General features: G+C 41.1%; 2 protein-coding genes across 2 annotated transcripts; both read left to right on the top strand.

Annotated features, from left to right (window-relative positions):
* Positions 1 to 15,858: 15,858 nt before the first annotated feature.
* Positions 15,859 to 16,791, top strand: LOC309568845 (olfactory receptor 5V1-like; the record flags this gene model as incomplete). Its single annotated transcript, XM_082274630.1, has 1 exon — positions 15,859 to 16,791. The coding sequence occupies one exon, from the start codon at positions 15,859 to 15,861 to the stop codon at positions 16,789 to 16,791; it is 933 nt and encodes a 310-aa protein (XP_082130756.1).
* Positions 16,792 to 46,295: 29,504 nt separating this feature from the next.
* On the top strand, positions 46,296 to 47,237 carry LOC309568569 (olfactory receptor 5V1-like; the record flags this gene model as incomplete). Its single annotated transcript, XM_082274267.1, has 1 exon — positions 46,296 to 47,237. One exon carries the CDS (start codon positions 46,296 to 46,298, stop codon positions 47,235 to 47,237), a length of 942 nt encoding a protein of 313 aa, XP_082130393.1.
* Between the last annotated feature and the right edge of the window lie 19,520 nt (positions 47,238 to 66,757).

Here is a 66,757-nt window from a genome sequence, read left to right as displayed (position 1 = left end):
ACAAGTCCCTGATGCACTAACCCCCAACCCCCCCCCCCCCCGCCCCCTGTTCCGGCCTTGCTTATTCACATGGATGTGAACTTTTTTTAGGAGCAGTGTGTACATCCAGCTTTTGGAAAGCATTCAATGGGCTTCAAGCAACTTTCTTTTTACAACACATAGCAACATACAGCTAAAGTTTTAGGAGGATAAACACAGGTCCTAATGATAGTTCTGATTGACACTTAAACTATATGTTAGCAGGCTTTAGTAGGCTTCTAGAGACATGTTATGTCTCCTCTGCAATAACAAATATATACATGTCTGATCACAGTCTTTAATGAAATGCGCTGCATTCCCAGCACACTCCAGCCATGCCAGACTGACAGACTCCTGTGCACATTCGCAGGATGACATCATTCCCCAACTGGCCAATCAGGAAGGTGAAAACCAACCAACCACCATTGCCTTTCCATTTGCACCTTACTGCAAAGGCTAGTTATAAATTGGGGTGGTTGCCATCTTTTTGTATAGCTTGTTTGCTGGATTTGAAGTAGGGACACATTGGATGCCTCCAGCTGCCATTGTGCTCTTACTGGGTGTCCGTTGTGTCCCTGTGCCTTTAAGGAGGAGTGGGCTCCCTCAAAGCAAACCTGCCCTTAATTTATCCACTGCTATATGTGCTTCAGTTTGGAGATTCTCAAATATAGAGTTAGATATGTAGAGGAACCTTGGTGTAGGCACTGCGGCTTCCACATATATTTGCAAATGTGTGCATTCTGTTTTTAATGTGAATTGCTAGACAGACTCAATTAGTTTTTTTGTAGGCTGGCTGGTAAGTGTGCTGGTAAATTTTTTTGTTTGTGAAAAGCACAGGAAAACTGCTAGAAAACCCAAGTACTGCAGAAAATGTCAGTTCCATAGCATAATCTCCACCATCCTTGCCCTCTCCTTTTCTGGGACGAGAATAATTTTTGTTAAAATGTATGGTTTGATGACACGTCTCTTTAATCCCCTACCTTGGCACCAAACTGCATTTGCCTTTTTAGAAAGTGGGAGATTTGGCATGCTTGCTTTATTCACCCTTTCTGACAACTTTCGCCTTTTGTTTTCTTCCTGTTTACTTTGAGAATATATAAATTTTTCTTGCATTTTGTTCTTACTTTAAAAACATGAATTAACTATTGAAATGTGTTTATCACAATTATCTCTTATGACGTGTATTAAATGTATATTTATGATTTCTTAAACCTTTATGTAGAAGGTAGTTTTCAATTGTTCTGTAATTCTAAATAAAATAAAATTTAAACTCGTAATTATTTATTATTAAAGGTTTTTTGCTTTTTTTTTTTGAGTGGGCATTCCTTTTTTAAAAAACAACGGCATGGGATTCCCCTTAAAATTCCAACCAGACATGCAGATTGTGTGCCCAGGAAACTGAGGGCAGTGATAATGTGCCCTCCCATCATGAATCACACCAGGTCACATAAGTACATTAGTTCCCCTTACCCATGTCCACAAAGATGTGAAAAAAGACTTCCACAAAAAAAAGATGTCCTTTATTGCCAAAAATAATAATGTTCCCCGATGCAATAACCAATCACATTGTTCAGCGATGTAGGTTCATCATTATTCACAATAACCTGTCACTGTGACCTGCCAACCGATGATACTAAACGATAGAATATTTCCGGAGCTGCTCTAATGTAGACAACAGCAGTTTGGTCCATGATGTTTCTTGGGTTCAATAGCTGTTTACATACAGCAGCTGGAGAATCAGGGGAGCTGGCCTTAAAGTTTGCCTGGTCCATGAATAATAAATGGGTTGGGATCAGGTCAAACACACTTTCCATGTACACTTGAACTTTATTGATAATATTTAATTTTAAATTAAGGGTAGAGCAATACAGTGCCTTACGAAAGTATTCGGCCCCCCTGAACTTTGCAACCTTTTACCACATTGCAGGCTTCAAACATAAAGATATAAAGAATAGTGTTAGGTAGGAAAGTGCGCTGATTCGGATTTAGGGTGTGCCGCTACCTTAGAGTGAATGATGTGGAATGTGTAAAAAATCAGGTGCGCTACCCAAATGTGTATATTAAAATACAACAATAATGTAAAAAATATATACTAATTATGGAATAAATAATGGAAACAATACAAATCGTGCTAACAAAATAGTCCGAAATGTGACTGGTGAATCACCAATGTGCAATTAACGTCCATATTAAAGTCCATAAATAAAGGTGCAAATGTGGTGACATAAACTTCAAACTCAGGAAGATGTGAACTGTGATTGGAAGGTGCAAGGTCCCACCACCAGCTTAGCCTCTTACCAAAAGTTAAGACTTTAAGGGCATATACGGATGTGACCGCTCCAGGGGTCATGCAACCAGGTGGAGGGATTCCCAAAAAAACTCAGAAGGCACTCTAACACACTCGTACTCCCTAGACTCTTACCGGACAAAAGCCAGACAAGAAGCTTGGAATAATATTGATGAGTGATCCTGCCGGGAATTGCTGGGCTCTAGGATGGTTGCTGTAGTTGCTTGTGTCCAAGAGGAACAGACCCAAACAGAAACCTGATGGTAAACGATCCTGCCAAAGGTGCCTGGACTCTGATAGGCTACTGTGACTTCTGTGTGCTTCCTTCGCAGATATGGTAAAAGCATGACCTCTGGATCCGCATTTTTCTCCACAATCTCGCTCTGCTTGCCAAAGGGTGCAACTTTAAACCTTAGAAATCCATCATAGAAAATCTGATGCTATGGTGGGTGTGATTTCCACTTACAGTATATTATTTGATTGTGAAAGAGAATTCAATCAATTGCAATTTAAATATACAGTGCCTTGCAAAAGTATTCGGCCCCGTTGAACTTTGCGACCTTTTACCACATTTCAGGCTTCAAACATAAAGATATAAAACTGTAATTTTTTTGTGAAGAATCAACAACAAGTGGGACACAATCATGAAATGGAACAAAATGTATTGGATATTTTAAACTTTTTTAACAAATAAAAAACTGAAAAATTGGGCGTGCAAAATTATTCAGCCCCCTTAAGTTAATACTTTGTAGCGCCACCTTTTGCTGCGATTATAGCTGTAAGTCGCTTGGGGTGTGTCTCTATCAGTTTTGCACATCGAGAGACTGAAATTGTTGCCCATTCCTCCTTGCAAAACAGCTCAAGCTCAGTGAGGTTGAATGGAGAGCGTTTGTGAACAGCAGTTTTCAGTTCTCTCCACAGATTCTCGATTGGATTCAGGTCTGGACTTTGACTTGGCCATTCTAACACCTGGATATGTTTATTTGTGAACCATTCTATTGTAGATTTTGCTTTTTGTTTTGGATCATTGTCTTGTTGGAAGACAAATCTCTGTCCCAGTCTCAGGTCTTTTGCAGACTCCATCAGGTTTTCTTCCAGAATGGTCCTGTATTTGGCTCCATCCACCTTCCCATCAATTTTAACCATCTTCCCTGTCCCTGCTGAAGAAAAGCAGGCCCAAACCTTGATGCTGCCACCACCATGTTTGACAGTGGGGATGGTGTGTTCAGGGTGATGAGCTGCGTTGCTTTTACGCTAAACATAACGTTTTGCATTGTTGCCAAAAAGTTAGATTTTAGTTATATCTGACCAGAGCACCTTCTTCCACATGTTTGGTGTGTCTCCCAGGTGGCTTGTGGCAAACTTTAAATGACACTTTTTATGGATATCTTTAAGAAATGGCTTTCTTCTTGCCACTCTTCCATAAAGGCCAGATTTGTGCAGTATACGACTGATTGTTGTCCTATGGACAGAGTCTCCCACCTCAGCTGTAGATCTCTGCAGTTCATCCAGAGTGATCATGGGCCTCTTGGCTGCATCTCTGATCAGTCTTCTCCTTGTATGAGCTGAAAGTTTAGAGGGACGGCCAGGTCTTCGAAGATTTGCAGTGGTCTAATACTCCTTCCATTTCAATATTATCGCTTGCACAGTGCTCCTTGGGATGTTTAAAGCTTGGGAAATCTTTTTGTATCCAAATCCAGCTTTAAACTTCTCCACAACAGTATCTCGGACCTGCCTGGTGTGTTCCTTGTTCTTCATGATGCTCTCTGCGCTTTAAACAAATATCTGAGACTATCACAGTGCAGGTGCATTTATACGGAGACTTGATTACACACAGGTGGATTCTATTTATCATCATTAGTCATTTAGAACACAGAAATGACCAGCGCTATGGAGTAGTTCAAATATAACAAAATATGAATAAAATATGAAAACAGGTGTAAGCTGCCACAAACCCAACCCTGAAATCAGGGGTGTAATATATGTAACAGGAAAGGATGTCTGTATAGGGCGCTACCTGTTTGAGTAGTTATTTCCAAAGGAAAGAAAAATGTGCAAAACCCCTACACAAGCTATATGTGCACAAAAGTCCAGTGATGGGTGAAGTGCTAAACAAGCTCGTGCAAGGGGTGGGTTGACAACCACCCCTTTGAGGATAAAGTGCTCTGTGCAAATAAATATATATATAACTGCTCATAGAAACATGAAAAATAAAAAGTGCACACAAAGTGTCGTAAATAGTTTAATGCCTGATGGCAGTGCCAGTGAAACATGAATAATATGCTAAGACAAGTGAACAATAGTGTTAATTAAAAATGTCACTGACAGGTAGATAAAATCGTATAAAATCACATAAAATCACACCAGGTGTGTAGTGTGTACAACCGTGATTGGGTGATATTTAAACTGTGAAGTAAAAATGAATATAATAAAAAAAGTGCCACTTGTGGGTAACACTCTCACCCTGTTACCTTCTTCTGGGCGAACAATACAGACAAGCCACAGGGAGGGGGGTTCCCTTACAGATGGTTCCGGGGTTCCTTTAGGCTAGAGTGCGCCGCTATGGGAGCTGCCTCCCTCCAAGGAGCGGATCTGTGGTACTCAAGCAAAAAAGGAAGACCCCAATGGCGTAGTATATAGCAGAGATTGTATAACAAGTATAGGCAAACTCACACTTTCGGACCGATCTCTTCAGCTATATATCTGATATAAACAAATATCTGAGACTATCACAGTGCAGGTGCATTTATACGGAGACTTGATTACACACAGGTGGATTCTATTTATCATCATTAGTCATTTAGGTCAACATTGGATCATTCAGAGATCCTCACTGAACTTCTGGAGAGAGTTTGCTGCACTGAAAGTAAAGGGGCTGAATAATTTTGCACGCCCAATTTTTCAGTTTTTATTTGTTAACAAAGTTTGAAATATCCAATAAATTTCCTTCCACTTCATGATTGAGTCCCACTTGTTGTTGATTCTTCACAAAAAATTACAGTTTTATATCTTTATGTTTGAAGCCTGAAATGTGGCAAAAGGTCACAAAGTTCAACGGGGCCAAATACTTTTGCAAGGCACTGTATATTTAAATTGCAATTGATTTAATTCTCTTTCACCATCAAATAATATACTGTAAGTGGAAATCACACCCACCATAGCATCAGATTTTCTCCTTATGGACTTTTCCATGAAGTGGAAATTACAAACCTTCATTTTTATCAAATTATCACTTTGGGTGGACATTTTTTTGTAATCATTACATACAAATTAGGAAATGTTTTGCCAATTTATCATTTTTGGAAATATTATTGTGATATTTACTGTTCCCATTATGTTGTTTGACTTCCTTTTAGAACACATGACTAGGGTACCAAAGAGGGTTTTTTCTGGACTGCCTGACCACCACTCTACCGACCATGTAACCTAAAATGACCAGGCATAACACCGATTGGAGTTTAACCACTTGCCGACCACTTACCGCGTATATACTGTGGCAGTGTGGCTCTCCCAGGCAAACTGACGTAGGTATACGTCGGTCGCCTGGTGGCAGCTAGGAGGCGAGTGCGTGCCGCTGGCGGCGCGCTCCTACTCCTGATCATCAGCAGGGAAGCCGATGCAGTGGGCAGGCGGCTCTGATTGCAGCCTGACACCTGCGATCGCTCCCCGCTGAGAGAGAAGAACGGTCAGGTGTTCTAAACACAGCCGATTGTCCTTCTCCATGGGATGATCATAGAGCCCCTGTGATCCTGCTATATGGGATCACATGTCTCTATGGTCATTTCAGAAGCCACGCCCCCCCCACTCCCTTAGGCTCACATTTAACCCCTTGATCACCAACAGGGTTAACCCCTTCCCTGCCAATGGCATTATTACAGTAACAGTGCACATTTTTAGCACTGATTACTGTAGTAATGTCACTGGTACCCCAAAAGTGTCAAAAATGTCAGTTAGCGGTCGGATCTGTTCGCCGCAATGTCGCAGTCCCACGAAAAAATCGCAGATTGCCGCCATTACTAGTAAAAAAAAAAACCACCAAAAATGACAGAAATCTTTCCCTTAGTAAACGCAATAACTTTTGCGCAAACCAATCAAAATACGCTTTTTGCAATTTTTTTTTACCAAACATAGGTAGCAGAAAACAAATTGGCCAAAAATGTTAAAAACTTTTGATTTTTACATTTTTTGGGGGGGAATTTCATATAAAAAAATTTGAAAATATTGTTATTTTTGCAAAATTTACGCTCTTTTTTTGTTTATAGCGCAAAAAGTAAAAATCGCACAGGTGATCAAATACCACCAAAAGAAAGCTCTGTTTGTGGGAAAAAAAGGACGTCAAATTCGTTTAGGTACAGCGTTGCACGACCGCGCAATTGTCCGTTAAAGTCACGCAGTAAAAAATCGCAAAAAAAACCCTGGTCTTTAAGCAGCCAAATCCTCCGGGGCTTAAGTGGTTAAAGAAAAACCAGGTACACTGTCCCTTTAAGACCCACCTGCTTTCATCCACTTACTTCAGAAGCAGTATCAGGTGAGCCCAGGCAGCCCTTCCAGAGGCAACCAGGAAACACTGAATCTGAGACAACACCAGCCAGACTGTCTAACCCCTAGGAACAGAGCCATCTTTTATAACCCCCCCCCCCCACCTCCATTTTTGGGACATACAAAAAAATAGCGGGTAGACTCAAAATCAGTTTACTGCAGCAGATCATGCAGTGATTACAGTTGGTTGCCAGAGCTTACAGTCTATCCTTACCGCTCACAGACTGGTTGCTAGAGGTTACAATACATCATTTCTGCTTGCCGATTGGTTGATAAAGGTTACTGTACATTATCACCACTCACTGAGTGGTTGCTAGAGATTACAGCTGATCACTACTGTTCACTGATTATTGATTGCTACAGGTTATTGCACATCATTACCACTCACTGAGCAGTGGGGCAATGCCAAATAATTGAGCAAGTAAAGCTGGACATTAATACACATACTACAGGAGAGGGTCAGGGAGTGCAAACGTAGTACAGGAGAGCGTCAGAGACTGCAAACATACTACAGAAGATAATCAGAGACTGTAAACATACTGCAGATGATGTTCAGGGACTGCATATATAGTACAAGAGACAGTCAGAGACTGCGGACATACTACAGGAGACAGTCAGAGGCTGCGGATATACTACAGGAGACGGTCAGAGACTGTGGACATACTACAGGAGATGGTCAGACACTGCGGACATACTACAGGAGACGGTCAGAGACTGTAGACATACTACAGGAGACGGTCAGAGACTGCGGACATGGTACAGGAAAGGGTCAGAGACTGTGGACATAGTACAGATAAGGGTCAGAAACTGTGGACAGAGTACAGGAGATGGACAGAGACTGCAGACATAGTACAGGAGATGGTCAGAGACTGCGGACATACTACAGGGGATGGTTAGAGACTGCAGACATACTACAGGAGAGTTGGTTAGAGACTGCAGACATAGTACAGGAGACGATCAGAGACTGCGGACATGGTACAGGAAAGGGTCAGAGACTGTGGACATAGTACAGATAAGGGTCAGAAACTGTGGACAGAGTACAGGAGATGGACAGAGACTGCAGACATAGTACAGGAGATGGTCAGAGACTGCGGACATACTACAGGAGACGGTCAGAGACTGCAGACATACTACAGGAGACGGTCAGAGACTGCGGACATGGTACAGGAAAGGGTCAGAGACTGTGGACATAGTACAGATAAGGGTCAGAAACTGTGGACAGAGTACAGTAGATGGACAGAGACTGCAGACATAGTACAGGAGATGGTCAGAGACTGCGGACATACTACAGGAGACGGTCAGAGACTGCAGACATACTACAGGAGACGGTCAGAGACTGCGGACATGGTACAGGAAAGGGTCAGAGACTGTGGACATAGTACAGATAAGGGTCAGAAACTGTGGACAGAGTACAGGAGATGGACAGAGACTGCAGACATAGTACAGGAGATGGTCAGAGACTGCGGACATACTACAGGGGATGGTCAGAGACTGTGGACATAGTAAAGGAGATGGTCAGAGACTGCGAACATACTACAGGGGATGGTTAGAGACTGCAGACATACTACAGGAGAGTTGGTTAGAGACTGCAGACATAGTACAGGAGACGATCAGAGACTGCGGACATGGTACAGGAGAGGGTCAGAAACTGTGGACATAGTACAAGAGAGGGTCAGAGGCTGCCGACATGATACAGGAGAGGATCTGAGGCAACGGACATGGTACAGGAGAGGGGCAGAGACTGCGGACATACTACAGGGGATGGTCAGAGGCTGCGGACATGGTACAGGAGAGGGTCAGAGACTGCGGACATACTACAGGAGATGGTCAGAGACTGCGGACATCGTACAGGAGATGGTCAGAGACTGTGGACATACTACAGGGGATGGTCAGAGACTACGGACATACTATCAGAGTTGTATAAAGTACTCGAAACCCATACTTGAGTTAAAGTACAAGTGCTTGATCAAAAAGTGACTTGAGTAGAAGTGGAAGTGCTCGATCAAAAAGTGACTTGAGTAGAAGTACTAAAGTATTCAACATTTTTTGTATTTAAGTATTGCAAGTAGTTTTTTTAAAACATTTTGTTACTCAAGTACTGAAAGTAAAAGTACCTGTAGTTTTGAAAAAAAAAATTGCTACTCAAGAAAGTAAAAGTACAAGTACTGCGTTATGTAGTTATTAAAGAAAGAAGTCAAAAGCTTGAACATCATATTGTTTTTTTATTATTTCAAATGCAGCTTTTATTTATACATACAGTAGCTTTTATTTTCGTATGCGCTGATAATACACATGTTTTGAGCTTCATGAAACCTGCCATCTACTGTTCTGGCAGTGGTAATTTTTATAATTGTAACGAGTAACAATGCAGCACAAAAAAAAAATATCGGAGTAGAAGTATTGAAATCATCGAAAAAATGTAGTGAAGTAAAAGTGGAAGTAGGAGAAAAAAATTCTACTCTAGGAAAGTACAGATACCGCCTTTCGGTACTTAAGTACAGTAGTGAAGTAGTTCTACTTAGTTACTATACATCTCTGCACACTATAGGGGATGGTCAGAGACTGCGGACATACTAAAGGAGATGGTCAGAGACTGCGGACATGGTACAGTGGAGGGTCCGAGGCAATCTACTGCCTGGAGTTGCTTGAATTGTCTTGTGTGTTCATCCCATCCTGAGAGATATATCTGCACTGACTTGGTCAGAATCTGTCCGGTTCCATCTGTGAGGAGTTCAGAGCTATTTTCCGGGGTTGCTGGAAGTGTCTTGTGTATCCATTGAGGCTCAGCTCATCCCATCCCGAGATTTATATCTGCACTGATTTGGTTAGAATCTGGTAAGCAGCCATTCATCTGTGTGATCACCGTGGGGTTGCATGCTACACCTGAGTTCGTCCACTTTGTTGATCCATTACTCACTATTCAATTGTAGCCAGATTCATCTTGAATTTTTCTTTAGAATAATAATTTCATTCACCTATGGATTTTTTGAGCACTTTGTTTTAGCCACTAACCACTTGTTATTCCTCTATAGTTATTTTATATTCACTTCCTGGGCATTTTTCATGCTCCAGATTTATTTGCAATGTTCTGTTTGTTTTATATAACATTTTTATGTTGTACCTATCCCATTAGTACACCTGCACACACTCTTCATTAATCATTTTTCCCCAGGTGCTGCTATACAACACAAGTTTAGCGCGTCTTATTTTTGCATATCCATACTACAGGAGATGGTCAGAGACTGCGGACATACTACAGGAGATGGTCAGAGACTGCAGACATACTACAGGGGATGGTCAGAGACAGTGGCGGCTGGTGCTCCATGGGCCGGGGGGGGGGCGTTAGACGGACCACACCGTACACCCCCCCCCCCCCAGCCAGACCACACCAGGCTGCACACCATACCCTCCTCAGGACCACAGCAGGACCACACCAGGACCCCCCCCTCCGGCTCACTCACCCTGTCTAGACATCTGGACATGTGCAGCAGCAGCAAACGATGGCAGCGGCGGTGGCTTCGGCTTCTTCCCCCTCAGTCTTCTGCGTCTCCTCCCTCCTCCTCCCCCATGCCCGATGGCATGGCTTCTCCTTTTGAGCAATCAGGAAACGGGTCTCAGGACCCACTTCCTGATTGGCCAGGAGGAGGATCCGTGTGACAATAATGAATATTCATTCGCTATTGTCGCACAACTAGGTGGGCTTGGGGCGCAGTACTCTGCACCCCGAGCCCACCATTTTTTTTTAGCCTATTACAGCCTCTGGCTCTAATCACATGGTAAAAAAAAAAAGCCCCATTGAACTCCATGCGTCCGGCGCCCTGCATGTAGATTAGGGGGCCGGACGCATGGATATGGTAGGCGGCGCCCCTGAGCCCCCAATGCACCAGCCGCCACTGGTCACAGAACTTTCAACAATGCACACATTTACAGTTGAAAAACACAGCTCAGGGTTTTAGAAAAGCAAGCATTCTAAGGGGGTAAGGACATACCTGGCCAGCTGGGCTCATTATACTTTCAGAGGTCAGTGGACGGGGCTCCCACTTTGATCTCACTTTAGCTGCTCACTGGCCCCGCCCCCCTCTAAACTGGCTGGGGAATACAGAGGTCTGGGGCTCGCAGTCCGATCACTGCTCTCACTACAGCCACTCTGATCCGAGCAGACAGGGTGCAGAGAGGGAGAGGAACTGGAAGCTCCACTGATGCTCTGACCCCGCCACATGCATCCTGTATGCTCGGAACAGAGCGGCCTCAGTGAGAGCAGTGATCAGAGTGGGAGCCCCGCCCCCAGACCTCTGTATTCTCCAGCCAGTTTAGAGGAGGTGGAGCTCCAACTCCGCTCACTGCTCTCACTGCGGCTGCTCTGTTTCGAGCATACAGGATGCATGGGGCGGGGTCAAAGCATCAGTGGTGCTCCCAGCCCTGCTCGCTCTCTGCTGACTAGCTCAGGAATACAGCCTCCCATGTCCCCTGTGCGCTCTGCAATATCGTCATCGGGGCCCCAATTCGCAGGCAGCACTGGTTCAAGCAGCAGCTGCCATGGGCTCCTCAATAAGGATTGGGCCAAGGGCAGTTGCCCCATTTGCCCCGCGTTAAAGATGGCCCTGCCTGGGAACACAACACAGCAGGGGACCAAACAGCAACAAGTCTTCACCTCACAATAGAAAACTGGCAGGACTGCAGATAGAAGGAGAGAAACCAGTTCCTCTGCTGACTCTAAGACTCTTTAAGCCATTGCTTCGTGACTGGCGGTCACTACTCCGTGCTGCCACGTCTCCCTGCCTTCTGTGACATCATCCACCGCCACTCTTAGACTGAAAACAAAGCCAGGAGAGCAGTGCGGCGTGCTGCCTATACAAGACAGTAAAAACCCAAGGGAGAGGCAAATGGTGACATTGCAGAGCTTATGAATACCACACCTGTATATTATTCATGCTGTTTAGGCAACATTGCCCGGGGCCTGCCACACAGGGCACCCAGTTTCAGAAGAGTTTACCATTCAACATTCAGGGTCCTTCATCTCCAGGAGAAGCTGAACCTGGAGGGGCGGTGTGGAGGGGGGGATATACTTACAGCAACCAAAGTACTTACCAATTGCAATCAACATGTGGACTGGAGCATGACCTAAAAAATAAAAGAACACTTCAGTGGGGGAGGGGCTGTCTCTTATTTAACTAGGAAGAGGTGGTCCTGTGGGTTCCAGAGGAGGTGGTAATCCATTGAATGTTACGTGAGATAGGGCCAGGAAAAGGGCTTTGAGAGGAACAAACTGGTTGATATGGATGTAGCCAACATGTCTTAAGCAGGAGTGTCTCCCTAAATTTAGTACTGCTTTGCTGTACTCAGTTAGGGCTTAATGTGTAGATCTGTCTTTTCTTGGTTTTTCCCTCAACCCAGTATGATTGCCTACTGTTGACTGCTAGTAATGAGTGCCCTGCTAAGAGAATTAGTAAAGACAATGGGTCAAGATTATTATTTATGTCCTTTCCTAGCCAACCAATGCCAATAATGCATGCTGGGTTGAACTTGTGAATTTGTTTTGGTGTTGTGTCAGTGCTGCTGTCCTACTAAGCCTGCTGCCTACAGTGTGCCTACGTTCCTTGGAAGATTAAACCTGGCTTTAAGTCTGCAGCTGCTCACTTGGAAGGAGGGAAGCTGGACCCAGGACAGTGCCAGGAGTGTAACTCTGCTTCAGGAGGTATCCCAGAAAGCAGTGTGAAGCTGGGGACTCATGGGGTGACTGATTGCTTGTCTGGGAGAAAGAATAAACCTGCTCATGGGCCACGGTTCTGCAAGATACATAATGTTGACCATGACTTAAAGGTTCATGTTCTGTATAGCTGTGAATAGCCTGGAGCCTGTGTTGGTCTCCTTTCATTGAAATGGTGCTGAATAAACCATCAAATTCACTAATGCCCAATGTTTCACACCACCACTACAAGTCCAGGACACAGCCCTGGGGAGATATGCTAATCCATTGAGCCACCTAGAGGTCCTATATCACTGCCTAGGGGTAAGGGGATGCTACAAAAGCACCTCTTTTTTCAGACATTGTATGTATTTTCTTTCTTGCATACCACAACAGAGTAGTTTACATTTCTCCAAGGACTATTCCCTCAGGTTCTCGTTTTATTATATAACCATTAGAGGTCTGTGTCAACTATTTGTACTGTATATTCGGTTCAGCACATCACAATTAACCTCTTTATGATGCAGAAGAAATACAGCGAAGGTGTCTTTCATTATACTTTTTAAAATCTGTTGTAATTCTACTAGAAAATAATGTTTTAATATTTCCAGTAACTTTTTTTTTTTTTATTATCCCTTATATTCAAGACAGAAAAGTAGTTCTCTCCAGTAACCACTCAGGTATTTGCTTTAATATCCCAGAAAGATAATGAAATTTAGCTGGCATGTTCAGAATTCTAGTTTGAAAAGGGTATTTCTTTTATTATGTACCCTTACAGTGGACATCTGCATATTTGCTATGGGTCTCATACCTAAAATTGAAACTCCAAGCAGAATTTAAAAAAACAAGATATACTGTATGATGCAGGCTATCGGTAATATTAATTCATCATTAACATGGTTTTATTACCTGTTAATTTTGCTAGTAGGTTAATTTTTTTGGGGCCTTGACAACGCTGTTTGTTATGAAGAGAAATCGCACAGCCAAATTTTCACCCTGTGGTGAGGGTAGTCTTAGATGGATATGGAGTTGTATTTGGCTTTTAAAGAAGAACTCAAGGTATGGATTATTTATACATAAGTTATAGTTATATTGGTCTAGCTTACATTGGTCTAACGTGAATCTAAGTAACTATGCATACCACCATACCTAGCAGATTGCCCTGAAACCTGGAAATCACTAAAGTGGACACTGCCTCTTTAGGGATCTTAACTTGGTTCCAGGTCATGTGCCTAGTGGCTGCCCTCTAAACACAGAACATCAGCCATTCGGCATGGGCACCATCTAAAGAATTCTTTACATTTTCTGAATGAATGTTAATGTTCTCGAGAACGAGGTGGGGAGGCGGGGTAGTAACTTCATACTCTCCTCCTCATCCAGTCAGAGAACACTTTGCATTCATTCAGACGTACATTTACCCTTGCTGTTATCAATGTGGAGAGGTTACATGCGTAATCAGTATGTTTCTCTCAGTGGTGAGAGGAACCTATGCTGAATCAAGTTTCTCCCTGTTCATTCAGGAAAGCATAGATGAATACTGAATAAATTAGACAGGAAAATGAAATCACTTGCCGTGAATCACTCTCATTTACCTGTAGAACCTACTGTCTCTCAGCCTGTATAAAAATACAACGTTAATAATACCTTGGAAAATCAACAGTAAATCTCACTCTGGAGGGTGGTTGTGGATGAAAGTATGCTCTTTTTCACACCAGTTCTAGATTATAAAATCCTATCCTATATCTTTTTAACAGAAAATGTACCATCAAGTGTTTTCTCTTATCTACAAAGGACTTGGTACATAGGTGACATAGGTTTGTTATTGTTATGTTATATTTAATATTAATAATAAGTTACTGACATTTAAAGCTCAACCCTAGCATTTTTGTTGTTACTTGGCCCCTTGTCACTAATGCCTGTTTTGGGGGTTCTAGAAACAATTCAAATGCAGGACCCCCTGGTCCCCCTTGTTAAGGATTCTAGGGACGATTCAGATGCAGGTCTTTTAAGAATTTTTGTACAACATCATTGGAGTTTCTAGGAACCATTAAGATGCAGGTCCTCCAAGACACTGTGGTTACCATTATTGGGTATTCTAGGAAACATTCAGATGCGGGTCTTCCAAAACACTGGTCACCATCACTGTGGATTCTGGGAACCATTCAGATGCAGGTCTTCCAAGACACTCTAGTCACCATAATTGCGGATTGTAGGAACAATTCAGATGCAAGTCCTCCAAGACACTCTGGTCACCATCATTGGGGATCATTGGGGATTCTAGGAACAATGCAGATGGAAGTCTACCAACAATTAACAAACATGTACCAGTCTGATGCACATAGATGTATAAATAGTCTCTGATTTAAAAATAGAGCACAAATTATTTAACTTTTTACCAATGGGGCTGACAAATCTTTTTCATATAGTCAACTAGATCGTGTGAAACTGCTACAAAGCATTCTACTGACCAATTTTCAGAATGCTATAGAAAAAAAAATTATCAATCATAATCATAATACAACATCCTATTATAATTGATTTAAAAATAAATTTTAACAGAAAATGTACCATCAAGTGTTTTCTCTTGTCTAAAAAGCACTTGGTACTTCAGTGACAAAGCATTGTTATGGTATATTTAATATTAATATTTCATTACTGAAGTTTAAATCTCAACCCTAGCACGTTTGTTGTTACTTGGCCCCCTATTACCAATGACTGTCTTTGGGGGATTCTAGGAACAATTCAGATGCAGGTCTTCCAAGACTCTCTGGTCCCCCTTGTTAGAGACCCTAGGAACAATTCAGATGCAGGTGTGTTACGACTCTCTGGTCCCCATCATTGAGGATTCTGAGAACAATTCAGATGCAGGCCTTCTGAGACAGTCTGTTTGCCATCATTGGGGATTCTAGTAACAATTCAGATGCAGATCTTCCAAGGCATATGCCACCCACAACTGACAACCAGGTATCAGCCTCTAAAGCAGGGGTGCCCAACCTGTGGCCCTCCAGATGTTGCAAGACTATATCTCCCATACTCCTTTGCCAGCCTCTTTGCTGACAGAGTATTATAGAAGATGTAGTCCTGCTACATCTGGAGGGCCGCAGCTTGGACACCTCTGCTCTAAAGTATGGATGCATAACACAAAGTCCCTGATTTAAAAAAAAAGAGCACATTTTTAACTTTGTACCAACGAGGCTGAGAAATTATTTTCAAATAGCAAACTAGACTTTGTGAAACTGCTATAAACATTCTACTGACCAATTTCCAATAGAATGCTATAGAAATTTTTTTTATCAATCATTACTTTTTTCTTTTGCAGTAATATAAAATGACTGCAAATTACACTATGGTAACAGAATTCATCCTTCTTGGATTTTCCATGTTAAAGGAAGGTCAAACTTTGCTCTTTCCACTGTTCTTGTTCATGTATGTCATAACAGTGGCTGGAAATATGTGTATAATCCTAACTTATAATTTAACTGCCAATCTGCACACCCCAATGTACTTTTTCCTGGCCAATTTCTCCTTTTTGGAAATAATTTATGTGACATCTACTACCCCCAATATGTTGTCCAACTTCTTGTCAAACCCTAAAGCCATTTCTTTTTATGGCTGTGTCATCCAAGTGTATTGTTTTCTACTTTTGGCAGGAACTGAGTGCTATATGTTGGCTGTCATGGCATTTGATCGATATAATGCCATTTGTCGACCCCTGTTATATACAGTTATTATGAATAAAGGAGCTTGCGTTAAGCACATAATAGGATCGTGGTCCATTGGGGCAATCAATGCAATATTACACACAGTTCTTACGTTTTCTTTACCATTTTGCAGATCAAATCAGATTAACCATTTTTTCTGTGAAGTCCCATCATTGCTTAAACTATCATGTCAAGAAACCTGGACCAATGAGTTGACAATATTTATCGCTGCCGGTTGTATCCTAATTGGCTCATTTATATTGACAATGCTCTCTTACATGAAAATCATCGCAATAATTCTACAAGGTAATTTAAGTTCTGGGAGGAAGAAAGCATTTTCAACCTGCACCTCTCACTTGATAGTGATGGCAATATTTTACGGCCCTGGAATAACTGTGTATTTTAGACCCAAGTCCAATAATGAAACAGCACAAGATTCCATAGTTGCACTGATGTATACTGTGATTGCACCCTTATTAAACCCATTTATCTACACTCTTAGAAACAAAGAAGTAAAATTAGGAATCAAAAAGATATTTTGTCAAAAAACAGAACACTGATTGTCTTTATTGTATCAAACAACTAAGGTGACATTTTAAGGGTAAGGTCTTGTTCACGGTGCTGGGACAAGGTCAACCAGTGCCCAAGATGAAGATGGGAAGCTGTGCCCCCCCCCCCTCCCCGCCACTTTTCAGAAACCCTCTCCCCCACCTGTTGGGTGGAGAAGGGGACAAGGCCAATAATGGTAAGTGCCACAATGTTTGTAATATTTGTTGCATACACTGAAATAGTACCAGTGAAATATAGTGAAAATGGTGCACAATTATGTGGTTAACAGTGGCAAAGGTGTCAGTGGTGTCACTGAAATGAAAAAAATGCCCTTGAGCTGGTGGTGTGACTAGAATTAAAATATATCCCTGAGTTGGTGGTGTCAATAAAAAGAAAAAAGATCCCTAAGTCAGTGGTGTCACTAAAAGAAAAAAATGGTTGGTGGTGTCACTGAAATGAAAATGTCCCTGCATCAGTGGTGTTACTGAAAAAAAAAAAAAAAAGCCCCCATGTGGAGGGTGTAACTGAAATGAACAAATGTCCCTAAGTCATTGGTGTCACTAAAGAGAAAATAATGTCCTTGTATCAGAGGTATCACTGAAAGAAACACCACTACAAAGCTCCTCCTCCACACTATTAAAGAGCTCTTCCATCAACCTCAACCCCCCCCCCTCCCCAGTACAGAGGTACCCCTCTTTAACCTTTCCCCCCAGAACAGAGCTAAAAACACACACATCTTTCCACAGTACAGAGCTCTACAACCTAGCTATTTACCCAGTCCTGGTGCAGGAGGCACAGATGCAAGGAGGATGGGCTGTTATGTGAGCACAGCCACTGTACCCAGAACACAAGTCCCTGATGCCCCCCCTCCACCGCCCCCTTTTCCAGCCTTGCTTATTCACATGGATGTGTACTTTTTTAACAGCAGTGTGTACATCCAGTTTTTGGAAAGCATTCAATGGGCTTCAAGCAGCTTTCTTTTTATAACACAATGCAAAATACAACTCAAGTTTTGGGAGGATAAACACAGGTCCTAATGATAGTTCTGATTATCACTTAAACTATATGTTAGCAGGCTTTAGTAGGTTTCTGGAGACATGTTATGTCCCCTCTGCAATAACAAATATATACAGTACATGTCTGCTCACAGTCTTCTATGAAATGAAGTGCAATCCCAGCAGACTCTAACAGTGCCAGACTGACAGACTCCTGTGCACATGCGCAGGATGACATCATTCCCCAACTGGCCAATCAGGATGTTGAAAACCAACCAACCACCATTGCCTTTCCATTTGCACCTTACTGCAAAGGCTAGTTATAATTTTTTTTTTTTTTTTAAACATTTTATTGAAAATTTTTATAGGCATACAGGTAAGGTCACATTGACTGCGCATACAAAATTTAGAGAAAACCAAAATGCAGTTTAAACAAACCTCAGTAGTTGTAGCAATAACACGTGACAAGCGGCACATAGTCAACAACAAAGAACCTATTGAAACGTCTAAAAGAGAAAAGGCACATGAGCTAGTCCAGAAAGTCAAGGCAATATGAGAAATAGGGAAAGCGTTTGAGTAACAAGAAGGGTTCAGACTGATAGGGAATGCACGCCCTGAAGGCGAAAGGCACTGTGGGATCCCTTGGCTAGTTATAAATTTGGGTGGTTGCCATCTTTTTGTGTAGCTTGCTTGCTGGATTTTAAGTAGTGACACATTGGATGCCTCCAGCTGCCATTGTGCTCTTACTGGGTGTCCGTTGTGTTACTGTGCCTTTAAGGAGGAGTGGGCTCCCTCCAGGCAAACCTGCCCTTAATTCAGTGATGGCGAACCTTGGCACCCCAGGTGTATTGGAACTACATTTCCCATGATGCTCATGCACTCTGCAGTGTAGATGAGCATCATGGGAAATGTAGTCCCAAAACATCTGGGGTGCCAAGGTTTGCCATCACTGCCTTAATTTATCCACTGCTATATGTGCTCTCAAAAATATAGAGTTAGATATACAGAGGATCCTTGGTGTATGCACTGAGGCTTCCACATATATTTGCAAAATGTGTGCATTCTGTTTTTAACGTGAATTGTTAGACAAGCTCAATTCGTTTTTTTGTAGGCTGGCTGGTAAGTGTGCTGGGAAGTTTTTTTGTTTGTTACTAAGTATTTTTGCTTACTTGTTTTTTTTTCCATTAATTATTTTGTCCACATGTGCCTTTGAACCTGCTAGAAAACCCAACTACTGCAGAAAATGTCAGTTCCGTAGCACAACCTCCACCATCCTTGCCCTCTCCTTTTCTGGGATGAGAATAATTTTTGTTAAAATGTATGGTTTGATGACACGTCTCTTTAATCCCCTACCTTGGCACCAAACTGCATTTGCCTTTTTAGAAAGTGGGAGATTTGGCATGCTTGCTTTATTCACCCTTTCTGACAACTTTCGCCTTTTGTTTTCTTCCTGTTTACTTTGAGAATATATTAACTTTTCTTGCATTTTGTTGCATTTTGTTCTTACTATATCGCTCCCAAAACCCTCACAGGCTAGCGACGTAGCCCTACGTTACTCTGCCTGTGAGGGGCTGACTGCCGACGTAAATAGTCGTGTGGCAGTCGGCAAGTGGTTAATGGCCAAAGCAGCCTTTTATTGACCAAATATAAATAGCATATTAAACATATGAACATATGAATATCAGACAGTATTCAAGGGGCCCCAAGGTCCTTAATGGGCATGGACTACAAGTACCTGCGTAATCATCATTTTTGGCCTCCAGCCGCAGAAAGCACCGACTCAGAGACAAACCAACATTGCAGGTACCACCAGCCAGAATAGTGGGAGCCATACCTAAGACGGGTCCCTCCACATGTGCCTTTGCCTGAAACCATAACGCATCCAAGGACTTTGCGCTATGACATGAATGCCCCAGCTCAGTGACCTGTGAAATACAGAAAAAAGACCAAGAACAACCGCAAAAAAAACCCCCACAACCCTAGGGGAGGGAGGGTGGGAAGTTGTCCCGTCCATGTTTTTTCCCAACTAACGTTGATCCCATCCCCTTCCCATGCTCTACTTAGTGAAGCCCCACCTACTCCAAGCTTCTACCAATCCCAATTATTTTTCCCTGACTCCTCCTATGCCCAAATCCCTTCTGGCCCAGTCATGCCAGCCCTCCATCCAAGGTTTGCTCTTTTTTCTCCGGGCCTCCCTAAATGATCTCCTTCTGTGGTTGCATAGCTTAGTTATATTGTGTTTTACTGTTGGGTGGAACAGGGTGCTGTATTATAGCTGTCTTGGTGTATAATTACTATAATGTCATATGTTAGTCTTTGTCAGATATTATCATTATGAATATAGCAGTTTGTATTAAGGCATATAATAGAATCACGGACAATTTGCAGATCTAAAGCTGTATTACATGTCTCTCACGTGTTGTTCCACCATTGCTTCTACTCTCAAGTCGAGACATCTTTGTCAATGATTTTGAATTATATATACATTTTTTCAGCAGTTATGTTGCTTGAGGCTCATTCCTCCTAACTTCACTATCTTGTGTATAGATTATCTCAACAGTTTTAAAAGCTCATTCATTCTCTGGGAGAAGGAACGCCTTTTTTCATCTACACTTCTCATTTAATACCTATAACAATTTTTTACTGTTTGGTCATATTTATGTACTTTAGGAACACAAGATGGTACATGACAAAATGGTCTCTTTAGTGTACTCTGTTATTGAACCTCTCCTAAACCTTTTTATATACACTCTTAGAAAGAGTAAAAAGTAAAATCATTAACTACTTCTGGACCAGAAGATTTTCCCCCTTAATGACCAGCCATATTTTGCGATTCAGCAATGCCTTACTTTAACGGACAATTGCGTGGTCTTGCGACACAAATAAAATTGATGTCCTTTTTTTCCCACAAATAGAGCTTTCTTTTGGTGGTATTTGATCACCTGTGCGATTTTTATTTTTTGCCCTATAAACAACAACAAAAAAACAAAACAATATTTTTCACATTCTGCTATATAACACCCCCCCCCCCCCCCAACAAAAATCTAAAAATCTAAATTTTTTAACATTTTAGGTCAATTTGTTTTCTGCTACATATTTTTGGTAAAAAAAATCGCAATAAGCGTATTTTGATTGGTTTGCGCAAAAGTTATCACGTCTACTAACTACAGGAAATTCATTTTAATTGTTTTTTTTTTTTTTACTAGTAATGGCAACGATCTGCATTTTTTTGCAGGACTGCGACATTGCAGCGGACAGATCGGACCCCTAACTGACATTTTTGAGAATTTTTGAGACTTTTGGGGGGACCAGTGACATTACTACAGTAATCAGTGCTAAAAATATGCACTGTTACTGTAATAATGACACTTGTTCCAGTGACCCCGCTTACGCCTGCTGATCCCTGCTTGAACCCTGGCTTGCTCTTCTGACTCTGCTACTGCCTGATTACCAGTGAATGACCCTGGCCTTCTCCTGACCCTGCTTGCTGCTTACTCCTGGATGACCTTCAATGCATGAGTTCTGGCCTGGCTCCTGACTCTGCCCCTGGCTCTCCCAGCTGCCAAGTCTCACCCGGTACTCCTGGGGGACTCCTTCCCAGCAGTGCATCCTGCTCATCAGTCGCCATCCATCCATCATCACCTCTGCCTGTCGCAGCTGGCAACCTCTGCTTCTCTGAGCAAAGCACTCCCTGTTACCACCTTCAGTGGTGCTCTGCACTTAGCCACAAGGGAAGCCTTCTTAGCACTTTGGCCTCCGACCAGGTACATAGAGGATCTCCATACACAAAAAAAGCATGGGGGTCCCCCCATGTTCATACTAGGCCCAGTATGATTTTTAAGGGACCCAGAGCAAAAAAAACTGTGTGAACCCTCCCCAAATTATGTTCCAGATCTGGTATGGATTTTTAAGTGGGAACCCAATGCAGGAAAAAAAAGTGTTCAGTCCACCTGAAAAATCCGTACCAGAGCCCTATTCAAGCATGTGGAGGATTTGTGCCGTCTGTGGGGAGTGTGTTGGACACATACTCAAATTTAGGCGGTAAGAATATTTAATTGATGTAGCACCCTCTTCTGGTTAGGTTGCTAGGTAAATTTAGTTTTTGGCTTTATTGTAGTGAATGCAGTAGTGATTGATTGTATAGGTCTGTTGAAGGTTTACTGAGCTGAGGGTTTAATTACTCCCACCTAGAGATGGGCTCAGGTGTGTTCCGAATTCTAGTCCCAACCCACCTGCCAAATCCCACCAGGAAACTGACACTGCACACAGCTAATCACAGGCATTGAGACATTTCCCGGTCTGTGCAGCTGCAGACAAGGAAATGTTCCCACTGCCAGTGATTAGCAGTGTGCAGTGTCAGCTTCCTGGTGGGATCAGGCAGGTTGGTTGGAACTAGGATCCCAAACATGCATTTCTACTCCCACTTGTCTCTGAAAGAAGTTTCTAGAGCATAGAGCAGGAAGATTCAAAAGATCAGTTGAATATACTTGTCATGCCCCAGCCAATCCCTGGAGGGAGTCATCCAAAAGGTGGAAGAGGAGGTAATAAATCTGCAGGAGGCACAGTCTCCAACTGTATAATTATTCATGGGACTTGAATTATTGCTTCTTACTCTATGTTCTGTGATTTGCCATAAACATTGCCTCCATTAAACTCCTCATGAAGCAGTAATAGCAGACTGTCAAGCTTTCCCCATCGCTACTGTGGAAACAGGACCTGGATTAATTCCTTATATACTGTATCTATATATGAGTAATTGTAAAACATATATGTACACAATAGTAGTGAGAGGATGATCATGAATGGAGGAATGGGACGGAGATTTGTCTTCCAACAAGACAATGATCCAAAATATAAAGCAAAATCTACAATGGAATAGTTCACAAATAAACATATCCAGGTGTTAGAATGGCCAAGTCAAAGTCCAGACCTGAATCCAATCGAGAATCTGTGGAAAGAACTGAAAACTGCTGTTCACAAACGCTCTCCATCCAACCTCACGGAGCTCGAGCTGTTTTGCAAGGAGGAATGGGCGAAAATTTCAGTCTCTCGATGTGCAAAACTGATAGAGACATACCCCAAGCGACTTACAGTTGTAATCGCAGCAAAAAGTGGCGCTACAAAGTATTAACTTAAGGGGGCTGAATAATTTTGCACGCGCAATTTTTCAGTTTTTTATTTGTTAACAAAGTTTGAAATATCCAATAAATTTCGTTCCACTTCATGATTGTGTCCCACTTGTTGTTGATTCTTCACAAAAAATTACAGTTTTATATCTTTATGTTTGAAGCCTGAAATGTGGCAAAAGGTCGCAAAGTTCAAGGGGGCCGAATACTTTCGCAAGGCACTGTACCTACTCAGGGCCCACCTTAGGATACTAAGATGCTCCAGTAGGCTATTTTGTCCCTCAGCTGATCTCTGTTATGTAGACAGTTATTGAACCACTGGTAAATCCTTTCATGTGCAAAATGATAAATTAAAGCAGCAATGAAAAATACATTGCACAATGTAAATAAAATGGTAGATAATAAGCTTGTACAAGTTATAATAATGTATACATATGTAATGAATGTATATAACTGCAAGATTAAAATAGTACTATAGAGTGTGATGGCATAAGGAGCTAAGAAACCTTTAACATAAAAAAACTGCATTAAACACTAGGAAAAAGAGCACTACAAGTAAGAGAATGAAATATATATTCATGTGCATTTAAAACAGGGTTGTGAAAATTGTATATACAAAAAATAAAAGAAAACTTTGCAAAAACAGCAAGAGGGCTCTGCGCATTTCATTGGGTTTGTTTAATGTTTATAACACATTTCATTCTTGCAGATAATTTCCCTCTCTTGAAGAGTTAGGAGCACTGCTATTATCTGACACTTCAGGGTGTGTCAGATTCCAAGTCCCCACTGTGCTCTGTGGTTCCTTCCCCTTTCTACTATGTCATTACTGTGTTCTGTAGTGCTGTATCAGCCAGCAGGAACTATGTTATTTCCACTTGGGAGTTTTGGATGTTCCCATCAATCTTTGCAAATTACAGTTCCTCCTTCTTCATTCTCCATAATATAAAATAAAGAAAAATCCAGTAGAGAGAGTCATAACTCCTCATAATAACTACAGCAGGATTTGTGTAATGTGTTCAATCAGTTTCATATTGTTAAATGGCTTATTGTTAAAATGTATTGATTTCCTGAGAATAGAAATATAGAATAGTGGATGGGTGTGTCTTGCCTTAGTTGTCCAAGAGAGACTAGTGTAGTAGCTAATACAATGACAATGTGATCAGCGTTAGTTCATGGGCTGTATTTAGTCTATTATGAACTTACATTGTCCTGCAGTATGGGGGGCACCATAAGAAAAAAAGTCCACTTGTCTTCAAGGCAGCCGTCAGCAGGTGGGGGGAAGACTGAAGCAATATTTCCAATATGCAGAGAAAAAAGAAACACAGAGGTGCATCTAAGTGTAGACTGTACGAAATTTTAATAAAGCATACAGGTGCTTAGTAACTCACATTTTCCATGCATGATCAAAGCCTGAATAGAGATGATGACAGAGTCCCTAGGTGAGTCCTGGGCAACGGGTCTTTGTGCTTTCATTGAGTAGATGAATGGCTTCCTCTTTGCTTTCTCTGTAGATGTTGATACAACGCCCGCTTTCAGGGAGTAAAGGTGAATGCAAGGCCTGGACCGCACCTTGGACCGCAAATGCGCCAGTGACGTCACAATAATGTAACGCATTTTGGAGCATGTGCTGTATGGCTGGGGCCAAAGCAGCGCGCTCCTTTCTAAAGCGATCACTTGAGAAAGGAGCGTGCTGCTTTGGCCCCAGCCATACGGCGCATGCTCCAAAACATGTCCCTTTCACCGGAAGCATAGAAACATCCATACATTGGATCATCCATACAGGACTTCAGCCTGATGTGAAGCTACAGCAAACAAAGACAGAAATAAATGTTATTTTATTTCAAAACGACTGCTATGAATACTGGGTTCCCTGGGAGATTTTCAACTGCCGTTATTAATTCTTGAGGTACAACTAAAGCCTAGGGAAAAAAGAATCCCTTGATAAATTACAATATTGGGGGTACACTGTTGGCCAACACTACCAAGCAAAAATATTTTAGGGTACGTATTTCAGATGATTGCAAACTGAGCAAACAGTGTGGCCATATAGTGGGAAAGGAAATATAATTCTAGGATGTATCACTAGAGGAGTCACCAGCAGGAGGGATGAGGTCCTGATTACCCTATATAGATCTTTAGTGAAACCTCATTTAGAAAAAGATATATTAATGAGATATAATGAGTCCAGAGATGGTCAACAAAAAATAATGAAAGGTCTGAGTGATAAAATATATCAGGACAGCCTGCAAGAACCTAATATGTACAGTCCCGAGGAAAGAAGGGAAAGGGTTGACATGACTGAGACCTTTAAATACACGAAGGGGGTGAAAAAGGTTCACGTGGGCAGTATTTTTAATATAAAGCCAAGATCAAGAACACAGGGACATGACCTCAAGCTAACAGGACAGCTCAAAAAGAAAGAGTAGTTGATGCTTGGAACAGACTTCCAGTAGATGCAGTTAGTCAGTCAACAGCATGAGGATTCAAACATGCTAGGAACAAACATAGATCTTTACTTAGACAAAAAAGTAAAAACAGAAAAAAAAGACCCCCCCCCCCAAAAAAAAAAGAAAAAAAAACATGAAAGTTATTATTGCAGAAGAGACTTGGTATATCTCTTCTGCAAAAAAAGCTCCTTTTCTGTTTTCCAGCAATGTTCTTGGTACAGTATTACACAGTGAGCCATGCATATGAAGCTCTGTGAACAATCTGGCCATGTCATGGGTACATAGGACAGTAACTCCCATTATGTGCCTCTGCGGCAGTTATGTTATTCCAGGCCAGTCAATCAAGTTGGCCAAAGACACCAAACCCAAAAAAGATCCTGCATAGATCAGCGGCAGTAGGTGAGAAATGAGGGGGACCACTGCTTCCACATAAAGAGATAAGGTATTTTTCCGCAGCATGCTTGCAGGGGACAGGCTTTTTACTCATGATGTGGCAGATCTCCAAAGAAAGAGAGAAGTAGATCTTTGCACACCTCTTCTTTTGATGGGATATATTTAGTTGAATGAAAATGAGAGTTCAATTGGGCTTTAATATGTACAGTCTCAATGAATGTAGGGAAAGTAGGGACATAATTGAAACTTTAGAAGTACACAGTGCGCTAGGGGATCAAGCCCACGCGAGTGCTCAAGCGACTTGCTAGGGCAGTACTCGGCGGGGGTGGGGGGGGGGTCAGAACTGCTTTTGTTGCCAGCAGTTTAGACATTAATGGCTGTGTGTTGAGTTATTTTTAGGGGACAGCGACTTTACACTGTTATACAAGCTGTACACTCACTACTTTACATTGTAGCGAAGTGTCATTTCTTCAGTGTTGTCACATGAAAAGATACAATAAAATATTTACAAAAATTTGAGGGGTGTGCTCACTCTTGTGAACCTTTATACAAACTAGTGATCGACCAATATTGTTTTTTTCGTTGTTGATACCAATATTTTGGCCAATGCATATCGGTATCGGCCGATATTGGCCGATATTTTCGTACATTTAAAAAAATTGTTTTTTTTTTAATTTTTATCACTTGACAGGTACTCTTGTGGAGGGATCTGGGGGTCTATAAGACCCCAAACCCCTCCTCTGCACTTAAAAGCACTCAAAACGCCAAGTTTGGCTGTTTTGAATGCTGTAATTTTTTTTTAAATCTGGCGCCGACTACCCGGAAGTGATGTCATGACATCACGTCTGGGTTTTTTGCAAGGAGACCCGATCAAAGCCGAATGCGGCTTTGATCGGGTCTTCGGCGGCCATGCAGGCTGGTTGCCCGAGTCTCCCAGTGGGACAGGATACCCGGGCAAGCCACGGAAGGTGGCGGGAGAGGGGGGGACCTACCCTCCCGCTCCTTGTAATGACAGCCGAGCGGCTTCTCAGCTGCATCAGTTGTCATTACAAGACAGTCAACCGTCGGCTATGGACGCCGGTACCAGGGTGATGCCTCTAGCTGTAGGCATCACTCCGGTAGAAGCACTTTTCCAAAATATCGGCAATATCGGTCACCTTGGTGGCCGATTCCGATATATCGGGGAAAGTGCAGATCGGCCCTCGATATATCGGCTTTGCCAATAATCAGTCGATCCCTAATACAAACCAATTAATATGCACTTATATACACAAACTTGTGATTTTCTTTTACCAAAGACATGTAGTAGAAAACATTTTGACAACAATTTATGAAGAAAGTTGATATTTTGGGATATGTTATAACCAAAAAGAGAAAATATTGTTTTTGTTTCTCAAACTTTTCTGTCTTTTTTCATTTCTATAGCAAAAAATAGAAAAACCCATTTGTGATCAAATGCCACCAAAACAAAGTTATATTTGTGTGAAAAAAATTATATAAATTTATTGTGCGTACACTGTTGTATGACTGCGCAATTGCCAGTCAAAGTAGCGCAGTGCTGAATAGCAAAAAATGACCTGGCCTTGAAGGGGTAAAACCTTCATGAGCTCACATGGTTGCAAAAAAAAGACCCTTCGCATTCACTTAAATAATGTTACAAAAATGAAAGCAGGGTTGATGGACCTGGTCTTTTTCTGCTGTCAGTCTTATAGAAAAAGTATACTCCCAGTGACTACTGAAGGAACAGTCTAGATTCTGGTTGGGGCAAGTGATAGACAAGTTAAGTTGTTTTTAAAAAAAAAAACATAACAGAATTTTCGGATTTTAACACAAATTTCAAAGTTTGCATTAGTAACTTACTTATTTCATTTGACATTGTTAATAAAGTTGAAAAAAAAAAAACCTTTCAGGAATTGTTCCTAAACAAAGTTAAAAGATTTGAACTTTACCAGCAAAAAAAAAAAAGTCTGGACTCATCTGCCACAATACAAATAAACTATTTGTCCCTAGTTTATGTATAATTAGTCATTAGCCTTCTGTGCATAGTTGTACCTTTAGAGGATAACATAGTTCTCTCTCAGGTAATTATGTCCCAACACATCAGTATTTATTTAGCATCATATGCTTTAAGCAATTACTCTTGGAATAACAACCCTTGCCTAGATGACAATATATCCATCATGTATGAATGATGACTGTCAGACAGTTAATGAAGGATGAGGTAAGGCATTTCTGTAATATCTGTTTATTCGCTATCTACAGAATATAATCTATAATTGTAATTATTAGAATTATTAGTTACATAAGTCTTCTGGTATGCTGTAGTGAAACGGTAAATACAAAGTGATGACAATATTGGAGGAATATAGTAAATTTGAAGGCAAAAGTATATCAAGTTGATATTTCATCTATAATTACCCATACCGTTTGCTGTGTTTGTTTTTGGCTTTTCTGGCGTGGGTATTTTTGGGTTCAGGAGCTTCAGAACCAGCAATTTCAACACAAAATTGTATGGCAGAAATAACTTTAACATAAAAAACTGTCACACCTGAGAAAAGTATTTTTCACACTTGAAAATATATTAGGAACCTACTGATTCTTAGGGCCCATTAACACTTGTGTGTTGAGTCAACACACTCTAAAATGCAATTGTTAACACGCATTGCCACAATGAACAACAACGCACCTGTAATAGGGTGCCATTTATTGTAAAAGGCGCCCCCATGTATTGTACAATAGAATCCAACACAAAACATGATGCAGCACAACACAAAACATTATTGTGTATTATTATGTGCTGCCTTGTTAATAAAGGTCATGCAATGTATTCCTCTAGAAATAAAAAAAAAAATTAAAAAAATGCACTCATTGCGAATTAAAATTGATAAACCATTTCAAAGATAAAAGAAGCACTCACGGATATCAGAATACTGTAACATCAGAAAACATTAAAGCGGAGTTCCACCCAGAAGGGGAAGCTCTGCCTGTTTGCTTCCTCTCCCCACTCCCGAAAGGTTTTGACAGATATCTGTCCCCTCTTCCGGGTGACCTCAGAAGTTCGCCCCCCCTTCTCCGCAGCCGGGCCATTCACAAGTGCAGCACATGTGCAGTAGGGAACCACCTGTGAAGTTGCAAGGCTTTACTGCAGGTTTCTCTTAAGGCCCGTACACACGTGCAGATTGTCGGCCGAAAAGATTCGGCCGACAACCGATCGGCCGATTTTCGGCTTGTTAGTATGATGCTTCCGACAGCCCACTTTCGGCCGAACAGAATCTGTCGTGCAAGCATTAAAATTTTTGTATGCCGACACCAGAACGGCCGATTGTTCGCCAGTCAGTACAGAATTCTGCCGACAGACAGCAGATTTGCAAGACTGGGCATGCTCAGAAGAGAAAAAAGACAAGGAAAGTTAACCATCACATGACATCACTTCTGCAGTCGGCTGTTGTTGGCCGACAAAATTCGTGTGCAGTCTTTTGCAGTTTTCAACAGACACGACAGCCCTCGGACAAAAGACGGCCGATCGTTCAGCCGACGATCGGTACATGTGTACGGGGCTTTACAAGGAATAGCGACGGCAGCACCCGAAATCCGATTTAAAAATGGGGTGCCGACAACGTGGGGTCCTTGGACAGGTGAATGTCCTAATATTAAAAGTCAGCAGCTACATTATTTGTAGAATAAAAAGACAGCCAAGTTGTAAAATCCAACTTGGCTCAAAAGTGGACTTTATAGGCATGTCACAGGATAGACTTGGGCATCAAAGAAATTTTATAAAAAAACGTTTATTGATTTCCATTACAATCATTAATATATAAAATGGACCTGACCCAAGCATGGGTTCTAGTTCATTAACCTGACCCAATCATGGGTTCTAGTTCATCTCACATATGGATACATATGTATAATCAAAATGACCCAAGCATGGGTTCTAGTTCATTAACCTGACCCAAGCGTGGGTTCTAGTTTATCTCACATATGGATACATATGTATAATCAAAAGTATGTTTTGATTATACATATTTATATATATGTGAGATGAACTAGAACCCATGCTTGGGTCAGGTTTATGAACTAGAACCCATGCTTGGGTCAGGTCCATGTATATTAATGTTTTTCAATTCATACAATTTCTTTGATGTCCAAGTCTATCCTATGATGTGCCTATAAAGTCCACTTTTGAGCCAAGTTAGGTTTAACAGTTTGGCTGTCTTTTTCATTTTGTCTGTTTTTGGGATTATGGCACGCTCTTGATAGCTCATATTTTTGGTCTACATTATTTGTAGCTGCTGAATTTTTATTTTTTGGTGGTGGAGGCTGGAGCTCTGCTTCAAATGAAATCAATGTGTTGCACTGTTAAATGTAAATCTTCAGTTAATACTGCAATTAATTCAACTGGGAAAAATGAAATATGTCCATAAAGTCCCAAAATGATCTAAAAGGGTAGCTACTTCGGCAACCTTTGGATGACGCTCTATGGAATGAAAGATGGAAGGGTGGGGTCAAGCGTTGACGTTATTACGCCAGCTCAGATGGGCGGCGTTTGAATGTCTTAATGCCTAATTGCATTTTCCTTTTCTAAACATGCAATTAGATTTTTTTTAAAAAAGGTTCATCAAATTACTAAACTATGGGGTTCCTTCTTCCTTCCATATGTGAAATCGGGTTCTAATACATACAGAATCCTACATAGAAAAAGCCATTCATACATCCGGGAGAGATCCAAAGCATTTTATGACCTCCTTTGTTATGAGGTCTGAGGCTCTGGTAAGCAATTTGGTGAGTACCAAAAGGAGCTGTGCTACAAAACGGTGATATTCAAAACATAATAGCAGTGATATACAGAAAATAGGTAAGTAATCCAAGTGCCCAGACAAATTTTTCCTCTATAGGGATAACCTTATGAAGTAAAGTCCACATATATAGTCAGGTCCATAAATATTGGGACATAGACACAATTCTAATCTTTTTGGCTCTATACACCACCACAATGGAATTGAAATGAATCAAACAAGATGTGCTTTAACTGCAGACTTTCAGCTTTAATTTCAGGGTATTTACATCCAAATCAGGTGAATGGTGTAGGAATTACAACAGTTTGTATATATTCCTTCCACTTTTTAAGCACTTGCCTACAGTGCACTTTTACCCACTTCCTGCCCAGGCCAATTGTCAGCTTTCAGCACTCTCACACTTTGAATGACATTTGCGAGGTCATGCTATACTGTACCCATATGCATTTTGTATCATTTTTTTCACACAAATAAAGCTTTCTTTCAGTGGTATTTAATCACCGCTGGGTTTTTTATTTCTAACAAAAAAAAGAAAAAAGACAGAAAATTTTGAAAAAAAAAAAGTTTTTCTTATGTTCTGTAAGTACATTTTGAAAATAAATAATTTTTCTCCTTCACTGATGTGCGCTGATGAGGTGGCACTGATAGGCTGCACTGTTGGGCACTGATAAGGTGGCACTTATGAGCACTGATGAGGTGGCACTTATGGGCACTGATGAGGTGGCACTGATTAGGAGGTACTAATATGTCGCACTGATGGGAACTGATAGGTGGCACTGGCAGGCAGCACTAATGAGCACTGACAGGCGGCACTGATGAGCACTGACAGGCAGCACTAATGAGCACTGACAGGCGGCACTGATGAGCACTGACAGGCGCACTGATGGGCACTGAAAGGTGGCACTGATGGGCACTGAGAGGTGGCACTGAAAGGTGGCACTGATGGGCACTGAGAGGTGGCACTGATGGGCACTGAGAGGCGGCACTGATGGTCAGCACTGATGGGCACTGACAGCCAGCACTGATGAGCACTGACGAGTGGCACTGATTGACACTGATGGGCAGCACCATTAGTGCCCACAATCAGTGTCCATAGTGCTGCCAGTCAGTGCCTAGATGAGCAGGCACTATGGGCACTGATTTTGGGCACTGATGGTGGGCACTGTGGGCACTGATTGGCACTTGATTTCACATTTGTGTAATCAGGGCACTAATGATCAGCGCCCTGATTACATGTCTTTGTCTCCCCTGTGAGGAGGAGCCGCTGATCGGCTCTCTTTGCCTCACACTCTGACAGTGTGAGGCGAGAAGATCCAAATAACGGCACTTTCTCATTTACATGTGACCGACTGTGATTGGACACAGCCGATCACATGGGTAAAGAGTCATGTCATTGACTCTTTACAGAGATCGGGGTCGCGCCGTGTCCTAGCAACATGGCGCGGCCACGATCACCGCTCTGCACGCCCTTGCATGCCCCATATGACGCCGCCCCAGAACAATAGATGCACCACTCCCCCATCATTTGACGGTGGGCGGGTAGCATGTGGTTAAGGGACCAAAAGTAATGGGACAGATTAACAATCATAAATCAAACTTTCACTTTTTAATACTTGGTTGCAAGTCCTTTGAAGTTAATTACAGCCTGAAGTCTGGAACGCATAGACATCCCCGGGTGTGGAGCTGAGCTGCAGCGGATCCAGAGTGCTGACAGTGGAACGGGTGGCAGAGTCTGTCAGGAAAAACAGTGTCGTGAGTACTCAGGGATTTGCCACAGGGTCTGCCTAGGAGAGGGGACCGCTCCAGAGAAGTCAGGGGATCAAGGAGCCAGCTCACACAGAAAGTTTGACAGTAAAGTGGGTGCCATTTAGTTGACCCAGAAGAGTAGGAACAAAGGGGGTGCCAGAAAGGCCCTGAAGATTGTTCTGCAGTACAGTACAGTTTGCCTCAGGAAGTTCACACAATTCTATTTCACTACTTATGACAAGTATGAAGCAGCGGCCTAGCCATGACTAGCGTTATACAGTGCTATTCAGTGTTACTCAGCGTTAATCAGCATTAATCAGTCATCCCAGCAGATTGTGCATAGTTATATAAGTTGAAGTATCCCACTCATTCCCTTCTCCTATCCAAGTTCTGAATAAAAACACAAAACCAAAGCTACTGGACTGTTTCCTGACTGAGCCTAAACTTTTAGGAAAATTGTTGAACTGTCATGCTGTTGCTAATGGTAACCCAGGGGAACCCGTAATCAGCAGCTCCCAAGGGAGTAGTGATACAGTTACATTTATTTACATTCTAGAATATACCATTTTCCTCCTGATAAAGACACTTCATGAATTGAAACGCGTTGAGATTTTCTTGTTGCCATCCAAATTACACCTTAGTGGATAGAATTTCATATGATGCAGAGTTTTACTGTTGCATTGGTTGTTATTTACTCTTGATGTGTGGTCATTTTTAATATTTGTCGATAAAGTATATATTTTACAACTTTTTCTTTTATTAGTCACTTTGGTACCCATCTGGTTCCTCCTTTTTGAGTTACTCTCCAATAGGGATGAGGTACCATTTATGACGCAGATTAGAATTTAGCAACGAGCATTCTTTTTGTGAGTTTACAACTCTGCACTGAAGTCCTAAACAGCAGAGTTTTATCTGGTACTACAAAACATCCCCCATGTTATAGAGATGAGGCGGGGGTTCATTAGTTCTAACAAACTTATTGCCCTAGGGTGAAAATGCTGCTCCTCCATAGATACCGTACTGAGCATTGTCACCCTAGGACAGGGAGTGTGCTACAGGCAGAATCAGAGGATGAAGCAAAAGACAAAATAAAATAAAACGAATGCAACCTCAACAACATCTAAAACTTGATAGCTGCAAAATATGAAATTTTTGTTCATGGGTTTAGATATGCTTTAACCAGAACCTAACACCTAAGCTTAAAGTAGAACTATGGGCAAAACTTTTTTTTTTCACTTTAAACAGAGTAAGGGAGGATTATAACCCCTGTAAGGTTTAATTTTCCCACCTTTGTCCCATTGGAGAGATTTCCCCTCACTTCCTTTCCCATAACCAAACAGGAAGTGGGAGGAAATCCTCTGCAAACTAAGAGAATCTCTTGGGGACCCCAGGGTCATCAGAACTAGTGTCCTCATTAGAAGATTTCCCCTCTATTACCGTATTTTCCGGCGTATAAGACGACTGGGCGTATAAGACGATCCCCCTAATTTTCAAGTTAAAACATAGGTTTTGGGCTATACTCGCCGTATAAGACTACCCCCCTTCCGAAGCAAGGCGACACCATTGAAAAACATCAGATTTCTCATAGATCTCCAAGGTACCCTAGTACTGTAATACATGTAATCTCTCATAATATCTCCAAGGTACCCTAAGTTTTACCAGTAGATGTAATCTCAAGACGCTGGCTGTGCAGGAATCCTGTACTGGTATACCGTATGTACCATAGCTTCAGCTACATACAGTATACCGCGCTGAGCCAATCACAGTGAGCGATGTATTCTGTTATTGAATGCAAAGCCTGCTCGGATTGGCAGAGTCAGAGAGGCAGGCTGATGTTACTCCGCCAATCCGAGCAGGCTTTGCATTGAATAATAGAATACACCGCTCTCCCTTATTGGCTGAGCACGGTACACTGTATGTAGCTGAAGCTACGGTACATACGGTATACCGGTACAGGATTCCCACACAGCCAGCGTCTTGAGAGATTACATCTACCGGTAATACTTATACTTAGGTTACCTTGGAGATATTATACTCGGCGTATAAGACGACCCCCCATTTTTGGGGGATTTTTTTGAGGTTCAAAAGTAGTCTTATATGCCAGAAAATACAGTACTTTTCTGGGGACGACCCAAAATTTAGACTTTTCTTTTACTTTCACTTTCAACGATAATGGTAAACAGGACAAATAGAGAGGGTGAATCTCCCTAATGGGGCACAGATAGCAATAAAAACTGACAGAGGTTCTAACCCCCCTCCCTTCTATTCAAAAAAGTGTTACCTTTAGTTATACTTTAACCTAACCCCACCTAACCCCAAAATGTAAAATTCTCATTTGAAAAAAAAAAAATGGTCAGGAGGTGGTAGTAACGGTTCATGAATGCCTGCCATCTGCTGCTTACGCCTTCTGAATGGAGTTGTTTTTAGGACCGCTTTTCAGAGGGCAGTAAGCTTATCTCGAGTATGAAAGAGCCCTTAAAGTTAATCTTTAACTTTAATCTAACCAAGCACACTAAAAGTATACTTCAAACTAATTGAATAATATTGTGTTGATAAATGCTTCATTAGCACAGTGATAAATACTCATAAAGTGATACTAGAGGAGATAAAACGATCACAGTGAAAAACTCATTCCATGGGATGTAGGATTTAATATCTACTTAATAAATTCCCATGCTATAATTAAATGATCTGAATGAGCTAAAAAAAGCAAAACAACACCCTCAGCTGTCAAATGATCAATAATATAACATTACTTCAAGACTTTTGGCAATCTGATTAATGAATTTATATATTAAAAAAATATGAGTTTTCTTGTTGGCAAAAACCTGCAATTTATTGTTGTCACAGCAATTACACCATCTTTAGTTAGGAGTCCGAAATATGATGAAGCCAGTACCTCACATTCTTTGCTTACCAACACTAAAATATTAAATTATTGCCAGTGTGATATGTTGGGAGTCCAGATCACCAGCCAGCCGTATTGGTAAAAGCAAACAGAGTTTATAACGGAGCATATTTCCCTATCCTAGCAGGAACTAAATAGCTGTTTTGCATTTAAAAATGTATTTAAAAAAAAAAAAAACTCTGTTTGCTTTTACCAATACGACTGGCTCCCGATTACCCTGCAGCTTGTTTTTGCAGGTGTAAAGATCCTGGAACCCAACTCCATTCATGGTGAGGTTGTCCAATAGCCCAAAAATTCTGGAAGGCAGTTTTTGATTTATGCCTCGTACACACGCAACGATTATCGGCCGACCGATCGGCCGTCTTTTGTCCAGTGTTGTTGTGTTGGTTGAAATGTGCTCTAGACTGCACACAAATTTTCTCGGTCAACAAAAACCAACTTCAGAAGTGATGTCATGTGCTGGTTAACTTTCCGTGTGTTTTTTCTTCTCTGAGCATGCCCAGTCTTGCTCATCTGAATTTTGTCTGCCGAAATCTGTACTGACTGACGGAAAATCGGCCGTTCTGTTGACGGCCAACAAAAATTTTAAAGCATGCACACCAGATTTTGTTCGGCCGAAAACTCGGAAGTCGGTTGTCGGAAGCATCATACTAACAAGCCGAAAATCGGCCGATCGGACTTTGGCCGAAAATTCACGGCCAACAATCGTTGCGTGTGTACGAGGCATTAGCTTCTAAAATTCTAAAATGTTTGAAATGTCCATACAACCTAATCCTGCTATAGCTCTTTTGAATCTAAAACCAGACGGAATTTTGCCTTCTTTTACAGCTCTTAACAATCGCCGAAAAACCATAACTAAGGCATGGGAAACTCAAAATCTGATTGTAGCCGAAACCATTCTCAGAACCAATAGAGCCTTTGTCCATGCTAAAATGGAAGCAAATGAGAGTGATTGGATCTGCAAATTGAAAAAACTTTGGTCACCTTGGGTTACCTCCAGACTTTGATGACACTTTACTATTGCCATGGTAATAATACTTAATTTACCCTTTTATCGCTCTTCTTTCAGATGGAGCCCCACTACCTCTATCAAATTTACCCTTTACTCTCACTGTATTTTTTCTTTACTTCTATTCTCTTACTCCTTTTTCATAACCCTTTCCCTTTTATCAGTTCTTTATGGGTACTCACAAGGTTGTTCTCCAGACCCATTGAAATGTACTGTTGCTTTACTGATTTATTATTCACTTTGTTTTTAAATTAGTCTGACATTCAATGATCTACCTTTCCCTTTCTTTTCAATCATATGACATTTTTGACATTTGTCTTTGACGGTCGAGGTGATGCTTATTTAGTTTGATATTGCATTTGAATTTTTATTTGTCTCTTTCCAGTTGAATTGAAATTAGTTTGTTACCCTTTGAATATGTACCACAATATTTTATGCACTTTGGAATTCATTGCATATTGCACACAATTATTGCACGTTGGAAGCCCGTTTTGCACTTTTTTACACAAATAATTATTTGTATGTACCATATATTTATTTAAAATCGTGATATTAAGGTAATAGTGCCTCAATACAACACACAAAGCTGGTAGAGACATCCCCAAAAAGACTTGCAGCTGTAATTGCTGCGAAAGGTGGTTCTATAAAGTATTGACTCAGGGGGGCTGAAAACAAACGCACGCCACACTTTTCACATATTTATTTGTAAAAAATTTTGAAAAACGTTTCTCATTTTCCTTCCACTTCACAATTATGTACCACTTTGTGTTGGTCTATCACATAAAATACCAATAAAATACATTTATGTTTTTGGTTGTAACATGACAAAATGTGGAAAATTTCAGGGGGTATGAATTATTTTTCAAGGCACTGTATATGTCTGCCTTCCAGGGCCCATTCCTGGTGTACTGTACATGAGCTTAAGGCTGGGCCCACTTTGGGAAAATAACATTCGTTGTTGCATAAGACCTTTTAGGGACTCCTGATAAACATGGAGAATTCACCTTTCTGTGGTCACATATGTCTAAAGAAAATGTCGATTCCCTGTAAGACATGTAAGGCGTCCTCATCAGAACATTAATTTCCATATTCCTACTAGTATAGATATTGCAAGTTAATCCAACTCTGGCAAAGTCATGCTTCACTAGTTTTGTTTATTAAGTCTTATGCTGAACGGAATACAATTTTTTTTTCTGCTTACACATTATACATTTAAAAATGTCTGTTCTCTGGATTTTCAAGGTCAATTTTTCACAACAAAATAGACCTATAAAATCCAATTAAAATGACTTTGTGCTGTTGTCTATAAAGTGACAAAGTTAGTCAGACTGTGTGGGATCTGAAGAATCATCTAGTAAATACAGAGGCATACAAGGGAATAAATCATAGTTAATGTTACAAAATAAGTACAAAATTCACTGTCAGGTAAATGGGTTATTATATAGAATGGAATGTAGCTGCCATGTACCATTCAGAAAGTCATTTGGATAGAGCTGGTGTTTGGAAAAAGTAGACATTTGTAGTGTATTTATTCACCCCGTCCTCTAAGGCCATCTGCTGTATTACAGATCACTACTTTCTCATAATAACATATTGTGTAAATTACTGTGAATTTGTCAGGATATTTGGAGATGTGGATTCTAGTAAACAAGATGGAATAACTGTAATGGAGATCATTTATTTCCTGAAAAATTCACAGCAAGATGTTAAAGCCTTGATGCCCAGGCCAAAGTTAGCAACATCAGTATGCATTGGTTGACTTGACAGATTAATGGCATGACTGAATTTCACTGTCTAAATGATTTTTACATTTTTATAAAGGCATAAAAACTTTAATTTAGTACACTGATTTATTTAAAAAAAAAAAATAGTAATTATAGGCTGACAAATAGACATAAATGCTAAAAAAAAAAAAATAGATTTGTAATTGTAATAATCACATTAAAAAAATAATGTACCTTTCTGAACTCCCATCTAATAAACTCCCGAACTTAAAGGGTAACTCCATTTTCAAGGGTAAAAAAATAGCAAATAACGAAAAATCAATATAGCGTATATGAATGTGAGAAAACCAATGCGATACCACAAAGTAGATAATTTAGGCCGGTTGTTATATGGGATGTCTTTAACTTGACACTGATTCACAATTATTATGCACTTTATTTAAATGTGTCTAATTGATATTATGCGATTCATGATTTTTTATACACATTTCAGTATTTTATCACATATAATTTTTTAAGACCCATTTAAATAGTGCCTGTCCATCATTTTTAACTAAATATAGCGTATACAATTGCGACACAAATCATATTGTAATTGAATATTATTAAAAATTACCTTTCCTTTTCAATCTGCAGCTGTGGTAATTTTCTGAAAATGCAATACAATATGGCGACCTGGAGGTGTTCTGTACACAGAATGTATACTGACCACACCCCCAGAAACATAATTTCCTGCTTGTGTGATTGGCTCACCAATAGAGTTGAGCGAACACCTGGATGTCCAGGTTCGGCAGTTTCAGCCGAACTTAAAAAAAAAAAGTCCGGGTTCATGACCGGAACTTAACCCAAACTTTACCCCGATCCCGAACCCCATTGAAGTCAATGGTGACCCGAACTTTTGAGTACTAAAATGGCTCTAAAAAAAACACGGAAAGGGCTAGAGGGCTGCGAATGGCAGCAAAATCTTCTTAAGAGCTTGACAAGTGCTCTGCAAACAAATGTGGATAGGAAAATAACTTAAAATAACATAAAAAACAGAAAAATAAAAATTAATCATCTTGATCTAGGAGGACGGGGCCCATATGGAGTAGGAGGTTGAGGTGGCAGTGGATGTGGCGGTGTAGGTGGAAGCGGCGGTGGAGGAGGACGAGGTAGCCAACACTGGTTTTTGTTTTTAATTTTATTTATTTTTAAATTAGGGTACACCCCAAAAGAGTGAGAAAGATCAAAAATACAACAATGGCTGGGTAAGGCCGGTATACATGTTTATTCTGCACAAGGTACGGACAAGTCCTCTGGGATCCATGCCTGTTTCATTTTAATGAACGTGAGCTTGTCCACATTGGCTCTGGATAGGCGGCTGTGCTTGTCTGTGATAACGCCCCCAGCCGTGCTAAATACACGTTCAGGTAATACACTGGCTGCAGGGCAGGCCAGCCCCTCCAAGGCGTAAAGGGCAAGCTCAGGCCATGTGCCCAATTTGGAGACCCAGAAGTTGAAGGGGGCAGAACCGTCATTCAGTACGTGTATAATACGTAAGGAATGGTAAGGAACTGTATATGGTGTATGGTAAGGAACGGTGTTGGCGGCGGGGGGGCTTTTTCCCCCCTTCTGGGTTGAGTCTGGCCTTGGAAAGGGTATGTGTCCCTGGTTGTGGGCCGGGCTCTCCCAAAGCTGTCTAAGTTCTGAGGTCTTCTGGTAGGGACGGGGCTGCACTGGTCTTGCCAGGGACCAGGATTCTGAAAAGCCTGTGGTGTATGTGCCCCTGAAGTGGCAGTCCAGGGGTGCCATAATTCACGGTGGATGGCAACACTATGAGTATGGCACCAAGGACACTGCACTTCCTACACACGTTTTTCACACCTGCCTCTAGGCCCGGGCCATTTGGTCAGGAGTCAGGACAAGGGGAATTTTTTATTCCTGGCCGAAGGGCCTGCCATAGTATTGCAACGTGGCACTAACCTTGCACCTCTTCTTCGCTTATCCCTTTCTCCACTCTTATGTGTTGTGTGTCTCACGTTTTGTGTTTTTTATTGTGGTGGTACACTTTATTTTGCACAGTGTGATTGGTAGGGTGTAGGTCCTTGGGCCTGTCCCTGAAATTCTTGGGAGGGGGTGGATATGGCCTTCTGGCTTGGTTCGCCCTCTCTCATGGGGTCTCTCTTCGGGAGAGCCCCACCTAGTATTGGGGTGGTCTGTTTCAGCAGACCTCCTAAAGAACGGGGCTGCCTTGTTTCGGCCAGGTTAGCCAGTGTAAGTACCCCAGTCCCTGTCAGGAGCCTTGCGCCCCGGGGGATCAGGGTCAGGGACCATGTGTACATCCTGTGCACTTTTTGTGTTTCACTTTTTTGGTGTGCACTTTTTTATGCACCCACCGGGTGATAGTCTGAGTGTGTTCACACACCACGGGCTTGAAAAAAAAAACAGCTGGTGGTCCTGGTTGTTATGGCGTGCCAACAAAGCTTTTCCACATTTCATACATGCTAATCCTGCCTTCTGAGGTGCTGGCGGTACCCTGGCTGCATTGGCGACCTCCTCTGCCTTCGCTTATGCTTCCACTGTGCCCCCGCTGTCAGGTGGGAATGCCACCAGCATCGCGTCTCGACCTTTTGGCTAAGATCAAGTGTAGTATCTGTTGTTATCAGTTATCTGGGTGCCACCCTGCTGTGAACATGGTTCCTCCTCCTCCATCTCCTCCTCCTCATCCTCCACCTCGTCATCCTCCAGAACTGTGCCCTTGCTGGACAATTGTGTACCTGGCATTTGTGGGTGCAGGAACCCACCCTTGGAGCCACTTGGGAATGACTGCCCTGAAAGCCTTGAAAATGATCACTGCTCCGGATGCGGAGGCGGTAGAGGATGAGGAAGCGGAGTAGGAGGAGTTAGCAACAGAAGTCACACTGAAGCGCCCTGCAAAGTGGTGGAAGGAGATGCGCCAAACTAATTTAAAGGGTGTATCTCACAGTAACATAATCAGCAAACGCTGCAAAATTATTAATTTTCCCCTAAATGGGTGTTTATTGAATAGCAGAATAGAACAACATTATCCAAAGGGTGTATCTCACACGTACAGATACAGACTAGGCCGCAATTTAATATCTTTCTTTCCCCTAAATGGGTGTTTATTGAATAGCAGAATAGAACAACAGTATCCAAAGGGTGTATCTCTCACGTACAGATACAGACTAGGCTGCAATTTAATATTTTTTCCCTAAATGGGTGTTTATTGAATAGTGGCATAGAACAACAGAATACAAAGGGTGTATCTCACAGTAACATATGCAGACTAGGCCGAAATTTAATATTTTTTCCCTAAATGGGTTTTTATTGAAAAGCAGAATAGAACAACAGTATCCAACGGGTGTATCTCACAGTAAAATATGCAGACTAGGCGGCAATTTATTTATTTTTCCCTAAATGGGTTTTTATTGAAAAGCGAAATAGAACAACAGTATCCAACGGTTGTATCTCACAGTAAAATATGCAGACTAGGCCGCAATTTTTTTTTTTCCTAAATGGGTTTTTAATGAAAAGAGGAAGAGAACAACAGTATCCAACGGGTGTATCTCACAGTAAAATATGCAGACTAGGCTGCAATTTAATTTTTTTTCCCTAAATAGGTGTTTATTGAATAGCGGAATTGAACAACAGTATCCAAAGGGTGTATCTCACAGTAATGTATGAATGAAAAATTTTTATTTTTCCCTTTAATTGGTGATTTTTGAAGAGCAGATTAGAACAGCAGTGTCTAAACACTGTATGTCACAGTAAAATATGAAGGAAAAAAGGTTATTTTTTTAAAAATCCAGATTAAGCAGACACATATGCACTGAGCTTGCATTACATGGCTGCTACACGCCGCACGCCTAACTGGTTGGATACTGTTGTTGTTCTATTCCGCTATTGAATAAAAAAAACCCCATTTGAATGAAAAACTGAAAAATAATTTTTTTACCCTTAAATTGGTGATTTTTGAATAGCAGATTAGAACAGCAGTGTCTAAACACTGTATGTCACAGTAAAATATGAAGGAAATCTTCTTCCCATAGTTAGTAAATGCAATAACTTTTGCGCAAACCAATCAAAATAAGCTTATTGCGATTTTTTTTACCAAACATAGGTAGAAGAAAAAAAATTGGCCAAAAATTTAAAAAAATTTTGATTTTTACATTTTTTTGGGGAGGGGGGAATTTCATATAAAAAAATGTGAAAAATATTGTTATTTTTTCAAAATTTACGCTCTTTTTTTGTTTATAGCGCAAAAAGTAAAAATCGCACAAGTGATCAAATACCACCAAAAGAAAGCTCTGTTTGTGGGAAAAAAAGGACGTCAATTTCATTTGGGTATGGCGTCGCACCACCACGCAATTTTCAGTTAAAGTCGCACAGCGCCGAATCGCAAAAAGTGGCCCAGACATAAGACAGCAAAATCCTCCGGTGGTAAAGTGGTTAAACTAAAAAAAAAAAAAAAAACAAGACTTTAGTATCACTTTAAGCTTAACAATAAAACCTAGAAGCTTATTGGTTACTATGCACAGCTGCACCACATTTTGTGTGCACCAGATTTGGTAAATCTCTCTCAATGTGTTCCAACTTAAAGTGAAATCACTGCTCCAGTGTTTTCCAGTTATAACACTTTCAAAGACTCTATATCATGCTAATACCACAAATACATATGTAACCTGGACTGTAGCTGATAACTGCTGAGGAACACTTTCTTTTAGTTGCTGCTGTATTTATCCTTCTGCAGTGTGGACTGGGTTAAACTGAATATTCATTAATGCAGAAGTGCAGCAGCCATCCAATGCTTGTCAGTGGAGTGTCTCCAGTGCAGGGGGCAAACCATCTTGACTGGCTCTGGATTGATCCTGGAGGACATTGATTGCCTGATGCAATACAGCAAGAAGAAGCGGCGGTGGGCTTCTGGGAGGAAAAGAGGGGACAGTTTTTAAGCTAGCGGGGGTCAGAAAAGAGTGGGCTGCTGGCTAACTGGAACTCTGCAATAGCTTAATGCAATTGGGCAAGACCTTAGAGAAGCAAAAAGACTACCCATCGCACAGGACCTTGCCTCAGAGACTGGGAACCCTCTCCCTGGGAGGATGTGAGGTGTGATTTGGAAGCACCTCCAACGCTTGTAAGAAAGGAAAAGATGGAGTGTCACAGCAGGGAGAACTTACAGCAACATTTATTCCTGTCTGAGGATTAGATCTCAACCAGAGCATGTGTCCAGAGACCCAGAGGGGAATGCACTTGGTCTGGTAAGAGACCAACATTGCACAAGTTAATCTGTTGTCTACTGGGAACTGTTGTTCATTCAAGGGCCCCAGCTTTGCCAGCAAACTTTTTTTTCTTTCAATATTTACTGGCCAGTGTTATAAAACAGGGACTGTTAGAGCAAATTAGGACTGTCCTCATACACTTTTGCTAGGTAAATGCAGTTAATTTCTGTTAATTACTGTTATACCCATATTGTGCAGAGTAAAGTTATTGTTTTATTATTTTTTAGTATAAGTACACTTGCTAACCTTACTGTCTTCTTTTAGGCTATGCTTGGCCAAATAAGTTCTTCAAAATATTTTAAGGTGCTGAATGAGCGAGGAGTGTCATCTTTAGGTGTGCTGAGAATTCACAAAAGAATTTGGTGGCTCCTCTGGCAGTAGCGCTACACATATGACAAATAAACATATTACACAGTAAATCCACAAGGTCATAAGATTATAAGGCATGTGTCCCAATAAAGGTTCAAAAAAAGTGATGCTGTTTCTCTGGTGCTCCAAGTCCAGCATAAATCACAGAACACTCACCAGTGATTCACTTCATTCAGGAAAAGATTTGTGTTGACAGAAATGCCTAATTTCCACTGAGCGGAACGGTTCGGGTCGGTACAGTTTGGAAGGGTTAAAATGGTCCGGCCTATTTAGGTGAGCGTTTCCACTGCAAGTCGGACCGCCTTTGGCCATGCGGGTTTTACACCAAAGTAGTTTTACTTTCCCAAGTAGGTTAGACCTCACCTGGTTGGATGGACCTTCAAATTGGTGGAAATTCTAATTATAAATGTCAATATGTGCCTTTGCCACAATCCTGAGCTGTAAAGTGTAAATGGTTCTGAAATCAGCTTCCTGTTGGATAAAAGAAACATAGATAGATTTCATAATGCTTTTTGTAAAATCATAAATGATTAATTATTCAATTTTATTAATAATTAATAATTACTTAATAATTAAAAATAATAATTAATAATTATTAATTAATAATTTTATTAATAATACATTATTATTAAAAACTCACATTAGATGGTGCAACCAAATTGTGCATTGAATACAAAGAACATGTAGCAAATACAGACTGTAATAATTTTCCAAGAAACTGAGCTATTACTAACACAGACACTCATCCAAACCCCACCTCTCTTTTGTTGTCATTTTTTCAACACTTTTTAGCCATTTCTTGCTATTTCCTGCTGTTGACTTTTCCCTTTTTTATTTTTAATTTATACTTCTAAATTGAAAATAATGAGTGTAATGACAACTTTACTAGAACTTTAAGTAGTAGCACTAGTGTTAAAAAGAATAATAGTGCTGGAGGTTGATGTATCCCAGATTCTGAAGATCTATACAGTTGAGTAATATACATAATACTATTTTTCTGTGCATTTTTCTGGACAAGCTTTTGGGAGAACTATCAACCAGACAAATGCCAGGTTGATGACACAAATTCTCAATGTAGGGTAGCAAGTGGGGTAGAGTTACTAACACGTTTCACGCATACCTGCTCTTAATCCTAGAGTCTATAGGTATCTTAGGTATAGGTATGCTTAAAACACTTTAGAGGTTCTATCTGCCTAATATCCTAGCTTTTAGGGAATAAAGGTATTTGCATTGAGAACTTGGACTGCTCTCAACATGGTGTTTGTTTAGTCATCATATCTCAGTGATGAGTTGGATTAACACCCAGGGAAGAGTGAGCTGGCCTGGAGGGATACTGTTTACTCACTATATCTTGTTGAAAGGTCTTTCTTCTTTTACCAGATTGACCTGAAGAAGGAAGTAAGTGGTTAATTTACTAAAGGAAAATAGCCTGTGCACTTAGCAGAGTGCAGTTGCCCCAGAGCTTAGCAAATGAGCAGAAGCTCAGCTGACTTCCATCATCCAATCATGTGCAAGCAAAAATGCTGTTTTTTTTTTATTTTTATTTTCCATACACCTGATTGGTTATTCTTTGCAAAGTGAAGCTTTACCTCATTTACTGAGCTCTGGAGCAACTGCACTTGCAGCGTGCAACTGCACTTTGCAAAGTGCACAGTCTATTTGCCTTTAGTAAATTAACCCATAAGTCTCTTGAAGGTATTGCCAAAAATATAAACTTACAGCAACTAAAATGTTTCAGACACATTACTCAAATATTGTCAAACTCAAGTGTTGTACTCAACAAGTAAACGAATACAGCAATTGTTACCTAGTAATGATCGATTCTGAAGGAACTTGGAAACTCATCTTTAAGGCCCCTTTCACCCAGGCTGATTGTTCAGATCCGCCTTTCAGTTTTTTTGGCAGATCTGAACGGTCACCCAATGCATCTCTATGGGGAATCGGATGTCAGCGGAGACATGTCCGCTGACATCCGATCCAATCCGTCAAATCTGGACGGATGGAAACCCTATTTTCCATCCGTCCAACGGATCGGATCGGATGGGATCGGATGAGGACGGACAGACGGTCCATTCCCATCCTTTTCCCCCATATAGATGCATGGGGACCTGACAGCTGTATCTCTGCACACAGAACGGAGACACAGCTGTCATCCTCCTGCTCAGCGGGGAATTGGCGGATCGATCCCCTGCTGAGTCCTTCTGACAGACTCCAAGTGTGAAAGGGGCCTTAGGCTGAATTCCATCAAAACAGCTGTTTTGCCTGCCAAATTATTTCTGAATATCCAGCCCTAAGCTTTACACAGCCTAATCAGCCTGATGACCTGATTCATCTTTGCTGCAGTTAAGTAATAGAGCAAGTTAACTTTCCTGTCCCCAATCTATAATAGGATAGTGAAGGAACAGAAACAGAATGATAAGGTCATCTCTCTGCTCTTTTATCCAGCCATCATGTTTCTTGTAAGCACATGTGAAAATAAAATATGTGAATGGCCCCAAGTAGCACCCCTTTTCCCTGTCTGTGTGCTGCCATACAGGAGATTACATGGCAATAAAATCAAATCAAATGTAGGTATTTATACAAGTTGCATGAAAATTATTATTTTTTTTAATGAATATGGTATATATCTGCAATTATTTATGTTTTTTTTTTTTCAATCTCCGCTTGAAGTTTAGGTTTTTAATAATTAATCATGATCTTTTTAACGATCAGATTCATAAAGCACAATGGGAAACACGAACGCAACATCAATAAAAGAATTTATTCTTGTGGGATTTTCAGAAGCTCCTACCCTCCAGCATTTACTGTTTTCAGTGTTTTTGTTCGTCTACATCATTACCATGATTGGCAACCTCTCCATAATTTTCGCCTACAGGTTCAATTCAGGCCTTCAAACACCAATGTACTTCTTTCTAGCCAACTTCTCATTTCTGGAGATCTGTTACATATCAACCACAGTTCCCAAATTGCTATCAAGTCTTCTGCTAGGAAATAAATCCATCTCTTTCTTGGGTTGCGTTGGTCAGATGTTTTGTTTTTTGCTCTTGGGTGGCACAGAGTGCTACATGCTTGCAGCAATGGCATATGATCGCTATAATGCCATATGTCATCCCCTTTTGTATGGCGTTGTCATGAATAAGAGAACTTGTCTAGGGCTTATAGTTGTCTCATGGATTAGTGGAGCAATAAACTCTTTAATACACACGGTTCTCACATTCACTTTGTCCTTCTGTGGTGCTAGGACCATCAACCACTTCTTCTGTGACATCCCTCCTCTCCTTGACATGGCTTGTTCTGCTACAGGGATTAATGAAATTGTCCTTCTAGTGGCATGTGGCTGTGTCATTGTCAGCGCCTTCCTATTAACCATTGCATCTTACGTGCGCATCATTTCAGCAGTACTAAATATAAAATCTACCTCTGGGAGAAAGAAAGCTTTTTCAACCTGTACCTCTCATCTAATTGTTGTCACTATGTTTTATGGCTCTGCTATTTTCATGTACTTCAGACCAAAATCAAGCTATTCCATGAATAAGGATAGGTTGATTGCTGCTCTATATGCATTTATTGCACCGCTACTTAACCCATTCATATACAGCCTCAGGAACAGCGATGTGAAAGTAGCTGTTAAAAAGATTTTGTGTAGAGTATTTCTAGTTCAAAGATAGTAAACAATGTTAAAGCTAGAATACTGAAAGGAAATTCAGGATGGGATTTTGTGGGTGCAAAATTGTTGATACACATGTTACTGGTAAAATGTTACGTTTTTATTTACAAAAGTCGTTAAAACAATTGTACAATAAGTAAGCAATATAGTATATCTGGTGCAGATAAAAACACAATCCCTTTACATATGGTCTTCTACATGTCTCGCCGTCATGGCTTCATCAGGAATTACATGTAAGGGATGCTACTAAATGAGAAAAGCAAAAATACAAAAGTTCAACAACCAATTACTTAGTATACAATGGTCTTATGCTTTTGATATTTTTATGCAACATTGGACCCACCGAGGGAGTACAAGTCCCTCAAGATCTTTATCCACACAATATGTGTCAAACCAACCAATATGGTAGCAGAAAAAAAGAAAAAAGGCATTGGCCCACTCCACCACGAAAAGGACCCCAACGAGAAAACCAAGAATAGCTCTAGACCATATGTAGAGGTTATGGCACCCATAAAAATGTTAAAATGAACCTGCAGGAGATAGACTTCTGCTTTCACAGAGTGAGCAGAGGGTCTTTAGCGCTATTAAAGAACAAAATAGAAGTTAGACTTTCAAAAACTTAAAGCATTTCTAACCCCTCCCCCAAATTAAAAACCTATTCCATGAATAAGGATAGGTTGATTGCTGCTCTATATGCATTTATTGCACCGCTACTTATCCCATTCATATACAGCCTCAGGAACAGCGATGTGAAAGTAGCTGTTAAAAAGATTTTGTGTCGAGTATTTCTAGTTCAAAGATAGTAAACAAAGTTAAAGCTAGAATACTGAAAGGAAATTCAGGATGGGATTTTGTGGGTGCAAAATTGTTGATACACATGTTACTGTTAAAATGTTACGTTTTTATTTACAAAAGTCGTTAAAACAATTGTACAATAAGTAAGCAATATAATATATCTGAAGCATATAAAAACACAATCCCTTTACAAATGGTCTTCTACATGTCTCGCCGTCATGGCTTCATCCGGAAATACATGTAAGGGATGCTACTAAATGAGAAAAGCAAAAATACAAAAGTTCAACAACCAATAACTTTGAGCATAAAATGGTCATATGCTTTTGATATTTTTATGCAACACTGAACCCATCGGGTGAGTACAAGTCCCTCAAGATCTTGACCTACAAAATATGTGTCAGAGCAACCAATATGGTAGCAGAAAAAAGAAAAAAGCCATTGGCCCACTACACCACGAAAAGGACCCCAATGAGAAAACCAAGACTAGCTCTAGACCATCTGTAGAGGTTATGGCACCAGTAAAGATGTTAAAACTAACCTGCAGGAGATAGACTACTGCTTTCACAGAGTGAGCAGAGGGTCTTTAGCGCTATTAAAGAACAAAATAGAAGTTAGACTTTCAAAAACTTAAAGCATTTCTAGCCCCTCCCCCAAAATGAAAACCTATTCCATGAATAAGGATAGGTTGATTGCTGCTCTATATGCATTTATTGCACCGCTACTTAACCCATTCATATACAGCCTCAGGAACAGCGATGTGAAAGTAGCTGTTAAAAAGATTTTGTGTAGAGTATTTCTAGTTCAAAGATAGTAAACAATGTTAAAGCTAGAATACTAAAAGGAAATTCAAAATGGGATTTTGTGGGTGCAAAATTGTTGATACACATGTTACTGTTAAAATATAAAATTATTATTTACAAAAGTCTTTAAAACAATTGACCAATAAGTAAGCAATATAGTATATTTGTAGCAGATAAAAACACAATTCCTTTACATATGGTCTTCTACATGTTTCGCCGTCATGGCTTCATCAGGAATTACATGTAAGGGATTCTACTAAATGAGAAAAGCAAAAATACAAAAGTTCAACAACCAATAACTTTGAATATACAATGGTCATATGCTTTTGATATCGTTATGCAACACTGAACCCACCGGGTGAGTAGAAGACCCTCAACATCTTGACCCACACAATATGTGTCAGACCAACCAATATGGTGGCAGAAAAAAGAGAAAAGGCATTGGCCCACTCCACCACGAAAAGGACCCCAACAGGAAAACCAAGACTAGCTCTAGACCATCTGTAGAGGGTATGGCACCCTTAAAAAATGTTAAAACTAACCTGCAGGAGATAGATCACTGCTTTCACAGAGTCTTTAGCACTATTAAAGAACAAAATAGAAGTTAGACTTTCAAAAAGTTAAATTATTTCTAGCCCCCCCCTCCCCAAAAAAAAAAAAAATGAATATATTGCAGCTTACCCATAGTTTGAAGTCTACTCTTGTTTTCTTTCCTTTTTTTAATATTCTCCATTTTATTTAAAGTGTAAGTCCAGGCAAAAACAAACTAACTCTAAACCTGCTCTCTGCCACATTCTAACCCTAATCTATCTAACCCTGTAAAACAAAAATCACTGTACTTACCTATTCTGCAGCCGATCTGGTCTGGTTTACAGCGGCGGAAGCTCTGTGCAGGAGACGGCCCACAAAGGCTGTGAAACGGCTGGGAAAAGACGTCACCCATAGAGTTACTATGGGACTTCCATTTTCAGATGCCTCTCCTGCACTCGTCTCCACGCTGAAGCCGCCGCTGACAGCTGTTGCTGGGACCGGACCGGATCGGCTGCAGAATAGGTAAGTAAAACAATGTTTGCTTTACAGGGATGGATAAATTACGTTTAGAATGTATCACAGAGCAGGTTTAGCTTTAGTTAGGTTTTGCCTGGACTTCCACTTTAATATTATTTATAAAAATATAATAGGCAAAATAAGAGATAAGAAGGAAGTACAAACAAACAGGTGTCTATCCAAACTGTTGCAGCATATCGAAGGAAATCCCAACACATACTGATATATGGGAAGGTCCAGAAAAAGACAGAGAAACATTAAGAATCAATCAATCTTGAAATTGCTTTATAGTCCAAAACGGTAAAACTACAACACAGACGGCATTGAAATATGAGGATTAGGGACATAAAGCAAGCAATAATCCGGGAAAAGAGCAAGATTCACTTACTGTGATCCCAAAGTAATGCCCGAGATGAATGGATTATTAAGAATAGTAATTGCCAGATGTTCCATTACCAGGACATACAACAAGGAGGACAAAGGGCACCCTTGTCAGGTACCATTACTTATGAAGAACGTCAATGTCAGGGAGCCATTAATGCGAAGCCTGGCATACAGTTTGGAATACAGAGCCAAGGTTTTTTTGCAATAAGGATGGACCCACTCTATTTCTAGGAGCATTTGTTTAAGAAAACACCAGCTAACCCGTTCAAATGCCTTCTCCGCATTTTCAGAGAGAAGGCAAGATGGGATATTAGCTATTTGGGCATGGTTCATAAGTAATACGTTTTTAAGAGTATTGTCCATCGCTTCCCTCTCCTGGACAAACCCCACTTGGTCTGTATATGTAAGTATGAGTAAATGAGGTTTTAAATGGGAGACGATCATTTTAGTAAAGAATTTCAAGGCCACGCCTATAAGCTAGATAGGGCGATAGCTGGAACTTAATATGGTTTTAAAATGAGAGGTATTTGTGCTTCCAAAGTTTGAGACAGAAACTGTATATGTTTTCTTTCTTCAGACTTATTTTCTTTATTTTCACCTGGTGATCCTGCCAGTAACACAATTTCTGTCCTAGGGTGACAATGGTCACTCATTGTACTGTATGGAGAAGTAGCATTTTTACATTAGGATTGTCATTATTCTGGACTACAGAACATTTCATCCTTTCCTCATCTGCATAACAAAGGGAGGAAGGGTTCTGTAATTCATTATTATGGGGCTAGTTATTTTCCAGCAATCACACAAACGTCACAAATAATCAACCTAATGTTTGTAATATACACTAATCGGCCACTTTATTGGGTACACCTTGCTAGTACTGGGTTGGACCCTCTTTTGCCTTCGGATCAACCAAGGTGCAGAAAACATTCCTCAGAGATTTTGGCCCATAGTGACATGATAGCATCACGCAGTTGCTGCAGATTTGTCGGCTGCACATCCATGATGCCAATCTCCCGTTCCACCACTTACCAAAGGTGCTCTATTGAGATCTGGTGACTGTGGAGGCCATTGGAGTACAGTGACCTCGTTGTCATGTTCAAGAAACAAGTGGTGAGATGATTTGAGCTTTGTGACATGGTGCATTATCCTGCTGGAAGGAGCCATCAGATGATGGATACACTGTAGCCATAAAGGGATGAACATGGTCAGCAACAATACTCAGGTAGACCACGGCCTTTAAACGATGCTCAATTGTTACTAGGAACCCAAAGTGTGCCAAGAAAATATCCCCCCCCCCCCACACCACCATCACCACCATCACCAGCCTGGACCGTTGATATAAAACAGAATGGATCCATGCTTTCATGTTGTTTACGCCAAATTCTGACCCTACCATCTGAATGTCGCAGCTGAAATCGAGACTCATCAGACCAGGAAGCGTTTTTCCAATCTTTTATTGTCCAATTTTGGTGATCCTGTGCCAATTGTAGCCTCAGTTTCCTTTCATACCTGACAGGAGTGGCAAACGGTGTGGTTTTCTGCTGGTGTAGCCCATCTACTTCAAGTGTTGTGTGTTCAAAGATGGTATTCTGCATACCTTGGATGTAACGAGTGGTATTTGAGTTACTGTTGCCTTTCTCTCATCTCGAACCAGTCTGCCCATTCTCCTCTGACCTCTGACATCAACAAGGTATTTCCATCCAGTCAACTGTTGCTCACTGGATATTTTCTCTTTTTTTGGACCATTTTCTGTAAACTCGAGAGATGGTTGTGCATAAAAATACCAGTAGATCAGAAGTTTTTGAAACACTCAGACTGGCCGATCTGGCACCAATAACCATGTCACTTTCAACGTCACTCAAATCCCCTTTCTTCCCCATTCTGATGCTCGGTTTGAACTTCAGCAAGACGTCTTCACCACATCTAGATGCCTAAATGCATTGAGTTGCTGTCATGTGATTGGCTGAATTTCTGTTACCAAGCAATTGAGCAAGTGTACCTAATAAAGTGGATTTGTAATTTTGTTCATCTGTTCTTGTGACTGTGGCTGCCTTGTGAGACAAAAAAGCCAGACTGTGGACCTTTCTGAAGTCTACACTGCAGTTAAGCTATGCATCCAGGTCTGGGATCCATCGTACTATATGCTTGGACTTTGCAGACCTTGAGGCTTCTTCAGGGGTGCCTTGGCAAAATGCCTAAAAAACTGTATACAAGCCAGCAGGTGGATAAAGTTTTACAAAGCTACAAGTTTTCATTTGATTACAAATATGAAGTAGCGCTATGCTTCAAAAATAAAAAGAATATTGAAACTATATAACAAATTGCAAATAGTAATATTACATGTGTCTAATCTCTCAAGGTGGATATTGAATAATGAGAATAATAATACAGTAAAACCTTGGATTGCGAGCATAATTCTTTCCGGAAACATGCTTGTAATCCAAAGCACTCGTATATAGTTATATAGTAGTTGAGGTTGAATAAAGACAATAGTCCATCCAGTTCAACCTGTGTAGGTGTGCGTGGCCGTAATCATCTCTCATACCCCTTAATGTTCTGATCCTTGAGATGTACGTCCAAGAGTCTTTTGAAAGCCACCATACTCCCCACAGAAACCACCTCTTGTGGTAGAGAATTCCACACTCTTGTAGCCCTAACAGTAAAGAACCCCCTGCGTTGTCTGAGGTCAAAACGCTTCTCCTCTAATCACATTGTATGCCCTCGAGTCCTCATGCAATCCTTGCGACTGAACAGCTTTTTTTCTATGCTGAGATCACCATTGAGGTATTTATAAATTGCTATCATGTCTCCTCTCAGGCGTCTCTTCTCCAGGGAGAATAAATTAAGCGATTGTAAACGCTCTTCATAGTTAAGGTCCTCCAATCCCCTAATTAGTTTAGTTGCCCTTCTCTGGACTCTATCCAGCTCCAACACATTCCTCCTGAGGACTGGCTATCAAAGTGAATTTCCCCATAAGAAATAATGGAAACTCAGATGATTCGTTCCACAACCATTTATTCATAAGTCCTTCAGTTTATGGTCCATATAAAAAGATTATAGCAATGTGATAGGTTGTGTAACCATAAAATGTCCATCCACAAATGGCGCCTCCACAAGGGCATTAGAAGCAAAATTCAGCCTACAGAGTATAAAAGAGAAGAGAGGCGCCTATAAGTGTAGCAATATGGTTACATTTAATTGAAGGTTTAACATTAAGCAACTCACATGGTTGATATTTAAACAGGTACAAAAACAAAACAATTTTTATAAGTTATTGATATAGCGCTGCAACCTAATTTATTGATATTACGTTGGTGTTTGTATATTCTCACTGTTTTGCACGCTGCCATTATTATTCAGGCACTGACTTATTATTGTTTTTTAAACATTTTCTTGGGCCCTCTCAAATCCTCTTATCAACTATTTGCAGGCAGTGCGGACTAAAGTGGAAGCTGCCTTGGGCTCCACAACAATGACTGGGCCCGGGGCAGCTGCCCGTTTTGCCCTGTGTTAAAGACGGACCTGGCTACATGGCATTTCTCAGTCCAGGTTTCCTGATCTTTACAACAGTTGACTGTGTCTGTGTAATGTGTGCTGAAACAGTCACTTGTTGTCATCATCAGAAGCATGACGGCATGAAAATGCAGAAGCATAACTGAGAGACAGGGAACAGAGCTTTGTCACCCTATAGGAAAAAGTGCCTGATCAAAGACCTTTTTGCATTATTTTAATGAAAGCTGCAGATTTAAAATAAAAATATAGAAGAAAAAACCTTTTGAGATTACAGTAACATGTTAAAGTTTAAATGTAATTTTAGTTTGCATACAATGCAAAAAAAGAATAAAAAAAAAACACAACAGACATAATTTAACCATTTCTGGACTGGAAGATTTTCCCCCTTAATGACCAAGCAATTTTTTGTGATCGGCACTGCGTTATTTTAACAGACGATTACGCGGTTGTGCGATGCTGTACCCAAATAAAATTGATGTCCTTTTTTCCCCATAAATTGAGGTTTCTTTCGGTGGTATTTGATCACCTCTGCGATTTTTTTGTGTTATAAAACAAAAAAAAAAAGCGACAATTGTGGAAAAAAAAAACAATATTTTTCACTTTCTGCTATATAACATTCCCAAAAAAAAAAAAATCAAATGTTTTCCTTATTTTAGGCCAATTTATATTCTGCTACATATTTTTGGTAAAAAAAGTGCAAAAGTTATCGCATCTACAAACTAGGGGAAAGATTTATGTCATTTTTATTTATTTATTTATTTTTACTAGTAATGGCGGTGATCTGCGATTTTTAGCAGGACTGCAACCTTGCGGCGGACAGATCGGACCCCTAACTGACATTTTTGACACTTTTGGGGGAACCAGTGACATTACTACAGTATTCAGTGCTAAAAATATGCACTGTTACTGTAATAATGTACTGGCAGGGAAGTGTTAACCCAGGGGCAATCAAAGGGTTAAATGTGAGCCTAGGGGGTGTTTTCTAGCTGTGAGGGGGAAGGGCTTGTGAAATTAACACAGAAACCTGTGTTCCTAAATAGAAGGAACACAGGAGCTCTGTGTTGATAGCTAAGAAAACAAAGGTCTGCTGTGTTTACAACAGCAGACCTCCGTTCTCTCTTCACAGAGAGTGATTGCAGGTGCCCGGTGGCGATTGCGGCTGCAGGCCCCATGGATCTGCCTCCCCACTGGCAAGTGGGAGCGCGCGCCCCCAGGATCGTTCCCGCAAACCGCCGTACAAGTACGGAGATTCGCAGGAACCTGCCGCAGCTGGTCGGCAAGTGGCTAATACAACTAGGAATGTTTTTTTTTAGACTGCTTATAGCAGATTGCTACACAGATAAAAAAAAAAGAGTCAGTTCAGTTTGCCATTTGTGCCCAAATCTTTGCTCAATTCTTGGCCAGTTTGAATTGGCTGTCAATGCACATGGCAAAATTGGACATGTAGCATTTTTTTCTGACACTGTACAATGCACCGTAGTAAATTACCACATACTGTGGTGCTATGCAATGCATGTGCATTGGAGCTGCATTGCCTAAGTGTGTTGGGGTGCCATTCACAAGGTGTGCTTCATCCCTAAGAGAAGCCATATAAGTGTTATCCTGTAACTAACATTAAAAATAGAACTAAAAGCAAAACTTTTTTTTTCTTTTGGACAAAGTAAGGGAGGATTCGATTTTTTTTGCCATCCACAGTATGTCCCACTAGGGAGATTTACCTTCACTTCCTGACCCATAGCCAAAACAAGCAATGAGGGGAAATCCTTCCAACGTGAGGGAATCCCTGGGATATCACCAGAACTAGTTTTCCCATTGGAAGATTCCCCCCCTCTATTCTTCTTCTGGCGATAACCCGTAATTTGGGTTTTTCTTTCACATTCACCCTTGCTGATGATGATAAACGGGACAAACATAATGGGTGAATCTCCCTATTGGGGGTCATAGACAGCAGTAAAATTCTGACAGGTGTTCTAATCCCTCTTCACTCTGTCTAAAACTAAAAAAATATCTTAATTTATACTTTAATAATTGCAGCATGTTGATAATGGCCATGGAGGTTACCCCACAGTTGTACATGTAAAGTCAGGTCTCCTTTTATCTGACTCTGGACTATGACCTTGAGTAATGACCTTGCTTATGAAGCCTATCTTTACGCTTTCTGTTTCAGACTTGATGCTCGGTTCACACTAGCCCAACTTCAAAGTTGCACGACTTTCAGAGCAACTTTGGAGTCTGACTTTGATATGACTTTGATGTGATTTTTTACACTCTGTGGCATTGAAGTCATATCAAAGTCCGGCCAAAGTAGTGTAGCAACCTTTTCTAAAGTCAGTCTTGTGTAGGATCAGTTAAAAAAAATTAGAAAAATAAAACCTGTAAAGAGAAAGGCATATTGAAATAGTATGCATCGCATACTAGCTCATTATGAAATACTTACTTTAAAACGAAGCCCCCGCAGTGCCATCCACTCAGCGTCAGGGCGGCCAACATGTCCGGCCGTCCAGCATGCGCGCGGGAGCCGCCATTCACGGCACAGGGCTCTGAAGGAATGGCACGGGTGGCCGTTCCTTCAGAGCACATGCGCCGATTACGTCACCGGCTGCATGCACTGTTAATATCTCCTAAACTGTGCAAGTTTAGGAGATATTTACAGCACCTATAGGTAAGCCTTAATATAGGCTTACCTATAGGAAAAGTATTTAAAGTGGGTTTACAACCACTTTAAGGTGGCTCTCATAGGGAAATTGCTGCAAGAGCACCTGAATTTATTGTGATTGTTTTTCTTTAAAGCTGATCTTAGGAAACGTAAAGCCCAACTCACATTAAATGGGTCAGCTGCTTGTTTTGTCCAGGGGAGAGAATAAAGGTGTATCCTGATCCTCTGCTCCACCGGCAAAAGGCGCTCCCCCACAATTTAGGGGTGGACTGTTCCTGACATGCACACACTGCGAATCGCCCAATGACGTAATCGCCGACCGGACCAGGAAGTGAGAAGGGGATAAATAAAGCAGAAATTAAGGTATTTACTAGCAAAAAAAAAAAAACGTTCCATTGGTAAAAGTCGTTTTAAAGGGGATTACATAATAAACTATGTAATTCAATTTATTAAAAATGGGTGGAACTCCACTTTAAGTCGGCAGCTTTCAATACTGTAGCCGCTGACTTTTAATATAAGTACACTTACCTGCTCTGGGATCCCGTCATGTCAGCACCCCAAGTGGATCCGTCCATCGGCTCCGGGTGCAGGCGCCAACATCTTCACTAAAGGAAACAAGAAGTTCCCTACTGCACATGTGTGAGTCGCGCTGCGCTTTCTGAATGGTCCCGCTGTCTTCTGGGACCTCTGTGTCTCCCAGAAGGCAGCGGGGGAAGAGGAGGGGCTGTAAATTTCGTAGATCACCGCACAACAATTACAGCGATCTTACCCAGCAGTGGAAGCAGGTACCTGGATTTGACAGGTATCCTCTCCCCCCTGAAAAGTGCCAAATGTGGCAGCAGAGGGGGGGGGGGGGGGAAGCAAACAAGCGGAGCTCTGCCTAAGTATATCTCTTTTCTCCAATCCCCTGGACAGAAACAAGCAGTTACAGGCAGATAGAAAAAAAAAGACCGTAACACTGAGCCCCTGGGGTATACTTTACTTACCTCTTCCTATCTCAAGAATGTCTACAAACAGTAATATAGAACATTAGAAAAAACCTTTATTAATTACAACAATTAAAACTGTAAGTGTAAACAAAAAAAAAGAACCACCTTCCACCACCATAAAAAGACAATGTTGCCCTATAACTAAAATGTACCTCTAGATGCCAAACTCGCATCCATCCAAACAGTCCATTCAAATGTATCAAAATACATGTACTGTATATGAATCAACATGTGGGACTGTATAAAAGTTCCACCTAGAAATGTCCTAGGAGTGGTGCTGCAAACAGTAACCAAAAATGAAAAGGGAAGCAAGGCTACCCTATTATATCAGGTCCCTTTTTTGTTACATTTTTTTTTTTTTTTGGGAAAACAAGCAGTTAACTGCAGGTACAGACCCACTGCATGGGAAAACATTTTTTTTGCCTGGAGTTGGGCTTAGGGCAGGTTTCACACATATGCAGCCCGTGGGTTTGTTCCTGGGGTCCGGGTGTCCCTGTTTACTGGTTCGGGTGTGAATCAGGTTCAAATTTTTGCCTGAATTCGCACCTGAATCGGACCCAAAGATGCACAGGACCCTTTTTGAATGTAAGTCGTAGCCGCCCCTGACTTGTGTGTACTGGTTTCATGGGGACCAAGTCACACTCGCCTCTCATGGGAATTGGATGCGGGGAAACCTGTCGCCCGGCCTTAACTACTTAAATAGAGGGCACGTTTTCCCCCCTTCCTGCCCAGGCCAATTTTCAGCTTTCAGTGCTGTCGCACTTTAAATGGCAATTGCGCGGTCAGCCAACACTGTACCCAAAATAATTTTTTATCATTTTCTTCACACAAATAGAGCTTTCTTTTGGTGGTGTTTAACCACTTTAGGACCGGAGGATTTTGCGGTCCTTACGTCCAGGCCACTTTTTGCGATTCGGCACTGTGAGACTTTAACTGACAATTGCGCGGTCATGCAGCGCCTTACCCAAACGAAATTTACGTCCTTTTTTCCCCACAAACAGAGCTTTTTTTTGGTGATATTTGATCGCCTGTGAACTTTTCATTTTTTGCGATAATAATAAAAAAAGCGACAATTTTGAAAAAATAACAATATTTTTCTACTTTGACAGTTAAAAAATATCCAATATATTCAATTTTTGTCATATATTTAGGCCAAAATGTATTTAGCTACATGTCTTTGATAAAAAAAATTCTCAATGAGTGTATTTTTAACCGCTTTAAGACCAGAAGATTTTACCCCATTCCTGACCAGGCCATATTTTGCGATTCGGCACTGCGTTATTTTAACGTACAATTGCGCAGTTGTGCGACACTGTACCCAAATTAAATGTATGTCCTTTTTTCCCCACAAACAGAGCTTCCTTTTGGTGGTATTTGATCACCTGTGCGATTTTTACTTTTTGCGCTATAAACATAATAAGAGTGACAAGTTTGAAAAAATAACAATATTCTTCACATTTTTTTTATATGAAATTCCCCCCAAAAAAATGTAAAAATCAATTTTTTTTAACATTTTAGGCCAATTTGTTTTCTGCTACATATGTTTGGTAAAAAAAAATCGCAATAAGCTTATTTTGTTTGGTTTGCGCAAAAGTTATCGCAGCTACTAACTACGGGAAATGTATGTAATTTTTATTGTTTTTTTTAAACTAGTAATGGCGGCGATCTGAGATTTTTTTTTTGCGGGACTGCGACATTGTGGCGGACAGATCAGACCCCTAACTGACATTTTTGACACTTTTGGGGGTACCAGTGACATTACTACAGTAATCAGTGCTATACATATGCACTGTTACTGTAAAAATGACACTGGCAGGGAAGGGGTTAACTTTTATTGGTGATCAAGGGGTTAATGTATGCCTGGTGCTTACTGATGTGTGTGGGGGGAGGGGATTGTGTGACACAGGCACAGATCGCAGGTTCAGCTATGCTGAATCCTGTAATCTGTCCCTGCCTGTCACTTTGTAAACAAAGCGGGCGGATCTCCTCACTCGATCCCCGACGATCGGGGAAGAGCGGCGGTGATCTCCGCCTCTCCTCCCCTGGACCGACTCCCGCTGTGTCTGAATACAGCGGGAGCGAGTCTCCGACAGCGAGCGAGCGCCGCCCACAAGGGGAGGAGTCCAGCGACGTAGACCTATGCCGCTGGACGATAACGAGCCACTTTGCCGCAGTACGCTCAATGTGAGCGGTCGGCAAGTGGTTAATCACTGCTGGGTTTTTTATTTTTTGCTAATGTTGAAAAGAAAATGTTTTTCTTAGTTTCTGTCAGCAAATTTTTCTCCTACACTGATGTGCGCTGATGAGGGTACACTGATGGGCACTGATAGGTGGCACTGGTGGGGTGGCACTGATGAGAAGACACTGATATGCAGCACTGATGGACACTGATAGGTGGCACTGATATGCAGCACTGATGAGCACTGATAAGTAACCCTGATGGGCACTGATGAAGCTGCACTGAAGGGCACTGATGGGGTGGCCCTGATGAGGAGACACTGATATGCAATACTTATGGGCACTGATAGGTGGCACTGATGGGCGCCACTGATGGGCAGCACTGATGGGCACTGAAAGGCAGCACTGATTGGCATAATTTTTGGGCACTGATGGGCACCGATAGGTGGCACCTATGCACAATGATAGGTGTCACTGATGGGCACAAACTTGTGTCACTGATGGGTACAGACTGGTGTCACTGAAGGGTACAGAGTGGCATCACTGATGGGCACTGTTTAGGCTGCATTGTATTTAGGGCACTACAAGTCTTCCCTGTAAGGAGATGCCACTTATAAGCTCTTCTCACCTCACACTCTGTCAATGTGAGAGAGAGAAAGCTGATAAACGGAACTTTACGAGAACCGCACCGCTCCACTCTGCCATCACTTGACGGCAGGCAGGCGGGTGGGAAGTGGTTAAAAATTCTCCCTCACAGTGGGGCTGCTTGTTAATTACTCTTTTAGGTCTAAGGGACATAGAACAAAAAGATTTACTTACCTGCTCCTCCGAGCTGCTAGACCGGACCTTTCAGCGTCTCCTCCCCCACGCTCCAGGAGTCTAGGGTCCCAATGTCATTAAGACCAAAGCTCTGCATTGGATGGGATGACACCAAGCGACAGTCCACATAGGGGAGTGCTTTTACTCTCCCCTAGAATAGACAAGCAGTTTACCCTTGCAGTGCGGGTGCAACCTCCCTGCAAGGAAGTTGGGCTTTGAAATCTGCAGATTGATGATTTAAACTTCTACTCCACCTTTTTGATGTCTCTCATTTTAGCACACGGCACCAAGATATAAATCTTGTAGATATTATTCATAACCCGCTTTAAACTCAGGCCATTAAGGCTGCGCTCCAGGCAAAGAAAAAATTGATGCAGCTCTATATTCATTAATAAAACATTCAATGTATTTTTTTTTTTTTTTTTTTATATGCAAACAGTGTCTGAATTTGGCTTGGTTTCAGTCTTTTACAATCTCCTTTACAGTAGCACCCTGTGAGGGGGAGGGGCAGCAATTGTAGACATTCAAGTATGCCGTATTCCAATTTGCTGACAAGGTACATGCTGATGGGAGGAGAGAGCAAAGGGGATGAGCTTATCGACTTGCAGCCATTCTTCACTGACCAGTCACCAAGCTGGGGATGGAAGGAGGACACAATTGTATTCCTTAAAGTGATATTAAACCCTCAGTTTTTGCAGCACTTTCAGCTGCTGATGTAAAAAAGGGTTGCAGGTATGGATATTTTTACAGTTACATTGGTCCAGCTCGGCACCCATGTTGAGTGAATGGCCTTCTTGTTCACAATGCAGCAGGGCAGCACAGGGCCCCATAGGTGTGCGCAGCCTATTGCATTAGGGTGTGCACCCCAAAGCTCAGACACATATGTGTGTGTGCATGTGTATATATACTGACAGTGTCCGTAGGCAGAGATTGGTGTCAGTAGGGCAGTGGATAGTGACTGTAGTTTTTTGCATTAATTTTTTTAAATTATTTTTAGTTTTATTTATTTTTATTATTTTTTTTACAATATTTTTAAGGTCTAAACAGGGGCAATCTGTGCCACATAGGATGATTAGGGTGTGCCCAGGCACACCCGGCACACCCTGTGCGCACGTCTATGCAGGGCCCAGAAGCTAGTGGAGATCACTGGAGTAGCTGTGTCTACATAGGTGTGCACAGCCTTCTGCAATAGGGTGTGCACACCGGAGCACAAACACACATACGTGTGTGTATGTATATATACTGTATATACAGGTGCATTTCATAAAATTAGAATATAATCAAAAAGTTAATTCATTTCAGTAATTCAAATCAAACAGAAACTCGTATATTTTATATAGATGCGTTATACACAGAGTGATATATTTCAAGAATTTCTTTACTTTAATTTTGAAGATTATGGCTTACAGCTAGTGACAACCCAAAATTCAGTATCTCAGAAAATCTGAATATTACATATTACCAGAAAAAAAAAAAAAAAAATGTTAATACAGAAACGTTGGCACACAGAAAAGTATGTCCATGTGCAGTATAGTATCCACTCAATACTTGGTCGGGGCTCCTTTTGCATGAATTACTGCATCGATACAGTGTGGCATGGAGGTGATTAGCCTGTGGCATAGATTCTCTATGGGGTTTAGGTCAGTTGGCTTGCCAATCAAGCACCGTGATACCATGAGATCATTAAACCTGGTATTGGTAGTTTTGGCAGTTTGGGCAGGTGCCAAGTCCTGCTCGAAAATTAAATCAGCATCTCCATAAAGCTGGTCAGTGTGTTAGGCTAAAATATTTAATATTATGTTAACTTGACATAAAAAGTGGTGTCATCTGCCCAGCTGTACTATTGGGGATGTGTAAATTTCAGGAGTGAATGGACAAAAATACAAATTGCTTTTGTAGAGCTACCACTGAAGGGACCGCTGTAAGTTTACCAGTTCTTCCCCTAAAATCAGTGCAGAGGCAGCCAGGCACACAGTGACAGACCATTCATTCTGGCTCATTAATCAGTCCAGGGAATGTCATTTCGGGTCCTTAATTGTTGACGAACCTAGATGGGTGCTGGGTAATATGGGATACTCCACAGTCACTGAATATTTACATGACAACACTTCACTTTTCTAAGTCTCTCTAAGCAGTGTCCATGTGGGAACAAGTGCAGACCTTTCCCTCTTTAGTTCCCTTTCTTTAGATGCTATCCCAGGCAGGAAACCTACTGACCATTCCATCCAAGAGATACAGAACACAGTCACTAGAACCCTAAACTCAGGTCAGTACCCACAATGCCACAGGATCACCAGACCCACCAGTATCCACGGATACTCTTCAGTGAGGGTGAGGGTGAGGTTAATGCTCACAATGCCACAGGACAGCCAGACCCCTTCCAACTTCCACAGGGCAGTCTTCAGTAAGCTCTCCAGACCAGGTCAGGATTCCTTGACTAGCTTCAGAAGTGGATAAAATTTAGCTGGATAGCTGCTTTAGATGGGGGTAGCCACCCCCACCCAGACTGGTGGATTACCTCCAACAGGGAGAAGAGACCCTTGCTCTAAATCTCAGACTACCGTATTTTCCGGCGTATAAGACGACTGGGCGTATAAGACGACCCCCCTAATTTTCAAGTTAAAACATAGGTTTTGGGCTATACTCGCCGTATAAGACTACCCCCCTTCCGAAGCAAGGCAACACCATTGAAAAACATCAGATTTCTCATAGATCTCCAAGGTACCCCAAGTACTGCAATACATGTAACCTCTCATAATATCTCCAAGGTACCCTAAGTATAACTATTACCGGTAGATGTAATCTCAAGATGCTGGCTGTGCGGGAATCCTGTACCGGTATACCGTATGTACCGTAGCTTCGCCTGCATACAGTATACCGTGCTGAGCCAATCACAGTGAGAGATGTGTTCTATTATTGAATGCAAAGCCTGCTCGGATTGGCAGAGTTAGAGAGGCGGGCTGATGTTACTCTGCCAATCCGAGCAGGCTTTGCATTCAATAATAGAATACATTGCTCTCCCTGATTGGCTCAGCGAGGTATACTGTATGTAGCTGAAGCTACGGTACATACGATATACCGGTACAGGATTCCCACACAGCCAGCGTCTTCTTGAGAGATTACATCTACTGGTAATACTTATACTTAGGTTACCTTGGAGATATTATACTTGGCGTATAAGACGACCCCCCGTTTTTGGGGGATATTTTTGAGGATCAAAAGTAGTCTTATACGCCAGAAAATACTGTATTTATAAGCCACCTTCTGGGCACACCTCCCCAGGGATTGGTTGGAGCACAATAAATAGTCAGGCTGGCAATTTGCCTTGCTTAACTCTCTATATTCCAGAAGCCTCTGGGAGGCATGGGAGAGCAATCAAACCTGCAGCCTGGGAGATCCAGAACAGCAAAAAAGAATCAACAACTGCTCCACTAATTACTGAAGAGCCAAAAAGAACAAGTTTGCCTGACGTCTTAGCAACCTAACTAGGAGGTTGTGACATATGGGTGGGTAAAACAATTTACATACTTATATGTATTTCATGTATTTATTAAACTGTTTGAATGTTCAATTGTTTATCTGCTGTCAAATATGGAAACAATATTATGTTAACAGCATGCAAAGCTTTGTTTACTGCTGTTGGAATCTGTCTTCAGTTAACATCGGAAACCTTTACAAAGACACAACATACCACAGAATGTGATCTTGCAAGAAGGAAAATATGAACATCTCCCATGGGATACCAAGATACTTCAAAAGCTATTACAGGCAAAAAGCAAATGAAATAAGTCGTAAATACTATTTACAACGCTGATTGTTTCAGTGGCATGCCTTGCAAGTTTACATTTGTCAGGAGGATGTTGCAGGAACATAGAATTGTCCTTTGAGAATAGAAAAGCTAAGAATAGCTAGCTATAATGCATAAAATCCAATTTCCGCCGCCCAGGTCAGTGGGTCAATACTCAGATTTCATAATAAAAGCAAAGTTTGTGGTTCCTGATCTGCAATAATTTAAGTTTTTATTAAAACAAGAGCGATCGATAAATACATTTCACCCAGGACTGTTACACTGGCTATTTGCTATTTATTTCAGAATGGAAATATAAATAAAGTTACTCGCATCTCCAGGCAAAGAGCCAATCTCTTGCACAGACATCTGCTGAAATAGAAAACAGAGGAATGTTTAATATCCTATTTTACAGGCAGCAATTTTTTTTCACAGTATGGTACATGCAGCCTCCCTGGCTCACCAGTTCTATGCATGCAGCTGAGCTTTAAAAAATGACTACAATGTGCCTCATTGGAGCAAAAACACACATTTCATTATCAGCCCAAAAACTTAGAACAATCTGGCCATTCTTAGAAACATGATTGATTGGTTTTTTGTTACTTTCTTGCTTTTTTTCTTTAATTAACAAGAATTTGTTATGTGTAATCCAGCCCTCTCTGCCCTGCCAATAGGCAAGCAAGTCAATTAATTCTAAGAATACTTATGAGATATCCTGTTGGGCACCATAGTTCCTCCTGCCAGCTGCTGTGTCTTTTTAAGATGTAGTGGCTGGAGGAAGGAACCATGGCACCCAGCAGGGGATACACCATAGCAGCATTTCTCAACCACAGCATTCTTCAAAAGTATGCAAAATCTTGAGCCACCCTAGTCTAAAATGGAAAGAATTTAAAATTTACTTACCATCAATAGGAAACCAGAGCTTGCGACAATATACACAGCTGCTTTAATGGAGAAGTAATTTTGGCTCTACTTCTCCTATGGATCACTCCTGTGACCCGTTTTCAGCCGACAGTGGGCTAAAGACCACTGTCAGCTGACATTACAGAAGACAGAAGAGAGAGGCACCTCTGAGTACAGATTTAAAATTTAATGATTGATAAAAACAGTAGTAACTCACATACGGTTAGTACTGTATAAATGTATAATTCGATACTAAAGAAAAAACAAGACAAAAAGAAAAAACAAAACCTTGGATAAATGTTCAGCTATGAATCATTCACCAGTCCAAATAAATAGTCCTTAAAGATGCAAAGGTGAATGATTGCGAAGATGAGACCCTTTCCACGACAGTGAGATAGTCTCAACATAAACCCGTGTCAGAAAGGAAAACTGTACAGGGACACCACTCCAGTGCACCTCCACCTTTCAATCCTAGCTAACCGGATCAATTTGACCTTCACATTATAAGAAGTCAAAATGCACTCATATCATGGGGAACATACTGAACAGCAAATTAATGGCATCCATAGGCTCCCATTGTTCCACAGAAATGAATTCAGCCGCATTAACGTAAAAAGTGCCAAAGAAGCCACATAGTGTAATTCCATAAAACTTCAAGAATTTATTTAAAGGTAAGCAGATATACTGACAAGTATAAATAGAACATGCGCATACAGATTCAGTTTTCCATACCGGAGCAGGTACAAGCCACTTCCGGGTTTAGATTGTGTGATGATGTCACAGACGTCCATTCCACCCTATGCATTTTGTCCCAAATGATGTAATCTGGGGCATGGAAGTCACATCTGGCCATCATGCAATATATACAGCGAACAAACAGGGAGAAACCAGAAGTAGGGAGGGAACCCTGACGGAACTAAGCCTCATTTTAAAAATTATCACAATACCAATCCTCTGTCTAAACCAAGAATATGGAGGAACCCTGATGGGACCAAGCCTCGGCTAGCAAGTGATCACCATGCCAAGCCTTAGTTTAGACACAAAATAATGCCTGTAAAAATAGCATTTTTTGAGATGATATACCTGTGCTCCAAAAAAGATTTATCATGGATTTGCTATTATTCCTGACCACTCACAATTATTTCTGGTTTCATGACTGGTTCTATTTGCAAAATAAGGGAGTTGCAATGGGGCAAAAGTCACCCCAAACCTGGCCAATCTTTTTATGGCCAAATGGGAGAAGGATGTCATCTATGCACATAGGAGACCTGAGGGATTCTTATGGGTTAGATATATCAATGGCGTCCTCCTCTTATGGGATGGAAATGAGGAATCCCTTTGTTCTTTCTTTGCGTAACTTAATAATAATGATCGGGGTATTTTCTTATCTTTTGAAGCTAGCCCTGAGGTCATACATTTTTTAGGTTGAGAACCACAAATTGATAACCAGTTCCTATTTCAAATCAACAGATCATAATTCATTCATTTCGTTGGACAGTTTCCATCATCACGCATGGTTACGTTGTATCCCTCGTAGCCAATTTATACGTCTTAGGCGGAATTGTAATAGTCTGAGTTACTTTGAGTCACAAGCTATAATCTTAAAAAAATGCTTTCTAGACACGGGTTACAGTGAAGATATTTTGGAAA

The sequence above is a fragment of the Pelophylax lessonae genome (genome assembly GCF_965119305.1).
Source record: "Pelophylax lessonae genome assembly, chromosome: 12".
Taxonomy (NCBI): Eukaryota; Metazoa; Chordata; class Amphibia; order Anura; family Ranidae; genus Pelophylax; species Pelophylax lessonae.
The sequence above is the reverse complement of the archived record's forward strand: the minus strand, read 5'-3'. Positions and strand labels throughout refer to the sequence as shown.